Source organism: Procambarus clarkii, chromosome 73 (assembly GCF_040958095.1).
Source record: "Procambarus clarkii isolate CNS0578487 chromosome 73, FALCON_Pclarkii_2.0, whole genome shotgun sequence".
NCBI classification, from domain to species: Eukaryota; Metazoa; Arthropoda; class Malacostraca; order Decapoda; family Cambaridae; genus Procambarus; species Procambarus clarkii.
This window is the reverse complement of record NC_091222.1, coordinates 29,713,599-29,785,687: the sequence shown is the minus strand read 5'-3', so window position 1 is coordinate 29,785,687 and position 72,089 is coordinate 29,713,599.

Sequence of the window (72,089 nt, the reverse complement as noted above, 5' to 3'; positions counted from 1 at the left end):
TAAAAATGAAGTATTTAAGGTTATTATCTAATCAATTATGTGTTTGCATCATTTTTATTGTATATATATGAATTAATACCCATAGACTTAAAATTCACAAAAACGTGGGAAACGGCAAAATATTGCCTAATTTGATGATATTTTGTTTAAGTCACATAAAGGAAAAGGGGATGATAAACGTCAAAATATTGCTAAATTCGATGATTTTTCGTACGAAACAAAAGGCAAGAAAACTTGCTTAAAATGCAATATTATGCGAAATTCTGAGATTTGAAGGCCAAATCACATATCGTGATACTACATGAAATAGAATCGAAATATTGGTAAAAATGAATATATTTACGTAGTATCAAACTACATGAAAAACGTGAAAAAAGTCACTATTTAACCATATTTGAGGATTTTAACTTCAAATCATAGAGCGAGGTTTCGTATTATTTAGATCCAAGAAAAGACATGACAATGTTGTTTCCAATACAAATTATAAAAATCAATGTGTTTTCATTAAAATTAACTAAAATATTCCTGATTTTCCGTTTATATTACCGAGGGAAGATGTACACGTAAAACCGCTCTAATCCGGCTGAAACGTCGATATAGGCAATAAAAACAGAACTTCTCCCCTTTTCATTATCTTACTCAGTATTTTAACGAGAAACAAATAGATGATTGAAAATGAAGTATTTAAGGTTATTATCTAATCAATTATGTGTTTGCGTCATTTTTATCGTATATATAATGAATTAATACCCATAGACTGAAAATTCACAAAAACGTAGAAAACAGCAAAATATTGCCTAATTCGATGATATTTTGTTTAAGTCACATAAAGGAAAATGGGATGATAAACGTCAAAATATTGCTAAATTCGATGATTTTTCGTACGAAACAAAATGCAAGAAAACTTGCTTAAAATGCAATATTATGCAAAATTCTGAGATTTGAAGGCCAAATCACATATCGTGATACTACATGAAATAGAATCGAAATATTGGTAAAAATGAATATATTTACGTAGTATCAAACTACATGAAAAACGTGAAAAAAGTCACTATTTAACCATATTTGAGGATTTTAACTTCAAATCATAGAGCGAGGTTTCGTATTATTTAGATCCAAGAAAAGACATGACAATGTTGTTTCCAATACAAATTATAAAAATCAATGTGTTTTCATTAAAATTAACTAAAATGTTCCTGATTTTCCGTTTATATTACCGAGGGAAGATGTACACGTAAAACCGCTCTAATCCGGCTGAAACGTCGATATATGCAATAAAAACCGAACTTCTCCCCTTTTCATTATCTTACTCAGTATTTTAACGAGAAACAAATAGATGATTGAAAATGAAGTATTTAAGGTTATTATCTAATCAATTATGTGTTTGCATCATTTTTATCGTATATATATGAATTAATACCCATAGACTGAAAATTCACAAAAACGTGGAAAACGGCAAAATATTGCCTAATTCGATGATATTTTGTTTAAGTCACATAAAGGAAAAGGGGATGATAAACGTCAAAATATTGCTAAATTTGATGATTTTTCATACGAAACAAAAGGCAAGAAAACTTGCCTAAAATGCAATATTATGCGAAATTCTGAGATTTGAAGGCCAAATCACATATCGTGATACTACATGAAATAGTATCGAAATATTGGTAAAAATGAATATATTTACGTTATATCAAACTACATGAAAAACGTGAAAAAAGTCAATATTTAACCATATACGAGGATTTTAACTTCAAATCATAGAGCGAGGTTTCATATTATTTAGATCCAAGAAAAGACATATGACAGTGTTGTTACCAATACAAATGATAAAAATCAATGTGTTTTCATTGGTATTAACTAAAATGTTCCTGATTTTCCGTTTATATTACCGATGGAAGATGTAAACGAAAATCGCTCTATTCCGGCTGAAACGTCGATATACGCAATAAAAACAGAACTTCTCCCCTTTTCAATATCTTACTCAGTATTTTAACGAGAAACAAATAGTTGATTGAAAATGAAGTATTTAAGGTTATTATCTAATCAATTATGTGTTTGCATCATTTTTATCGTATATATATGAATTAATACCCATAGACTGCAAAATTCACAGAAACGTAGAAAACGGCAAAATATTGCCTAATTCGATGATATTTTGTTTAAGTCACATAAAGGAAAAGGGGATGATAAACGTCAAAATATTGCTAAATTCGATGATTTTTCGTACGAAACAAAAGGCAAGAAAACTTGCTTAAAATGCAATATTATGCGAAATTCTGAGATTTGAAGGCCAAATCACATATCGTGATACTACATGAAATAGTATCGAAATATTGGTAAAAATGAATATATTTACGTAATATCAAACTACATGAAAAACGTGAAAAAAGTCAATATATAACCATATTTGAGGATTTTAACTTCAAATCATAGAGCGAGGTTTCGTATTATTTAGATCCAAGAATAGACATATGACAATGTTGTTTCCAATACAAATTATAAAAATCAATGTGTTTTCATTAGAATTAACTAAAATGTTCTTGATTTTCCGTTTATATTACCGAGGGAAGATGTACACGTAAAACCGCTCTAATCCGGCTGAAACGTCGATATATGCAATAAAAACCGAACTTCTCCCCTTTACATTATCTTACTCAGTATTTTAACGAGAAACAAATAGATGATTGAAAATGAAGTATTTAAGGTTATTATCTAATCAATTATGTGTTTGCATCATTTTTATCGTATATATATGAATTAATACCCATAGACTGAAAATTCACAAAAACGTGGAAAACGGCAAAATATTGCCTAATTCGATGATATTTTGTTTAAGTCACATAAAGGAAAAGGGGATGATAAACGTCAAAATATTGCTAAATTCGATGATTTTTCGTACGAAACAAAATGCAAGAAAACTTGCTTAAAATGCAATATTATGCGAAATTCTGAGATTTGAAGGCCAAATCACATATCGTGATACTACATGAAAAAGAATCGAAATATTGTTAAAAATGTATATATTTACGTAGTATCAAACTACATGAAAAACGTGAAAAAAGTCACTATTTAACCATATTTGAGGATTTTAACTTCAAATCATAGAGCGAGCTTTCGTATTATTTAGATCCAAGAAAAGACATATGACAATGTTGTTTCCAATACAAATGATAAAAATCAATGTTTTTTCATTAGTATTAACTAAAATGTTCATGATTTTCCGTTTATATTACCGATGGAAGATGTACACGAAAATCGCTCTATTCCGGCTGAAACGTCGATATATGCAATAAAAACAGAACTTCTCCCCTTTTCAATATCTTACTCAGTATTTTACCGAGAAACAAATAGATGATTGAAAATGAAGTATTTAAGGTTATTATCTAATCAATTATGTGTTTGCGTCATTTTTATCGTATATATAATGAATTAATACCCATAGACTGAAAATTCACAAAAACGTAGAAAACGGCAAAATATTGCTTAATTCGATGATATTTTGTTTAAGTCACATAAAGGAAAATGGGATGATAAACGCCAAAATATTGCTAAATTCGATGATTTTTCGTACGAAACAAAATGCAAGAAAACTTGCTTAAAATGCAATATTATGCAAAATTCTGAGATTTGAAGGCCAAATCACATATCGTGATACTACATGAAATAGAATCGAAATATTGGTAAAAATGAATATATTTACGTAGTATCAAACTACATGAAAAACGTGAAAAAAGTCACTATATAACCATATTTGAGGATTTTAACTTCAAATCATAGAGCGAGGTTTCGTATTATTTAGATCCAAGAAAAGACATATGACAATGTTGTTTCCAATACAAATTATAAAAATCAATATGTTTTCATTAGAATTAACTAAAATGTTCCTGATTTTCCGTTTATATTACCGATGGAAGATGTACACGAAAATCGCTCTATTCCGGCTGAAACGTCGATATATGCAATAAAAACAGAACTTCTCCCCTTTTCAATATCTTACTCAGTATTTTAACGAGAAATAAATAGTTGATTGAAAATGAAGTATTTAAGGTTATTATCTAATCAATTATGTGTTTGCATAATTTTTATCGTATATATATGAATTAATACCCATAGACTGAAAATTCACAAAAACGTGGAAAACGGCAAAATATTGCCTAATTCGATGATATTTTGTTTAAGTCACATAAAGGAAAAGGGGATGATAAACGTCAAAATATTGCTAAATTCGATGATTTTTCATACGAAACACAAGGCAAGAAAACTTGCTTAAAATGCAATATTATGCGAAATTCTGAGATTTGAAGGCCAAATCACATATCGTGATACTATATGAAATAGTATCGAAATATTGGTAAAAATGAATATATTTACGTTATATCAAACTACATGAAAAACGTGAAAAAAGTCAATATTTAACCATATATGAGGATTTTAACTTCAAATCATAGAGCGAGGTTTCGTATTATTTAGATCCAAGAATAGACATAGGACAATGTTGTTTCCAATACAAATGATAAAAATCAATGTGTTTTCATTAGAATTAACTAAAATGTTCCTGATTTTCCGTTTATATTACCGATGGAAGATGTACACGAAAATCGCTCTATTCCGGCTGAAACGTCGATATATGCAATAAAAACAGAACTTCTCCCCTTTTCAATATCTTACTCAGTATTTTAACGAGAAACAAATAGTTGATTGAAAATGAAGTATTTAAGGTTATTATCTAACCAATTATGTGTTTGCATCATTTTTATTGTATATATATGAATTAATACCCATAGTCTTAAAATTCACAAAAACGTGGGAAACGGCAAAATATTGCCTAATTCGATGATATTTTGTTTAAGTCACATAAAGGAAAAGGGGATGATAAACGTCAAAATATTGCTTAATTCGATGATTTTTCGTACGAAACAAAAGGCAAGAAAACTTGCTTAAAATGCAATATTATGCGAAATTCAGAGATTTGAAGGCCAAATCACATATCGTGATACAACATGAAATAGAATCGAAATATTGGTAAAACTCAATATATTTACGTAGTATCAAACTACATGAAAAACGTGAAAAAAGTCACTATTTAGCCATATTTGAGGATTTTAACTTCAAATCATAGAGCGAGGTTTCGTATTATTTAGATCCAAGAATAGACATATGACAATGTTGTTTCCAATACAAATTATAAAAATCAATGTGTTTTCATTAGAATTAACTAAAATGTTCTTGATTGTCCGTTTATATTACCGATGGAAGATGTACACGTAAAACCGCTCTAATCCGGCTGAAACGTCGATATATGCAATAAAAACCGAACTTCTCCCCTTTACATTATCTTACTCAGTATTTTAACGAGAAACAAATAGATGATTGAAAATGAAGTATTTAAGGTTATTATCTAATCAATTATGTGTTTGCGTCATTTTTATCGTATATATATGAATTAATACCCATAGACTGAAAATTCACAAAAACGTGGAAAACGGCAAAATATTGCCTAATTCGATGATATTTTGTTTAAGTCACATAAAGGAAAAGGGGATGATAAACGTCAAAATATTGCTAAATTCGATGATTTTTCGTACGAAACGAAAGGCAAGAAAACTTGCTTAAAATGCAATATTATGCGAAATTCTGAGATTTGAAGGCCAAATCACATATCGTGATACTACATGAAATAGTATCGAAATATTGGTAAAAATGAATATATTTATGTAATATCAAACTACATGAAAAACGTGAAAAAAGTCAATATTTAACCATATTTGAAGATTTTAACTTCAAATCATAGAGCGAGGTTTCGTATTATTTAGATCCAAGAATAGACATATGACAATGTTGTTTCCAATACAAATTATAAAAATCAATGTGTTTTCATTAGAATTAACTAAAATGTTCTTGATTTTCCGTTTATATTACCGAGGGAAGATGTACACGTAAAACCGCTCTAATCCGGCTGAAACGTCGATATATGCAATAAAAACCGAACTTCTCCCCTTTTCATTATCTTACTCAGTATTTTAACGAGAAACAAATAGATGATTGAAAATGAAGTATTTAAGGTTATTATCTAATCAATTATGTGTTTGCATCATTTTTATCGTATATATATGAATTAATACCCATAGACTGAAAATTCACAAAAACGTGGAAAACGGCAAAATATTGCCTAATTCGATGATATTTTGTTTAAGTCACATAAAGGAAAAGGGGATGATAAACGTCAAAATATTGCTAAATTCGATGATTTTTCGTACGAAACAAAAGGCAAGAAAACTTGCTTAAAATGCAATATTATGCAAAATTCTGGATTTGAAGGCCAAATCACATATCGTGATACTACATGAAATAGTATCGAAATATTGGTAAAAATGAATATATTTACGTAATATCAAACTACATGAAAAACGTGAAAAAAGTCAATATTTAACCATATTTGAGGATTTTAACTTCAAATCATAGAGCGAAGTTTCGTATTATTTAGATCCAAGAATAGACATATGACAATGTTGTTTCCAATACAAATGATAAAAATCAATGTGTTTTCATTAGAATTAACTAAAAAGTTCCTGATTTTCCGTTTATATTACCGATGGAAGATGTACACGAAAATCGCTCTATTCCGGCTGAAACGTCGATATATGCAATAAAAACAGAACTTCTCCCCTTTTTCAATATCTTACTCAGTATTTTAACGAGAAACAAATAGTTGATTGAAAATGAAGTATTTAAGGTTATTATCTAATCAATTATGTGTTTGCATCATTTTTATTGTATATATATGAATTAATACCCATAGACTTAAAATTCACAAAAACGTGGGAAACGGCAAAATATTGCCTAATTCGATGATATTTTGTTTAAGTCACATAAAGGAAAAGGGGATGATAAACGTCAAAATATTGCTAAATTCGATGATTTTTCGTACGAAACAAAAGGCAAGAAAACTTGCTTAAAATGCAATATTATGCGAAATTCTGAGATTTGAAGGCCAAATCACATATCGTGATACTACATGAAATAGAATCTAAATATTGGTAAAAATGAATATATTTACGTAGTATCAAACTACATGAAAAACGTGAAAAAAGTCACTATTTAACCATATTTGAGGATTTTAACTTCAAATCATAGAGCGAGGTTTCGTATTATTTAGATCCAAGAAAAGACATATGACAATGTTGTTTCCAATACAAATTATAAAAATCAATGTGTTTTCATTAGAATTAACTAAAATGTTCCTGATTTTCCGTTTATATTACCGATGGAAGATGTACACGAAAATCGCTCTATTCCGGCTGAAACGTCGATATAGGCAATAAAAACAGAACTTCTCCCCTTTTCATTATCTTACTCAGTATTTTAACGAGAAACAAATAGATGATTGAAAATGAAGTATTTAAGGTTATTATCTAATCAATTATGTGTTTGCGTCATTTTTATCGTATATATAATGAATTAATACCCATAGACTGAAAATTCACAAAAACGTAGAAAACAGCAAAATATTGCCTAATTCGATGATATTTTGTTTAAGTCACATAAAGGAAAATGGGATGATAAACGTCAAAATATTGCTAAATTCGATGATTTTTCGTACGAAACAAAATGCAAGAAAACTTGCTTAAAATGCAATATTATGCAAAATTCTGAGATTTGAAGGCCAAATCACATATCGTGATACTACATGAAATAGAATCGAAATATTGGTAAAAATGAATATATTTACGTAGTATCAAACTACATGAAAAACGTGAAAAAAGTCACTATTTAACCATATTTGAGGATTTTAACTTCAAATCATAGAGCGAGGTTTCGTATTATTTAGATCCAAGAAAAGACATGACAATGTTGTTTCCAATACAAATTATAAAAATCAATGTGTTTTCATTAAAATTAACTAAAATGTTCCTGATTTTCCGTTTATATTACCGAGGGAAGATGTACACGTAAAACCGCTCTAATCCGGCTGAAACGTCGATATATGCAATAAAAACCGAACTTCTCCCCTTTTCATTATCTTACTCAGTATTTTAACGAGAAACAAATAGATGATTGAAAATGAAGTATTTAAGGTTATTATCTAATCAATTATGTGTTTGCATCATTTTTATCGTATATATATGAATTAATACCCATAGACTGAAAATTCACAAAAACGTGGAAAACGGCAAAATATTGCCTAATTCGATGATATTTTGTTTAAGTCACATAAAGGAAAAGGGGATGATAAACGTCAAAATATTGCTAAATTCGATGATTTTTCATACGAAACAAAAGGCAAGAAAACTTGCCTAAAATGCAATATTATGCGAAATTCTGAGATTTGAAGGCCAAATCACATATCGTGATACTACATGAAATAGTATCGAAATATTGGTAAAAATGAATATATTTACGTTATATGAAACTACATGAAAAACGTGAAAAAAGTCACTATTTAACCATATTTGAGGATTTTAACTTCAAATCATAGAGCGAGGTTTCGTATTATTTAGATCCAAGAAAAGACATATGACAATGTTGTTTCCAATACAAATTATAAAAATCAATGTGTTTTCATTAGAATTAACTAAAATGTTCCTGATTTTCCGTTTATATTACCGAGGGAAGATGTACACGTAAAACCGCTCTAATCCGGCTGAAACGTCGATATATGCAATAAAAACCGAACTTCTCCACTTTACATTATCTTACTCAGTATTTTAACGAGAAACAAATAAATGATTGAAAATGAAGTATTTAAGGTTATTATCTAATCAATTATGTGTTTGCATCATTTTTATCGTATATATATGAATTAATACCCATAGACTGAAAATTCACAAAAACGTGGAAAACGGCAAAATATTGCCTAATTCGATGATATTTTGTTTAAGTCACATAAAGGAAAAGGGGATGATAAACGTCAAAATATTGCTAAATTCGATGATTTTTCGTACGAAACAAAATGCAAGAAAACTTGCTTAAAATGCAATATTATGCGAAATTCTGAGATTTGAAGGCCAAATCACATATCGTGATACTACATGAAATAGTATCGAAATATTGGTAAAACTCAATATATTTACGTAGTATCAAACTACATGAAAAACGTGAAAAAAGTCACTATTTAACCATATTTGAGGATTTTAACTTCAAATTACAGAGAGAGGTTTCGTATTATTTAGATCCAAGAAAAGACATATGACAATGTTGTTTCCAATACAAATGATAAAAATGAATGTGTTTTCATTAGAATTAACTAAAATGTTCCTGATTTTCCGTTTATATTACCGAGGGAAGATGTACACGTAAAACCGCTCTAATCCGGCTGAAACGTCGATATATGCAATAAAAACCGAACTTCTCCCCTTTTCAATATCTTACTCAGTATTTTACGAGAAACAAATAGATGATTGAAAATGAAGTATTTAAGGTTATTATCTAATCAATTATGTGTTTGCATAATTTTTATCGTATATATATGAAATAATACCCATAGAGTGAAAATTCACAAAAACGTGGAAAACGGCAAAATATTGCCTAATTCGATATTTTATTTAAGTCACATAAAGGAAAAGGGGATGATAAACGTCAAAATATTGCTAAATTCGATGATTTTTCGTACGAAACAAAAGGCAAGAAAACTTGCTTAAAATGCAATATTATGCGAAATTCTGAGATTTGAAGGCCAAATCACATATCGTGATACTACATGAAATAGTATCGAAATATTGGTAAAAATGAATATATTTACGTTATATCAAACTACATGAAAAACGTGAAAAAAGTCACTATTTAACCATATTTGAGGATTTTAACTTCAAATCATAGAGCGAGGTTTCGTATTATTTAGATCCAAGAAAAGACATATGACAATGTTGTTTCCAATACAAATTATAAAAATCAATGTGTTTTCATTAGAATTAACTAAAATGTTCCTGATTTTCCGTTTATATTACCGATGGAAGATGTACACGAAAATCGCTCTATTCCGGCTGAAACGTCGATATAGGCAATAAAAACAGAACTTCTCCCCTTTTCATTATCTTACTCAGTATTTTAACGAGAAACAAATAGATGATTGAAAATGAAGTATTTAAGGTTATTATCTAATCAATTATGTGTTTGCGTCATTTTTATCGTATATATAATGAATTAATACCCATAGACTGAAAATTCACAAAAACGTAGAAAACAGCAAAATATTGCCTAATTCGATGATATTTTGTTTAAGTCACATAAAGGAAAATGGGATGATAAACGTCAAAATATTGCTAAATTCGATGATTTTTCGTACGAAACAAAATGCAAGAAAACTTGCTTAAAATGCAATATTATGCAAAATTCTGAGATTTGAAGGCCAAATCACATATCGTGATACTACATGAAATAGAATCGAAATATTGGTAAAAATGAATATATTTCCGTAGTATCAAACTACATGAAAAACGTGAAAAAAGTCACTATATAACCATATTTGAGGATTTTAACTTCAAATCATAGAGCGAGGTTTCGTATTATTTAGATCCAAGAAAAGACATGACAATGTTGTTTCCAATACAAATTATAAAAATCAATGTGTTTTCATTAAAATTAACTAAAATGTTCCTGATTTTCCGTTTATATTACCGAGGGAAGATGTACACGTAAAACCGCTCTAATCCGGCTGAAACGTCGATATATGCAATAAAAACCGAACTTCTCACCTTTTCATTATCTTACTCAGTATTTTAACGAGAAACAAATAGATGATTGAAAATGAAGTATTTAAGGTTATTATCTAATCAATTATGTGTTTGCATCATTTTTATCGTATATATATGAATTAATACCCATAGACTGAAAATTCACAAAAACGTGGAAAACGGCAAAATATTGCCTAATTCGATGATATTTTGTTTAAGTCACATAAAGGAAATGGGGATGATAAACGTCAAAATATTGCTAAATTCGATGATTTTTCATACGAAACAAAAGGCAAGAAAACTTGCCTAAAATGCAATATTAAGCGAAATTCTGAGATTTGAAGGCCAAATCACATATCGTGATACTACATGAAATAGTATCGAAATATTGGTAAAAATGAATATATTTACGTTATATCAAACTACATGAAAAACGTGAAAAAGTCAATATTTAACCATATACGAGGATTTTAACTTCAAATCATAGAGCGAGGTTTCATATTATTTAGATCCAAGAAAAGACATATGACAGTGTTGTTACCAATACAAATGATAAAAATCAATGTGTTTTCATTGGTATTAACTAAAATGTTCCTGATTTTCCGTTTATATTACCGATGGAAGATGTAAACGAAAATCGCTCTATTCCGGCTGAAACGTCGATATACGCAATAAAAACAGAACTTCTCCCCTTTTCAATATCTTACTCAGTATTTTAACGAGAAACAAATAGTTGATTGAAAATGAAGTATTTAAGGTTATTATCTAATCAATTATGTGTTTGCATCATTTTTATCGTATATATATGAATTAATACCCATAGACTGCAAAATTCACAGAAACGTAGAAAACGGCAAAATATTGCCTAATTCGATGATATTTTGTTTAAGTCACATAAAGGAAAAGGGGATGATAAACGTCAAAATATTGCTAAATTCGATGATTTTTCGTACGAAACAAAAGGCAAGAAAACTTGCTTAAAATGCAATATTATGCGAAATTCTGAGATTTGAAAGCCAAATCACATATCGTGATACTACATGAAATAGTATCGAAATATTGGTAAAACTCAATATATTTACGTAGTATCAAACTACATGAAAAACGTGAAAAAAGTCACTATTTAACCATAATTGAGGATTTTAACTTCAAATCACAGAGAGAGGTTTCGTATTATTTAGATCCAAGAAAAGACATATGACAATGTTGTTTCCAATACAAATGATAAAAATGAATGTGTTTTCATTAGAATTAACTAAAATGTTCCTGATTTTCCGTTTATATTACCGAGGGAAGATGTACACGTAAAACCGCTCTAATCCGGCTGAAACATCGATATATGCAATAAAAACCGAACTTCTCCCCTTTTCAATATCTTACTCAGTATTTTACGAGAAACAAATAGATGATTGAAAATGAAGTATTTAAGGTTATTATCTAATCAATTATGTGTTTGCATAATTTTTATCGTATATATATGAAATAATACCCATAGAGTGAAAATTCACAAAAACGTGGAAAAACCGCAAAATATTGCCTAATTCGATGATATTTTGTTTAAATCAAATAAAGGAAAAGGGGATGATAAACGTCAAGATATTGCTAAATTCGATGATTTTTCGTACGAAACAAAATGCAAGAAAACTTGCTTAAAATGCAATATTATGCGAAATTCTGAGATTTGAAGGCCAAATCACATATCGTGATACTACATGAAATAGAATCGAAATATTGGTAAAAATGAATATATTTACGTAGTATTAAACTACATGAAAAACGTGAAAAAGTCACTATTTAACCATATTTGAGGATTTTAACTTCAAATCATAGAGCGAGATTTCGTATTATTTAGATCCAAGAAAAGACATATGACAATGTTGTTTCCAATACAAATTATAAAAATCAATGTGTTTTCATTAGAATTAACTAAAATGTTCTTGATTTTCCGTTTATATTACCGAGGGAAGATGTACACGTAAAACCGCTCTAATCCGGCTGAAACGTCGATATATGCAATAAAAACCGAACTTCTCCCCTTTACATTATCTTACTCAGTATTTTAACGAGAAACAAATAGATGATTGAAAATGAAGTATTTAAGGTTATTATCTAATCAATTATGTGTTTGCATCATTTTTATCGTATATATATGAATTAATACCCATAGACTGAAAATTCACAAAAACGTGGAAAACAGCAAAATATTGCCTAATTCAATGATATTTTGTTTAAGTCACATAAAGGAAACGGGGATGATAAACGTCAAAATATTGCTAAATTCGATGATTTTTCGTACGAAACAAAATGCAAGAAAACTGGCTTAAAATGCAATATTATGCGAAATTCTGAGATTTTAAGGCCAAATCACATATCGTGATACTACATGAAAAAGAATCGAAATATTGTTAAAAACGTATATATTTACGTAGTATCAAACTACATGAAAAACGTGAAAAAAGTCACTATTTAACCATATTTGAGGATTTTAACTTCAAATCATAGAGCGAGGTTTCGTATTATTTAGATCCAAGAAAAGACATATGACAATGTTGTTTCCAATACAAATGATAAAAATCAATGTTTTTTCATTAGTATTAACTAAAATGTTCCTGATTTTTCGTTTATATTACCGAGGGAAGATGTACACGTAAAACCGCTCTAATCCGGCTGAAACGTCGGTATATGCAATATAAACCGAACTTCTCCTCTTTTCAATATCTTACTCAGTATTTTACGAGAAACAAATAGATGATTGAAAATGAAGTATTTAAGGTTATTATCTAATCAATTATGTGTTTGCATAATTTTTATCGTATATATATGAAATAATACCCATAGAGTGAAAATTCACAAAAACGTGGAAAACGGCAAAATATTGCCTAATTCGATATTTTATTTAAGTCACATAAAGGAAAAGGGGATGATAAACGTCAAAATATTGCTAAATTCGATGATTTTTCGTACGAAACAAAAGGCAAGAAAACTTGCTTAAAATGCAATATTATGCGAAATTCTGAGATTTGAAAGCCAAATCACATATCGTGATACTACATGAAATAGTATCGAAATATTGGTAAAACTCAATATATTTACGTAGTATCAAACTACATGAAAAACGTGAAAAAAGTCACTATTTAACCATATTTGAGGATTTTAACTTCAAATCACAGAGAGAGGTTTCGTATTATTTAGATCCAAGAAAAGACATATGACAATGTTGTTTCCAATACAAATGATAAAAATGAATGTGTTTTCATTAGAATTAACTAAAATGTTCCTGATTTTCCGTTTATATTACCGAGGGAAGATGTACACGTAAAACCGCTCTAATCCGGCTGAAACGTCGATATATGCAATAAAAACCGAACTTCTCCCCTTTTCAATATCTTACTCAGTATTTTACGAGAAACAAATAGATGATTGAAAATGAAGTATTTAAGGTTATTATCTAATCAATTATGTGTTTGCATAATTTTTGTCGTATATATATGAAATAATACCCATAGAGTGAAAATTCACAAAAACGTGGAAAAACCGCAAAATATTGCCTAATTCGATGATATTTTGTTTAAATCAAATAAAGGAAAAGGGGATGATAAACGTCAAGATATTGCTAAATTCGATGATTTTTCGTACGAAACAAAATGCAAGAAAACTTGCTTAAAATGCAATATTATGCGAAATTCTGAGATTTGAAGGCCAAATCACATATCGTGATACTACATGAAATAGAATCGAAATATTGGTAAAAATGAATATATTTACGTAGTATTAAACTACATGAAAAACGTGAAAAAGTCACTATTTAACCATATTTGAGGATTTTAACTTCAAATCAATAGAGCGAGGTTTCGTATTATTTAGATCCAAGAAAAGACATATGACAATGTTGTTTCCAATACAAATTATAAAAATCAATGTGTTTTCATTAGAATTAACTAAAATGTTCCTGATTTTCCGTTTATATTACCGAGGGAAGATGTACACGTAAAACCGCTCTAATCCGGGTTAAACGTCGATATATGCAATAAAAACCGAACTTCTCTCCTTTTCATTATCTTACTCAGTATTTTAACGAGAAACAAATAGATGATTGAAAATGAAGTATTTAAGGTTATTATCTAATCAATTATGTGTTTGCATCATTTTTATCGTATATATATGAATTAATACGCATAGACTGAAAATTCACAAAAACGTGGAAAACGGCAAAATATTGCCTAATTCGATGATATTTTGTTTAAATCACATAAAGGAAAAGGGGATGATAAACGTCAAAATATTGCTAAATTCGATGATTTTTCGTACGAAACAAAAGGCAAGAAAACTTGCTTAAAATACAATATTATGCGAAATTCTGAGATTTGAAGGCCAAATCACATATCGTGATACTACATGAAATAGTATCGAAATATTGATAAAAATGAATATATTTACGTTATATCAAACTACATGAAAAACGTGAAAAAAGTCAATATTTAACCATATATGAGGATTTTAACTTCAAATCATAGAGCGAGGTTTCGTATTATTTAGATCAAAGAAAAGACATATGACAGTGTTGTTACCAATACAAATGATAAAAATCAATGTTTTTTCATTAGTATTAACTAAAATGTTCCTGATTTTCCGTGTATATTACCGATGGAAGATGTACACGAAAATCGCTCTATTCCGGCTGAAACGTCGATATATGCAATAAAAACAGAACTTCTCCCCTTTTCAATATCTTACTCAGTATTTTAACGAGAAACAAATAGTTGATTGAAAATGAAGTATTTAAGGTTATTAGCTAATTAATTATGTGTTTGCATAATTTTTATCGTATATATATGAATTAATACCCATAGACTGAAAATTCACAAAAACGTGGAAAACGGCAAAATATTGCCTAATTCGATGAAATTTTGTTTAAGTCACAAAAAGGAAAAGGGGATGATAAACGTCAAAATATTGCTAAATACGATGATTTTTCGTACGAAACAAAAGGCAAGAAAACTTGCTTAAAATGCAATATTATGCGAAATTCTGAGATTTGAAGGCCAAATCACATACCGTGATACTACATGAAATAGTATCGAAATATTGGTAAAAATGAATATATTTACGTAGTATCAAAGTACATGAAAAACGTGAAAAAAGTCACTATTTAACAATATTTGAGGATTTTAACTTCAAATCATAGAGCGAGGTTTCGTATTATTTAGATCCAAGAAAAGACATATGACAATGTTGTTTCCAATACAAATGATAAAAATCAATGTGTTTTCATTAGAATTAACTAAAAGTGTTCCTGATTTTCCGTTTATATTACCGAGGGAAGATGTACACGTAAAACCGCTCTAATCCGGGTTAAACGTCGATATATGCAATAAAAACCGAACTTCTCCCCTTTTCATTATCTTACTCAGTATTTTAACGAGAAACAAATAGATGATTGAAAATGAAGTATTTAAGGTTATTATCTAATCAAAAATTATGTGTTTGCATAATTTTTATCGTATATATATGAATTAATACCCATAGACTGAAAATTCACAAAAACGTGGAAAACGGCAAAATATTGCCTAATTCGATGATATTTTGTTTAAGTCACAAAAAGGAAAAGGGGATGATAAACGTCAAAATATTGCTAAATTCGATGATTTTTCGAACGAAGCAAAAGGCAAGAAAACTTGCTTAAAATGCAATATTATGCGAAATTCTGAGATTTGAAGGCCAAATCACATATCGTGATACTACATGAAATAGTATCGAAATATTGGTAAAAATGAATATATTTACGTAGTATCAAAGTACATGAAAAACGTGAAAAAAGTCACTATTTAACAATATTTGAGGATTTTAACTTCAAATCATAGAGCGAGGTTTCGTATTATTTAGATCCAAGAAAAGACATATGACAATGTTGTTTCCAATACAAATGATAAAAATCAATGTTTTTTCATTAGTATTAACTAAAATGTTCCTGATTTTCCGTTTATATTACCGAAGGAAGATGTACACGTAAAACCGCTCTAATCCGGATGAAACGTCGATATATGCAATAAAAACCGAACTTCTCCCCTTTTCATTATCTTACTCAGTATTTTAACGAGAAACAAATAGATGATTGAAAATGAAGTATTAAAGGTTATTATCTAATCAATTATGTGTTTGCATCATTTTTATCGTATATATATGAATTAATACCCATAGACTGAAAATTCACAAAAACGTGGAAAACGGCAAAATATTGCCTAATTCGATGATATTTTGTTTAAATCACATAAAGGAAAAGGGGATGATAAACGTCAAAATATTGCTAAATTCGATGATTTTTCGTACGAAACAAAAGGCAAGAAAACTTGCTTAAAATGCAATATTATGCGAAATTCTGAGATTTGAAGGCCAAATCACATATCGTGATACTACATGAAATAGAATCGAAATATTGGTAAAAATAAATATATTTACGTTATATCAAACTACATGAAAAACGTGAAAAAAGTCATTATTTAACCATATATGAGGATTTTAACTTCAAATCATAGAGCGAGGTTTCGTATTATTTAGATCCAAGAAAAGACATATGACAGTGTTGTTACCAATACAAATGATAAAAATCAATGTTTTTTCATTAGTATTAACTAAAATGTTCCTGATTTTCCGTTTATTATACCGATGGAAGATGTACACGAAAATCGCTCTATTCCGGCTGAAACGTCGATATATGCAATAAAAACAGAACTTCTCCCCTTTTCAATATCTTACTCAGTATTTTAACGAGAAACAAATAGTTGATTGAAAATGAAGTATTTAAGGTTATTATCTAATCAATTATGTGTTTGCATCATTTTTATCGTATATATATGAATTAATACCCATAGACTGAAAATTCACAAAAACGTGGAAAACGGCAAAATATTGCCTAATTCGATGATATTTTGTTTAAGTCACATAAAGGAAAAGGGGATGATAAACGTCAAAATATTGCTATATTCGATGATTTTTCGTACGAAACAAAAGGCAAGAAACTTGCTTAAAATGCAATATTATGCGAAATTCTGAGATTTGAAGGCCAAATCACATATCGTGATACTACATGAAATAGTATCGAAATATTGGTAAAAATTAATATATTTACGTAGTATCAAAGTACATGAAAAACGTGAAAAAAGTCACTATTTAACAATATTTGAGGATTTTAACTTCAAATCATAGAGCGAGGTTTCGTATTATTTAGATCCAAGAAAAGACATATGACAATGTTGTTTCCAATACAAATGATAAAAATCAATGTTTTTTCATTAGTATTAACTAAAATGTTCCTGATTTTCCGTTTATATTACCGAGGGAAGATGTACACGTAAAACCGCTCTAATCCGGCTGAAACGTCGATATATGCAATAAAAACCGAACTTCTCCCCTTTTCATTATCTTACTCAGTATTTTAACGAGAAACAAATAGATGATTGAAAATGAAGTATTTAAGGTTATTATCTAATCAATTATGTGTTTGCATCATTTTTATCGTATATATATGAATTAATACCCATAGAGTGAAAATTCACAAAAACGTGGAAAAACCGCAAAATATTGCCTAATTCGATGATATTTTGTTTAAATCAAATAAAGGAAAAGGGGATGGTAAACGTCAAAATATTGCTAAATTCGATGATTTTTCGGACGAAACAAAAGGCAAGAAAACTTGCTTAAAATGCAATATTATGCGAAATTCTGAGATTTGAAGGCCAAATCACATATCGTGATACGACATGAAATAGAATCGAAATATTGGTAAAAATGAATATATTTACGTAGTATCAAACTACATGAAAAACGTGAAAAAGTCACTATTTAACCATATTTGGGGATTTTAACTTCAAATCATAGAGCGAGGTTTCGTATTATTTAGATCCAAGAAAAGACATATGACAATGTTGTTTCTAATACAAATGATAAAAATCAATGTTTTTTCATGAGTATTAACTAAAATGTTCCTGATTTTTCGTTTATATTACCGATGGAAGATGTACACGAAGATCGCTCTCTTCCGGCTGAAATGTCGATATATGCAATAAAAACAGAACTTCTCCCCTTTTCAATATCTTACTCAGTATTTTAACGAGAAACAAATAGATGATTGAAAATGAAGAATTTAAGGTTATTTTCTTATCAATTATGTGTTTTCGTCATTTTTATCGTATATATAATGAATTATTACCCATAGACTGAAAATTCACAAAAACGTGGAAAAACGGCAAAATATTGCGTAATTCGATGATATTTTGTTTAAATCAAATAAAGGAAAAGGGGATGATAAACGTCAAAATATTGCTAAATTCGATGATTTTTTGTACGGAACAAAATGCAAGAAAACTTCACTTAAAATGCAATATTATGCGAAATTCTGAGATATGAAGGCCAAATCACATATCGTGATACTACATGAAATAGAATCGAAATATTGGTAAAAATGAATTTATTTACGTAGTATTAAACTACATTAAAAACGTGAAAAAAGTCACTATTTAACCATATTTGAGGATTTTAACTTCAAATCATAGAGCGAGGTTTCGTATTATTTAGATCCAAGAAAAGACATATGACAATGTTGTTTCCAATACAAATTATAAAAATCAATGTGTTTTCATTAGAATTACCTAAAATGTTCCTGATTTTCCGTTTATATTACCGAGGGAAGATGTACACGTAAAACCGCTCTAATCCGGCTGAAACGTCGATATATGCAATAAAAACCGAACTTCTCCCCTTTTCATTATCTTACTCAGTATTTTAACGAGAAACAAATAGATGATTGAAAATGAAGTATTTAAGGTTATTATCTAATCAATTATGTGTTTGCATCATTTTTATCGTATATATATGAATTAATACCCATAGACTGAAAATTCACAAAAACGTGGAAAACGGCAAAATATTGCCTAATTCGATGATATTTTGTTTAAGTCACATAAAGGAAAAGGGGATGATAAACGTCAAAATATTGCTAAATTCGATGATTTTTCGTACGAAACAAAAGGCAAGAAAACTTGCTTAAAATGCAATATTATGCGAAATTCTGAGATTTGAAGGCCAAATCACATATCGTGATACTACATGAAATAGTATCGAAATATTGGTAAAAATGAATATATTTACGTTATATCAAACTACATGAAAAACGTGAAAAAAGTCAATATTTATCCATATATGAGGATTTTAACTTCAAATCATAGAGCGAGGTTTCGTATTATTTAGATCCAAGAAAAGACATATGACAGTGTTGTTACCAATACAAATGATAAAAATCAATGTTTTTTCATTAGTATTAACTAAAATGTTCCTGATTTTCCGTTTATATTACCGATGGAAGATGTACACGAAAATCGCTCTATTCCGGCTGAAACGTCGATATATGCAATAAAAACAGAACTTCTCCCCTTTTCAATATCTTACTCAGCATTTTAACGAGAAACAAATAGTTGATTGAAAATGAAGTATTTAAGGTTATTATCTAATCAATTATGTGTTTGCATAATTTTTTCGTATATATATGAATTAATACCCATAGACTGAAAATTCACAAAAACGTGGAAAACGGCAAAATATTGCCTAATTCGATGATATTTTATTTAAGTCACATAAAGGAAAAGAGGATGATAAACGTCAAAATATTGCTATATTCGATGATTTTTCGTACGAAACAAAAGGCAAGAAAACTTGCTTAAAATGCAATATTATGCGAAATTCTGAGATTTGAAGGCCAAATCACATATCGTGATACTACATGAAATAGAATCGAAATATTGGTAAAAATGAATATATTTACTTAGTATTAAACTACATGAAAAACGTGAAAAAGTCACTATTTAACCATATTTGAGGATTTTAACTTCAAATCATAGAGCGAGGTTTCGTATTATTTAGATCCAAGAAAAGACATATGACAATGTTGTTTCCAATACAAATTATAAAAATCAATGTGTTTTCATTAGAATTAACTAAAATGTTCCTGATTTTCCGTTTATATTACCGAGGGAAGATGTACACGTAAAACCGCTCTAATCCGGGTTAAACGTCGATATATGCAATAAAAACCGAACTTCTCCCCTTTTCATTATCTTACTCAGTATTTTAACGAGAAACAAATAGATGATTGAAAATGAAGTATTTAAGGTTATTATCTAATCAAAAATTATGTGTTTGCATAATTTTTATCGTATATATATGAATTAATACCCATAGACTGAAAATTCACAAAAACGTGGAAAACGGCAAAATATTGCCTAATTCGATGATATTTTGTTTAAGTCACAAAAAGGAAAAGGGGATGATAAACGTCAAAATATTGCTAAATTCGATGATTTTTCGAACGAAGCAAAAGGCAAGAAAACTTGCTTAAAATGCAATATTATGCGAAATTCTGAGATTTGAAGGCCAAATCACATATCGTGATACTACATGAAATAGTATCGAAATATTGGTAAAAATGAATATATTTACGTAGTATCAAAGTACATGAAAAACGTGAAAAAAGTCACTATTTAACAATATTTGAGGATTTTAACTTCAAATCATAGAGCGAGGTTTCGTATTATTTAGATCCAAGAAAAGACATATGACAATGTTGTTTCCAATACAAATGATAAAAATCAATGTTTTTTCATTAGTATTAACTAAAATGTTCCTGATTTTCCGTTTATATTACCGAGGGAAGATGTACACGTAAAACCGCTCTAATCCGGATGAAACGTCGATATATGCAATAAAAACCGAACTTCTCCCCTTTTCATTATCTTACTCAGTATTTTAACGAGAAACAAATAGATGATTGAAAATGAAGTATTTAAGGTTATTATCTAATCAATTATGTGTTTGCATCATTTTTATCGTATATATATGAATTAATACCCATAGACTGAAAATTCACAAAAACGTGGAAAACGGCAAAATATTGCCTAATTCGATGATATTTTGTTTAAATCACATAAAGGAAAAGGGGATGATAAACGTCAAAATATTGCTAAATTCGATGATTTTTCGTACGAAACAAAAGGCAAGAAAACTTGCTTAAAATGCAATATTATGCGAAATTCTGAGATTTGAAGGCCAAATCACATATCGTGATACTACATGAAATAGAATCGAAATATTGGTAAAAATAAATATATTTACGTTATATCAAACTACATGAAAAACGTGAAAAAAGTCATTATTTAACCATATATGAGGATTTTAACTTCAAATCATAGAGCGAGGTTTCGTATTATTTAGATCCAAGAAAAGACATATGACAGTGTTGTTACCAATACAAATGATAAAAATCAATGTTTTTTCATTAGTATTAACTAAAATGTTCCTGATTTTCCGTTTATTATACCGATGGAAGATGTACACGAAAATCGCTCTATTCCGGCTGAAACGTCGATATATGCAATAAAAACAGAACTTCTCCCCTTTTCAATATCTTACTCAGTATTTTAACGAGAAACAAATAGTTGATTGAAAATGAAGTATTTAAGGTTATTATCTAATCAATTATGTGTTTGCATCATTTTTATCGTATATATATGAATTAATACCCATAGACTGAAAATTCACAAAAACGTGGAAAACGGCAAAATATTGCCTAATTCGATGATATTTTGTTTAAGTCACATAAAGGAAAAGGGGATGATAAACGTCAAAATATTGCTATATTCGATGATTTTTCGTACGAAACAAAAGGCAAGAAACTTGCTTAAAATGCAATATTATGCGAAATTCTGAGATTTGAAGGCCAAATCACATATCGTGATACTACATGAAATAGTATCGAAATATTGGTAAAAATTAATATATTTACGTAGTATCAAAGTACATGAAAAACGTGAAAAAAGTCACTATTTAACAATATTTGAGGATTTTAACTTCAAATCATAGAGCGAGGTTTCGTATTATTTAGATCCAAGAAAAGACATATGACAATGTTGTTTCCAATACAAATGATAAAAATCAATGTTTTTTCATTAGTATTAACTAAAATGTTCCTGATTTTCCGTTTATATTATCGAGGGAAGATGTACACGTAAAACCGCTCTAATCCGGCTGAAACGTCGATATATGCAATAAAAACCGAACTTCTCCCCTTTTCATTATCTTACTCAGTATTTTAACGAGAAACAAATAGATGATTGAAAATGAAGTATTTAAGGTTATTATCTAATCAATTATGTGTTTGCATCATTTTTATCGTATATATATGAATTAATACCCATAGAGTGAAAATTCACAAAAACGTGGAAAAACCGCAAAATATTGCCTAATTCGATGATATTTTGTTTAAATCAAATAAAGGAAAAGGGGATGGTAAACGTCAAAATATTGCTAAATTCGATGATTTTTCGGACGAAACAAAAGGCAAGAAAACTTGCTTAAAATGCAATATTATGCGAAATTCTGAGATTTGAAGGCCAAATCACATATCGTGATACGACATGAAATAGAATCGAAATATTGGTAAAAATGAATATATTTACGTAGTATCAAACTACATGAAAAACGTGAAAAAGTCACTATTTAACCATATTTGGGGATTTTAACTTCAAATCATAGAGCGAGGTTTCGTATTATTTAGATCCAAGAAAAGACATATGACAATGTTGTTTCTAATACAAATGATAAAAATCAATGTTTTTTCATGAGTATTAACTAAAATGTTCCTGATTTTCCGTTTATATTACCGATGGAAGATGTACACGAAGATCGCTCTCTTCCGGCTGAAATGTCGATATATGCAATAAAAACAGAACTTCTCCCCTTTTCAATATCTTACTCAGTATTTTAACGAGAAACAAATAGATGATTGAAAATGAAGAATTTAAGGTTATTTTCTTATCAATTATGTGTTTTCGTCATTTTTATCGTATATATAATGAATTATTACCCATAGACTGAAAATTCACATAAACGTGGAAAAACGGCAAAATATTGCGTAATTCGATGATATTTTGTTTAAATCAAATAAAGGAAACGGGGATGATAAACGTCAAAATATTGCTAAATTCGATGATTTTTTGTACGGAACAAAATGCAAGAAAACTTCACTTAAAATGCAATATTATGCGAAATTCTGAGATATGAAGGCCAAATCACATATCGTGATACTACATGAAATAGAATCGAAATATTGGTAAAAATGAATTTATTTACGTAGTATTAAACTACATTAAAAACGTGAAAAAAGTCACTATTTAACCATATTTGAGGATTTTAACTTCAAATCATAGAGCGAGGTTTCGTATTATTTAGATCCAAGAAAAGACATATGACAATGTTGTTTCCAATACAAATTATAAAAATCAATGTGTTTTCATTAGAATTACCTAAAATGTTCCTGATTTTCCGTTTATATTACCGAGGGAAGATGTACACGTAAAACCGCTCTAATCCGGCTGAAACGTCGATATATGCAATAAAAACCGAACTTCTCCCCTTTTCATTATCTTACTCAGTATTTTAACGAGAAACAAATAGATGATTGAAAATGAAGTATTTAAGGTTATTATCTAATCAATTATGTGTTTGCATCATTTTTATCGTATATATATGAATTAATACCCATAGACTGAAAATTCACAAAAACGTGGAAAACGGCAAAATATTGCCTAATTCGATGATATTTTGTTTAAGTCACATAAAGGAAAAGGGGATGATAAACGTCAAAATATTGCTAAATTCGATGATTTTTCGTACGAAACAAAAGGCAAGAAAACTTGCTTAAAATGCAATATTATGCGAAATTCTGAGATTTGAAGGCCAAATCACATATCGTGATACTACATGAAATAGTATCGAAATATTGGTAAAAATGAATATATTTACGTTATATCAAACTACATGAAAAACGTGAAAAAAGTCAATATTTATCCATATATGAGGATTTTAACTTCAAATCATAGAGCGAGGTTTCGTATTATTTAGATCCAAGAAAAGACATATGACAGTGTTGTTACCAATACAAATGATAAAAATCAATGTTTTTTCATTAGTATTAACTAAAATGTTCCTGATTTTCCGTTTATATTACCGATGGAAGATGTACACGAAAATCGCTCTATTCCGGCTGAAACGTCGATATATGCAATAAAAACAGAACTTCTCCCCTTTTCAATATCTTACTCAGCATTTTAACGAGAAACAAATAGTTGATTGAAAATGAAGTATTTAAGGTTATTATCTAATCAATTATGTGTTTGCATAATTTTTATCGTATATATATGAATTAATACCCATAGACTGAAAATTCACAAAAACGTGGAAAACGGCAAAATATTGCCTAATTCGATGATATTTTGTTTAAATCAAATAAAGGAAAAGGGGATGATAAACGTCAAAATATTGCTAAATTCGATGATTTTTCGGACGAAACAAAAGGCAAAAAAACTTGCTTAAAATGCAATATTATGCGAAATTCTGAGATTTGAAGGCCAAATCACATATCGTGATACTACATGAAATAGAATCGAAATATTGGTAAAAATGAATATATTTACGTAGTATCAAACTACATGAAAAACGTGAAAAAAGTCACTATTTAACCATATTTGAGGATTTTAACTTCAAATCATAGAGCGAGGTTTCGTATTATTTAGATCCAAGAAAAGACATATGACAATGTTGTTTCCAATACAAATGATAAAAATCAATGTTTTTTCATGAGTATTAACTAAAATATTCCTGATTTTCCGTTTATATTACCGATGGAAGATGTACACGAAAGTCTTCTCTATTCCGGCTGAAATGTCGATATATGCAATAAAAACAGAACTTCTCCCCTTTTCAATATCTTACTCAGTATTTTAACGAGAAACAAATAGATGATTGAAAATGAAGTATTTAAGGTTATTTTCTAATCAATTATGTGTTTTCGTCATTTTTATCGTATATATAATGAATTATTACCCATAGACTGAAAATTCACAAAAACGTGGAAAAACGGCAAAATATTGCGTAATTCGATGATATTTTGTTTAAATCAAATAAAGGAAAAGGGGATGATAAACGTAAAAATATTGCTAAATTCGATGATTTTTTGTACGAAACAAAATGCAAGAAAACTTGCTTTAAATGCAATATTATGCGAAATTCTGAGATTTGAAGGCCAAATCACATATCGTGATACTACATGAAATAGTATCGAAATATTGGTAAAAATGAATATATTTACGTAGTATCAAAGTACATGAAAAACGTGAAAAAAGTCACTATATAACAATATTTGAGGATTTTAACTTCAAATCATAGAGCGAGGTTTCGTATTATTTAGATCCAAGAAAAGACATATGACAATGTTGTTTCCAATACAAATGATAAAAATCAATGTGTTTTCATTAGAATTAACTAAAATGTTTCTGATTTTCCGTTTATATTACCGATGGAAGATGTACACGTAAAACCACTCTAATCCGGGTTAAACGTCGATATATGCAATAAAAACCGAACTTCTCCCCTTTTCATTATCTTACTCAGTATTTTAACGAGAAACAAATAGATGATTGAAAATGAAGTATTTAAGGTTATTATCTAATCAATTATGTGTTTGCATCATTTTTATCGTATATATATGAATTAATACCCATAGACTGAAAATTCACAAAAACGTGGAAAACGGCAAAATATTGCCTAATTCGATGATATTTTATTTAAGTCACATAAAGGAAAAGAGGATGATAAACGTCAAAATATTGCTATATTCGATGATTTTTCGTACGAAACAAAAGGCAAGAAAACTTGCTTAAAATGCAATATTATGCGAAATTCTGAGATTTGAAAGCCAAATCACATATCGTGATACTACATGGAATAGTATCGAAATATTGGTAAAACTCAATATATTTACGTAGTATCAAACTACATGAAAAACGTGAAAAAAGTCACTATTTAACCATATTTGAGGATTTTAACTTCAAATCATAGAGCGAGGTTTCGTATTATTTAGATCCAAGAAAAGACATATGACAATGTTGTTTCTAATACAAATGATAAAAATCAATGTTTTTTCATGAGTATTAACTAAAATGTTCCTGATTTTCCGTTTATATTACCGATGGAAGATGTACACGAAAATCGCTCTATTCCGGCTGAAATGTCGATATATGCAATAAAAACCGAACTTCTCCCCTTTTCAATATCTTACTCAGTATTTTAACGAGAAACAAATAGATGATTGAAAATGAAGAATTTAAGGTTATTTTCTAATCAATTATGTGTTTTCGTCATTTTTATCGTATATATAATGAATTATTACCCATAGACTGAAAATTCACAAAAACGTGGAAAAACGGCAAAATATTGCGTAATTCGATGATATTTTGTTTAAATCAAATAAAGGAAAAGGGGATGATAAACGTCAAAATATTGCTAAATTCGATGATTTTTTGTACGAAACAAAATGCAAGAAAACTTGCTTAAAATGCAATATTATGCGAAATTCTGAGATTTGAAGGCCAAATCACATATCGTGATACTACATGAAATAGAATCGAAATATTGGTAAAAAGGAATATATTTACGTAGTATTAAACTACATGAAAAACGTGAAAAAAGTCACTATATAACCATATTTGAGGATTTTAACTTCAAATCATAGAGCGAGGTTTCGTATTATTTAGATCCAAGAAAAGACATATGACAATGTTGTTTCCAATACAAATTATAAAAATCAATGTGTTTTCATTAGAATTACCTAAAATGTTCCTGATTTTCCGTTTATATTACCGAGGGAAGATGTACACGTAAAACCGCTCTAATCCGGCTGAAACGTCGATATATGCAATAAAAACCGAACTTCTTCCCTTTTCATTATCTTACTCAGTATTTTAACGAGAAACAAATAGATGATTGAAAATGAAGTATTTAAGGTTATTATCTAATCAATTATGTGTTTGCATCATTTTTATCGTATATATATGAATTAATACCCATAGACTGAAAATTCACAAAAACGTGGAAAACGGCAAAATATTGCCTAATTCGATGATATTTTGTTTAAGTCACATAAAGGAAAAGGAGATGATAAACGTCAAAATATTGCTAAATTCGATGATTTTTCGTACTAAACAAAAGGCAAGAAAACTTGCTTAAAATGCAATATTATGCGAAATTCTGAGATTTGAAGGCCAAATCACATATCGTGATACTACATGAAATAGAATCGAAATATTGGTAAAAATGAATATATTTACTTAGTATTAAACTACATGAAAAACGTGAAAAAGTCACTATTTAACCATATTTGAGGATTTTAACTTCAAATCATAGAGCGAGGTTTCGTATTATTTAGATCCAAGAAAAGACATATGACAATGTTGTTTCCAATACAAATTATAAAAATCAATGTGTTTTCATTAGAATTAACTAAAATGTTCCTGATTTTCCGTTTATATTACCGAGGGAAGATGTACACGTAAAACCGCTCTAATCCGGGTTAAACGTCGATATATGCAATAAAAACCGAACTTCTCCCCTTTTCATTATCTTACTCAGTATTTTAACGAGAAACAAATAGATGATTGAAAATGAAGTATTTAAGGTTATTATCTAATCAATTATGTGTTTGCATCATTTTTATCGTATATATATGAATTAATACGCATAGACTGAAAATTCACAAAAACGTGGAAAACGGCAAAATATTGCCTAATTCGATGATATTTTGTTTAAATCACATAAAGGAAAAGGGGATGATAAACGTCAAAATATTGCTAAATTCGATGATTTTTCGTACGAAACAAAAGGCAAGAAAACTTGCTTAAAATGCAATATTATGCGAAATTCTGAGATTTGAAGGCCAAATCACATATCGTGATACTACATGAAATAGTATCGAAATATTGATAAAAATGAATATATTTACGTTATATCAAACTACATGAAAAACGTGAAAAAAGTCAATATTTAACCATATTTGAGGATTTTAACTTCAAATCATAGAGCGAGGTTTCGTATTATTTAGATCCAAGAAAAGACATATGACAATGTTGTTTCTAATACAAATGATAAAAATCAATGTGTTTTCATGAGTATTAACTAAAATGTTCCTGATTTTCCGTTTATATTACCGATGGAAGATGTACACGAAAATCGCTCTAATTCCGGCTGAAATGTCGATATATGCAATAAAAACCGAACTTCTCCCCTTTCAATATCTTACTCAGTATTTTAACGAGAAACAAATAGATGATTGAAAATGAAGTATTTAAGGTTATTATCTAATCAATTATGTGTTTGCATCATTTTTATCGTATATATAATGAATTATTACCCATAGACTGAAAATTCACAAAAACGTGGAAAAACGGCAAAATATTGCGTAATTCGATGATATTTTGTTTAAATCAAATAAAGGAAAAGGGGATGATAAACGTCAAAATATTGCTAAATTCGATGATTTTTCGTACGAAACAAAAGGCAAGAAAACTTGCTTAAAATGCAATATTATGCGAAATTCTGAGATTTGAAGGCCAAATCACATATCGTGATACTACATGAAATAGAATCGAAATATTGGTAAAAATGAATATATTTACGTAGTATTCAAACTACATGAAAAACGTGAAAAAAGTCACTATATAACCATATTTGAGGATTTTAACTTCAAATCATAGAGCGAGGTTTCGTATTATTTAGATCCAAGAAAAGACATATGACAATGTTGTTTCCAATACAAATTATAAAAATCAATGTGTTTTCATTAGTAATTACCTAAAATGTTCCTGATTTTCCGTTTATATTACCGATGGAAGATGTACACGTAAAACCGCTCTAATCCGGCTGAAACTGTCGATATATGCAATAAAAACCGAACTTCTCCCCTTTCATTATCTTACTCAGTATTTTAACGAGAAACAAATAGATGATTGAAAATGAAGTATTTAAGGTTATTATCTAATCAATTATGTGTTTGCATCATTTTTATCGTATATATATGAATTAATACCCATAGACTGAAAATTCACAAAAACGTGGAAAAACGGCAAAATATTGCCTAATTCGATGATATTTTGTTTAAGTCACATAAAGGAAAAGGGGATGATAAACGTCAAAATATTGCTAAATTCGATGATTTTTCGTACGAAACAAAAGGCAAGAAAACTTGCTTAAAATGCAATATTATGCGAAATTCTGAGATTTGAAGGCCAAATCACATATCGTGATACTACATGAAATAGTATCGAAATATTGGTAAAAATGAATATATTTACGTTAGTATCAAACTACATGAAAAACGTGAAAAAAAGTCATTATTAACCATATATGAGGATTTTAACTTCAAATCATAGAGCGAGGTTTCGCTATTATTTAGATCCAAGAAAAGACATGACAGTGTTGTTACCAATACAAATGATAAAAATACAATGTGTTTTCATTAGTATTAACTAAAATGTTCCTGATTTTCCGTTTATATTACCGATGGAAGATGTACACGAAAATCGCTCTATTCCGGCTGAAATGTCGATATATGCAATAAAAACAGAACTTCTCCCCTTTTCAATTATCTTACTCAGTATTTTAACGAGAAACAAATAGATGATTGAAAATGAAGTATTTAAGGTTATTTTCTAATCAATTATGTGTTTTCGTCATTTTTATCGTATATATAATGAATTATTACCCATAGACTGAAAATTCACAAAAACGTGGAAAAACGGCAAAATATTGCGTAATTCGATGATATTTTGTTTAAATCAAATAAAGGAAAAGGGGATGATAAACGTCAAAATATTGCTAAATTCGATGATTTTTCGTACGAAACAAAATGCAAGAAAACTTGCTTAAAATGCAATATTATACGAAATTCTGAGATTTGAAGGCCAAATCACATATCGTGATACTACATGAAATAGTATCGAAATATTGGTAAAAATGAATATATTTACGTAATATCAAACTGCATGAAAAACGTGAAAAAAGTCAATATTTAACCATATTTGAGGATTTTAAATTCAAATCATAGAGCGAGGTTTCGTATTATTTAGATCCAAGAAAAGACATATGACAATGTTGTTTCCAATACAAATGATAAAAATCAATGTTTTTTCATGAGTATTAAATAAAATATTCCTGATTTTCCGTTTATATTACCGATGGAAGATGTACACGAAAGTCTTCTCTATTCCGGCTGAAATGTCGATATATGCAATAAAAACAGAACTTCTCCCCTTTTCAATATCTTACTCAGTATTTTAACGAGAAACAAATAGATGATTGAAAATGAAGTATTTAAGGTTATTTTCTAATCAATTATGTGTTTTCGTCATTTTTATCGTATATATAATGAATTATTACCCATAGACTGAAAATTCACAAAAACGTGGAAAAACGGCAAAATATTGCGTAATTCGATGATATTTTGTTTAAATCAAATAAAGGAAAAGGGGATGATAAACGTAAAAATATTGCTAAATTCGATGATTTTTTGTACGAAACAAAATGCAAGAAAACTTGCTTAAAATGCAATATTATGCGAAATTCTGAGATTTGAAGGCCAAATCACATATCGTGATACTACATGAAATAGAATCGAAATATTGGTAAAAATGAATATATTTACGTAGTATTAAACTACATGAAAAACGTGAAAAAGTCACTATTTAACCATATTTGAGGATTTTAATTTCAAATCATAGAGCGAGGTTTCGTATTATTTAGATCCAAGAAAAGACATATGACAATGTTGTTTCCAATACAAATTATAAAAATCAATGTGTTTTCATTAGAATTAACTAAAATGTTCCTGATTTTCCGTTTATATTACCGAGGGAAGATGTACACGTAAAACCGCTCTAATCCGGGTTAAACGTCGATATATGCAATAAAAACCGAACTTCTCCCCTTTTCATTATCTTACTCAGTATTTTAACGAGAAACAAATAGATGATTGAAAATGAAGTATTTAAGGTTATTATCTAATCAAAAATTATGTGTTTGCATAATTTTTATCGTATATATATGAATTAATACCCATAGACTGAAAATTCACAAAAACGTGGAAAACGGCAAAATATTGCCTAATTCGATGATATTTTGTTTAAGTCACAAAAAGGAAAAGGGGATGATAAACGTCAAAATATTGCTAAATTCGATGATTTTTCGAACGAAGCAAAAGGCAAGAAAACTTGCTTAAAATGCAATATTATGCGAAATTCTGAGATTTGAAGGCCAAATCACATATCGTGATACTACATGAAATAGTATCGAAATATTGGTAAAAATGAATATATTTACGTAGTATCAAAGTACATGAAAAACGTGAAAAAAGTCACTATTTAACAATATTTGAGGATTTTAACTTCAAATCATAGAGCGAGGTTTCGTATTATTTAGATCCAAGAAAAGACATATGACAATGTTGTTTCCAATACAAATGATAAAAATCAATGTTTTTTCATTAGTATTAACTAAAATGTTCCTGATTTTCCGTTTATATTACCGAGGGAAGATGTACACGTAAAACCGCTCTAATCCGGATGAAACGTCGATATATGCAATAAAAACCGAACTTCTCCCCTTTTCATTATCTTACTCAGTATTTTAACGAGAAACAAATAGATGATTGAAAATGAAGTATTTAAGGTTATTATCTAATCAATTATGTGTTTGCATCATTTTTATCGTATATATATGAATTAATACCCATAGACTGAAAATTCACAAAAACGTGGAAAACGGCAAAATATTGCCTAATTCGATGATATTTTGTTTAAATCACATAAAGGAAAAGGGGATGATAAACGTCAAAATATTGCTAAATTCGATGATTTTTCGTACGAAACAAAAGGCAAGAAAACTTGCTTAAAATGCAATATTATGCGAAATTCTGAGATTTGAAGGCCAAATCACATATCGTGATACTACATGAAATAGAATCGAAATATTGGTAAAAATAAATATATTTACGTTATATCAAACTACATGAAAAACGTGAAAAAAGTCATTATTTAACCATATATGAGGATTTTAACTTCAAATCATAGAGCGAGGTTTCGTATTATTTAGATCCAAGAAAAGACATATGACAGTGTTGTTACCAATACAAATGATAAAAATCAATGTTTTTTCATTAGTATTAACTAAAATGTTCCTGATTTTCCGTTTATTATACCGATGGAAGATGTACACGAAAATCGCTCTATTCCGGCTGAAACGTCGATATATGCAATAAAAACAGAACTTCTCCCCTTTTCAATATCTTACTCAGTATTTTAACGAGAAACAAATAGTTGATTGAAAATGAAGTATTTAAGGTTATTATCTAATCAATTATGTGTTTGCATCATTTTTATCGTATATATATGAATTAATACCCATAGACTGAAAATTCACAAAAACGTGGAAAACGGCAAAATATTGCCTAATTCGATGATATTTTGTTTAAGTCACATAAAGGAAAAGGGGATGATAAACGTCAAAATATTGCTATATTCGATGATTTTTCGTACGAAACAAAAGGCAAGAAACTTGCTTAAAATGCAATATTATGCGAAATTCTGAGATTTGAAGGCCAAATCACATATCGTGATACTACATGAAATAGTATCGAAATATTGGTAAAAATTAATATATTTACGTAGTATCAAAGTACATGAAAAACGTGAAAAAAGTCACTATTTAACAATATTTGAGGATTTTAACTTCAAATCATAGAGCGAGGTTTCGTATTATTTAGATCCAAGAAAAGACATATGACAATGTTGTTTCCAATACAAATGATAAAAATCAATGTTTTTTCATTAGTATTAACTAAAATGTTCCTGATTTTCCGTTTATATTACCGAGGGAAGATGTACACGTAAAACCGCTCTAATCCGGCTGAAACGTCGATATATGCAATAAAAATCGAACTTCTCCCCTTTTCATTATCTTACTCAGTATTTTAACGAGAAACAAATAGATGATTGAAAATGAAGTATTTAAGGTTATTATCTAATCAATTATGTGTTTGCATCATTTTTATCGTATATATATGAATTAATACCCATAGAGTGAAAATTCACAAAAACGTGGAAAAACCGCAAAATATTGCCTAATTCGATGATATTTTGTTTAAATCAAATAAAGGAAAAGGGGATGGTAAACGTCAAAATATTGCTAAATTCGATGATTTTTCGGACGAAACAAAAGGCAAGAAAACTTGCTTAAAATGCAATATTATGCGAAATTCTGAGATTTGAAGGCCAAATCACATATCGTGATACGACATGAAATAGAATCGAAATATTGGTAAAAATGAATATATTTACGTAGTATCAAACTACATGAAAAACGTGAAAAAGTCACTATTTAACCATATTTGGGGATTTTAACTTCAAATCATAGAGCGAGGTTTCGTATTATTTAGATCCAAGAAAAGACATATGACAATGTTGTTTCTAATACAAATGATAAAAATCAATGTTTTTTCATGAGTATTAACTAAAATGTTCCTGATTTTCCGTTTATATTACCGATGGAAGATGTACACGAAGATCGCTCTCTTCCGGCTGAAATGTCGATATATGCAATAAAAACAGAACTTCTCCCCTTTTCAATATCTTACTCAGTATTTTAACGAGAAACAAATAGATGATTGAAAATGAAGAATTTAAGGTTATTTTCTTATCAATTATGTGTTTTCGTCATTTTTATCGTATATATAATGAATTATTACCCATAGACTGAAAATTCACATAAACGTGGAAAAACGGCAAAATATTGCGTAATTCGATGATATTTTGTTTAAATCAAATAAAGGAAACGGGGATGATAAACGTCAAAATATTGCTAAATTCGATGATTTTTTGTACGGAACAAAATGCAAGAAAACTTCACTTAAAATGCAATATTATGCGAAATTCTGAGATATGAAGGCCAAATCACATATCGTGATACTACATGAAATAGAATCGAAATATTGGTAAAAATGAATTTATTTACGTAGTATTAAACTACATTAAAAACGTGAAAAAAGTCACTATTTAACCATATTTGAGGATTTTAACTTCAAATCATAGAGCGAGGTTTCGTATTATTTAGATCCAAGAAAAGACATATGACAATGTTGTTTCCAATACAAATTATAAAAATCAATGTGTTTTCATTAGAATTACCTAAAATGTTCCTGATTTTCCGTTTATATTACCGAGGGAAGATGTACACGTAAAACCGCTCTAATCCGGCTGAAACGTCGATATATGCAATAAAAACCGAACTTCTCCCCTTTTCATTATCTTACTCAGTATTTTAACGAGAAACAAATAGATGATTGAAAATGAAGTATTTAAGGTTATTATCTAATCAATTATGTGTTTGCATCATTTTTATCGTATATATATGAATTAATACCCATAGACTGAAAATTCACAAAAACGTGGAAAACGGCAAAATATTGCCTAATTCGATGATATTTTGTTTAAGTCACATAAAGGAAAAGGGGATGATAAACGTCAAAATATTGCTAAATTCGATGATTTTTCGTACGAAACAAAAGGCAAGAAAACTTGCTTAAAATGCAATATTATGCGAAATTCTGAGATTTGAAGGCCAAATCACATATCGTGATACTACATGAAATAGTATCGAAATATTGGTAAAAATGAATATATTTACGTTATATCAAACTACATGAAAAACGTGAAAAAAGTCAATATTTATCCATATATGAGGATTTTAACTTCAAATCATAGAGCGAGGTTTCGTATTATTTAGATCCAAGAAAAGACATATGACAGTGTTGTTACCAATACAAATGATAAAAATCAATGTTTTTTCATTAGTATTAACTAAAATGTTCCTGATTTTCCGTTTATATTACCGATGGAAGATGTACACGAAAATCGCTCTATTCCGGCTGAAACGTCGATATATGCAATAAAAACAGAACTTCTCCCCTTTTCAATATCTTACTCAGCATTTTAACGAGAAACAAATAGTTGATTGAAAATGAAGTATTTAAGGTTATTATCTAATCAATTATGTGTTTGCATAATTTTTATCGTATATATATGAATTAATACCCATAGACTGAAAATTCACAAAAACGTGGAAAACGGCAAAATATTGCCTAATTCGATGATATTTTGTTTAAATCAAATAAAGGAAAAGGGGATGATAAACGTCAAAATATTGCTAAATTCGATGATTTTTCGGACGAAACAAAAGGCAAAAAAACTTGCTTAAAATGCAATATTATGCGAAATTCTGAGATTTGAAGGCCAAATCACATATCGTGATACTACATGAAATAGAATCGAAATATTGGTAAAAATGAATATATTTACGTAGTATCAAACTACATGAAAAACGTGAAAAAAGTCACTATTTAACCATATTTGAGGATTTTAACTTCAAATCATAGAGCGAGGTTTCGTATTATTTAGATCCAAGAAAAGACATATGACAATGTTGTTTCCAATACAAATGATAAAAATCAATGTTTTTTCATGAGTATTAACTAAAATATTCCTGATTTTCCGTTTATATTACCGATGGAAGATGTACACGAAAGTCTTCTCTATTCCGGCTGAAATGTCGATATATGCAATAAAAACAGAACTTCTCCCCTTTTCAATATCTTACTCAGTATTTTAACGAGAAACAAATAGATGATTGAAAATGAAGTATTTAAGGTTATTTTCTAATCAATTATGTGTTTTCGTCATTTTTATCGTATATATAATGAATTATTACCCATAGACTGAAAATTCACAAAAACGTGGAAAAACGGCAAAATATTGCGTAATTCGATGATATTTTGTTTAAATCAAATAAAGGAAAAGGGGATGATAAACGTAAAAATATTGCTAAATTCGATGATTTTTTGTACGAAACAAAATGCAAGAAAACTTGCTTTAAATGCAATATTATGCGAAATTCTGAGATTTGAAGGCCAAATCACATATCGTGATACTACATGAAATAGTATCGAAATATTGGTAAAAATGAATATATTTACGTAGTATCAAAGTACATGAAAAACGTGAAAAAAGTCACTATATAACAATATTTGAGGATTTTAACTTCAAATCATAGAGCGAGGTTTCGTATTATTTAGATCCAAGAAAAGACATATGACAATGTTGTTTCCAATACAAATGATAAAAATCAATGTGTTTTCATTAGAATTAACTAAAATGTTTCTGATTTTCCGTTTATATTACCGATGGAAGATGTACACGTAAAACCACTCTAATCCGGGTTAAACGTCGATATATGCAATAAAAACCGAACTTCTCCCCTTTTCATTATCTTACTCAGTATTTTAACGAGAAACAAATAGATGATTGAAAATGAAGTATTTAAGGTTATTATCTAATCAATTATGTGTTTGCATCATTTTTATCGTATATATATGAATTAATACCCATAGACTGAAAATTCACAAAAACGTGGAAAACGGCAAAATATTGCCTAATTCGATGATATTTTATTTAAGTCACATAAAGGAAAAGAGGATGATAAACGTCAAAATATTGCTATATTCGATGATTTTTCGTACGAAACAAAAGGCAAGAAAACTTGCTTAAAATGCAATATTATGCGAAATTCTGAGATTTGAAAGCCAAATCACATATCGTGATACTACATGGAATAGTATCGAAATATTGGTAAAACTCAATATATTTACGTAGTATCAAACTACATGAAAAACGTGAAAAAAGTCACTATTTAACCATATTTGAGGATTTTAACTTCAAATCATAGAGCGAGGTTTCGTATTATTTAGATCCAAGAAAAGACATATGACAATGTTGTTTCTAATACAAATGATAAAAATCAATGTTTTTTCATGAGTATTAACTAAAATGTTCCTGATTTTCCGTTTATATTACCGATGGAAGATGTACACGAAAATCGCTCTATTCCGGCTGAAATGTCGATATATGCAATAAAAACCGAACTTCTCCCCTTTTCAATATCTTACTCAGTATTTTAACGAGAAACAAATAGATGATTGAAAATGAAGAATTTAAGGTTATTTTCTAATCAATTATGTGTTTTCGTCATTTTTATCGTATATATAATGAATTATTACCCATAGACTGAAAATTCACAAAAACGTGGAAAAACGGCAAAATATTGCGTAATTCGATGATATTTTGTTTAAATCAAATAAAGGAAAAGGGGATGATAAACGTCAAAATATTGCTAAATTCGATGATTTTTTGTACGAAACAAAATGCAAGAAAACTTGCTTAAAATGCAATATTATGCGAAATTCTGAGATTTGAAGGCCAAATCACATATCGTGATACTACATGAAATAGAATCGAAATATTGGTAAAAAGGAATATATTTACGTAGTATTAAACTACATGAAAAACGTGAAAAAAGTCACTATATAACCATATTTGAGGATTTTAACTTCAAATCATAGAGCGAGGTTTCGTATTATTTAGATCCAAGAAAAGACATATGACAATGTTGTTTCCAATACAAATTATAAAAATCAATGTGTTTTCATTAGAATTACCTAAAATGTTCCTGATTTTCCGTTTATATTACCGAGGGAAGATGTACACGTAAAACCGCTCTAATCCGGCTGAAACGTCGATATATGCAATAAAAACCGAACTTCTTCCCTTTTCATTATCTTACTCAGTATTTTAACGAGAAACAAATAGATGATTGAAAATGAAGTATTTAAGGTTATTATCTAATCAATTATGTGTTTGCATCATTTTTATCGTATATATATGAATTAATACCCATAGACTGAAAATTCACAAAAACGTGGAAAACGGCAAAATATTGCCTAATTCGATGATATTTTGTTTAAGTCACATAAAGGAAAAGGAGATGATAAACGTCAAAATATTGCTAAATTCGATGATTTTTCGTACTAAACAAAAGGCAAGAAAACTTGCTTAAAATGCAATATTATGCGAAATTCTGAGATTTGAAGGCCAAATCACATATCGTGATACTACATGAAATAGAATCGAAATATTGGTAAAAATGAATATATTTACTTAGTATTAAACTACATGAAAAACGTGAAAAAGTCACTATTTAACCATATTTGAGGATTTTAACTTCAAATCATAGAGCGAGGTTTCGTATTATTTAGATCCAAGAAAAGACATATGACAATGTTGTTTCCAATACAAATTATAAAAATCAATGTGTTTTCATTAGAATTAACTAAAATGTTCCTGATTTTCCGTTTATATTACCGAGGGAAGATGTACACGTAAAACCGCTCTAATCCGGGTTAAACGTCGATATATGCAATAAAAACCGAACTTCTCCCCTTTTCATTATCTTACTCAGTATTTTAACGAGAAACAAATAGATGATTGAAAATGAAGTATTTAAGGTTATTATCTAATCAATTATGTGTTTGCATCATTTTTATCGTATATATATGAATTAATACGCATAGACTGAAAATTCACAAAAACGTGGAAAACGGCAAAATATTGCCTAATTCGATGATATTTTGTTTAAATCACATAAAGGAAAAGGGGATGATAAACGTCAAAATATTGCTAAATTCGATGATTTTTCGTACGAAACAAAAGGCAAGAAAACTTGCTTAAAATGCAATATTATGCGAAATTCTGAGATTTGAAGGCCAAATCACATATCGTGATACTACATGAAATAGTATCGAAATATTGATAAAAATGAATATATTTACGTTATATCAAACTACATGAAAAACGTGAAAAAAGTCAATATTTAACCATATTTGAGGATTTTAACTTCAAATCATAGAGCGAGGTTTCGTATTATTTAGATCCAAGAAAAGACATATGACAATGTTGTTTCTAATACAAATGATAAAAATCAATGTTTTTTCATGAGTATTAACTAAAATGTTCCTGATTTTCCGTTTATATTACCGATGGAAGATGTACACGAAAATCGCTCTATTCCGGCTGAAATGTCGATATATGCAATAAAAACCGAACTTCTCCCCTTTCAATATCTTACTCAGTATTTTAACGAGAAACAAATAGATGATTGAAAATGAAGAATTTAAGGTTGTTTTCTAATCAATTATGTGTTTTCGTCATTTTTATCGTATATATAATGAATTATTACCCATAGACTGAAAATTCACAAAAACGTGGAAAAACGGCAAAATATTGCGTAATTCGATGATATTTTGTTTAAATCAAATAAAGGAAAAGGGGATGATAAACGTCAAAATATTGCTAAATTCGATGATTTTTTGTACGAAACAAAATGCAAGAAAACTTGCTTAAAATGCAATATTATGCGAAATTCTGAGATTTGAAGGCCAAATCACATATCGTGATACTACATGAAATAGAATCGAAATATTGGTAAAAATGAATATATTTACGTAGTATTAAACTACATGAAAAACGTGAAAAAAGTCACTATATAACCATATTTGAGGATTTTAACTTCAAATCATGGAGCGAGGTTTCGTATTATTTAGATCCAAGAAAAGACATATGACAATGTTGTTTCCAATACAAATTATAAAAATCAATGTGTTTTCATTAGAATTACCTAAAATGTTCCTGATTTTCCGTTTATTTTACCGAGGGAAGATGTACACGTAAAACCGCTCTAATCCGGCTGAAACGTCGATATGTGCAATAAAAACCGAACTTCTCCCCTTTTCATTATCTTACTCAGTATTTTAACGAGAAACAAATAGATGATTGAAAATGAAGTATTTAAGGTTATTATCTAATCAATTATGTGTTTGCATCATTTTTATCGTATATATATGAATTAATACCCATAGACTGAAAATTCACAAAAACGTGGAAAACGGCAAAATATTGCCTAATTCGATGATATTTTGTTTAAGTCACATAAAGGAAAAGGGGATGATAAACGTCAAAATATTGCTAAATTCGATGATTTTTCGTACGAAACAAAAGGCAAGAAAACTTGCTTAAAATGCAATATTATGCGAAATTCTGAGATTTGAAGGCCAAATCACATATCGTGATACTACATGAAATAGTATCGAAATATTGGTAAAAATAAATATATTTACGTTATATCAAACTACATGAAAAACGTGAAAAAAATCATTATTTAACCATATATGAGGATTTTAACTTCAAATCATAGAGCGAGGTTTCGCATTATTTAGATCCAAGAAAAGACATGACAGTGTTGTTACCAATACAAATGATAAAAATACATGTGTTTTCATTAGTATTAACTAAAATGTTCCTGATTTTCCGTTTATATTACCGATGGAAGATGTACACGAAAATCGCTCTATTCCGGCTGAAATGTCGATATATGCAATAAAAACAGAACTTCTCCCCTTTTCAATATCTTACTCAGTATTTTAACGAGAAACAAATAGATGATTGAAAATGAAGTATTTAAGGTTATTTTCTAATCAATTATGTGTTTTCGTCATTTTTATCGTATATATAATGAATTATTACCCATAGACTGAAAATTCACAAAAACGTGGAAAAACGGCAAAATATTGCGTAATTCGATGATATTTTGTTTAAATCAAATAAAGGAAAAGGGGATGATAAACGTCAAAATATTGCTAAATTCGATGATTTTTCGTACGAAACAAAATGCAAGAAAACTTGCTTAAAATGCAATATTATACGAAATTCTGAGATTTGAAGGCCAAATCACATATCGTGATACTACATGAAATAGTATCGAAATATTGGTAAAAATGAATATATTTACGTAATATCAAACTGCATGAAAAACGTGAAAAAAGTCAATATTTAACCATATTTGAGGATTTTAAATTCAAATCATAGAGCGAGGTTTCGTATTATTTAGATCCAAGAAAAGACATATGACAATGTTGTTTCCAATACAAATGATAAAAATCAATGTTTTTTCATGAGTATTAAATAAAATATTCCTGATTTTCCGTTTATATTACCGATGGAAGATGTACACGAAAGTCTTCTCTATTCCGGCTGAAATGTCGATATATGCAATAAAAACAGAACTTCTCCCCTTTTCAATATCTTACTCAGTATTTTAACGAGAAACAAATAGATGATTGAAAATGAAGTATTTAAGGTTATTTTCTAATCAATTATGTGTTTTCGTCATTTTTATCGTATATATAATGAATTATTACCCATAGACTGAAAATTCACAAAAACGTGGAAAAACGGCAAAATATTGCGTAATTCGATGATATTTTGTTTAAATCAAATAAAGGAAAAGGGGATGATAAACGTAAAAATATTGCTAAATTCGATGATTTTTTGTACGAAACAAAATGCAAGAAAACTTGCTTAAAATGCAATATTATGCGAAATTCTGAGATTTGAAGGCCAAATCACATATCGTGATACTACATGAAATAGAATCGAAATATTGGTAAAAATGAATATATTTACGTAGTATTAAACTACATGAAAAACGTGAAAAAGTCACTATTTAACCATATTTGAGGATTTTAATTTCAAATCATAGAGCGAGGTTTCGTATTATTTAGATCCAAGAAAAGACATATGACAATGTTGTTTCCAATACAAATTATAAAAATCAATGTGTTTTCATTAGAATTAACTAAAATGTTCCTGATTTTCCGTTTATATTACCGAGGGAAGATGTACACGTAAAACCGCTCTAATCCGGGTTAAACGTCGATATATGCAATAAAAACCGAACTTCTCCCCTTTTCATTATCTTACTCAGTATTTTAACGAGAAACAAATAGATGATTGAAAATGAAGTATTTAAGGTTATTATCTAATCAAAAATTATGTGTTTGCATAATTTTTATCGTATATATATGAATTAATACCCATAGACTGAAAATTCACAAAAACGTGGAAAACGGCAAAATATTGCCTAATTCGATGATATTTTGTTTAAGTCACAAAAAGGAAAAGGGGATGATAAACGTCAAAATATTGCTAAATTCGATGATTTTTCGAACGAAGCAAAAGGCAAGAAAACTTGCTTAAAATGCAATATTATGCGAAATTCTGAGATTTGAAGGCCAAATCACATATCGTGATACTACATGAAATAGTATCGAAATATTGGTAAAAATGAATATATTTACGTAGTATCAAAGTACATGAAAAACGTGAAAAAAGTCACTATTTAACAATATTTGAGGATTTTAACTTCAAATCATAGAGCGAGGTTTCGTATTATTTAGATCCAAGAAAAGACATATGACAATGTTGTTTCCAATACAAATGATAAAAATCAATGTTTTTTCATTAGTATTAACTAAAATGTTCCTGATTTTCCGTTTATATTACCGAGGGAAGATGTACACGTAAAACCGCTCTAATCCGGATGAAACGTCGATATATGCAATAAAAACCGAACTTCTCCCCTTTTCATTATCTTACTCAGTATTTTAACGAGAAACAAATAGATGATTGAAAATGAAGTATTTAAGGTTATTATCTAATCAATTATGTGTTTGCATCATTTTTATCGTATATATATGAATTAATACCCATAGACTGAAAATTCACAAAAACGTGGAAAACGGCAAAATATTGCCTAATTCGATGATATTTTGTTTAAATCACATAAAGGAAAAGGGGATGATAAACGTCAAAATATTGCTAAATTCGATGATTTTTCGTACGAAACAAAAGGCAAGAAAACTTGCTTAAAATGCAATATTATGCGAAATTCTGAGATTTGAAGGCCAAATCACATATCGTGATACTACATGAAATAGAATCGAAATATTGGTAAAAATAAATATATTTACGTTATATCAAACTACATGAAAAACGTGAAAAAAGTCATTATTTAACCATATATGAGGATTTTAACTTCAAATCATAGAGCGAGGTTTCGTATTATTTAGATCCAAGAAAAGACATATGACAGTGTTGTTACCAATACAAATGATAAAAATCAATGTTTTTTCATTAGTATTAACTAAAATGTTCCTGATTTTCCGTTTATTATACCGATGGAAGATGTACACGAAAATCGCTCTATTCCGGCTGAAACGTCGATATATGCAATAAAAACAGAACTTCTCCCCTTTTCAATATCTTACTCAGTATTTTAACGAGAAACAAATAGTTGATTGAAAATGAAGTATTTAAGGTTATTATCTAATCAATTATGTGTTTGCATCATTTTTATCGTATATATATGAATTAATACCCATAGACTGAAAATTCACAAAAACGTGGAAAACGGCAAAATATTGCCTAATTCGATGATATTTTGTTTAAGTCACATAAAGGAAAAGGGGATGATAAACGTCAAAATATTGCTATATTCGATGATTTTTCGTACGAAACAAAAGGCAAGAAACTTGCTTAAAATGCAATATTATGCGAAATTCTGAGATTTGAAGGCCAAATCACATATCGTGATACTACATGAAATAGTATCGAAATATTGGTAAAAATTAATATATTTACGTAGTATCAAAGTACATGAAAAACGTGAAAAAAGTCACTATTTAACAATATTTGAGGATTTTAACTTCAAATCATAGAGCGAGGTTTCGTATTATTTAGATCCAAGAAAAGACATATGACAATGTTGTTTCCAATACAAATGATAAAAATCAATGTTTTTTCATTAGTATTAACTAAAATGTTCCTGATTTTCCGTTTATATTACCGAGGGAAGATGTACACGTAAAACCGCTCTAATCCGGCTGAAACGTCGATATATGCAATAAAAATCGAACTTCTCCCCTTTTCATTATCTTACTCAGTATTTTAACGAGAAACAAATAGATGATTGAAAATGAAGTATTTAAGGTTATTATCTAATCAATTATGTGTTTGCATCATTTTTATCGTATATATATGAATTAATACCCATAGAGTGAAAATTCACAAAAACGTGGAAAAACCGCAAAATATTGCCTAATTCGATGATATTTTGTTTAAATCAAATAAAGGAAAAGGGGATGGTAAACGTCAAAATATTGCTAAATTCGATGATTTTTCGGACGAAACAAAAGGCAAGAAAACTTGCTTAAAATGCAATATTATGCGAAATTCTGAGATTTGAAGGCCAAATCACATATCGTGATACGACATGAAATAGAATCGAAATATTGGTAAAAATGAATATATTTACGTAGTATCAAACTACATGAAAAACGTGAAAAAGTCACTATTTAACCATATTTGGGGATTTTAACTTCAAATCATAGAGCGAGGTTTCGTATTATTTAGATCCAAGAAAAGACATATGACAATGTTGTTTCTAATACAAATGATAAAAATCAATGTTTTTTCATGAGTATTAACTAAAATGTTCCTGATTTTCCGTTTATATTACCGATGGAAGATGTACACGAAGATCGCTCTCTTCCGGCTGAAATGTCGATATATGCAATAAAAACAGAACTTCTCCCCTTTTCAATATCTTACTCAGTATTTTAACGAGAAACAAATAGATGATTGAAAATGAAGAATTTAAGGTTATTTTCTTATCAATTATGTGTTTTCGTCATTTTTATCGTATATATAATGAATTATTACCCATAGACTGAAAATTCACATAAACGTGGAAAAACGGCAAAATATTGCGTAATTCGATGATATTTTGTTTAAATCAAATAAAGGAAACGGGGATGATAAACGTCAAAATATTGCTAAATTCGATGATTTTTTGTACGGAACAAAATGCAAGAAAACTTCACTTAAAATGCAATATTATGCGAAATTCTGAGATATGAAGGCCAAATCACATATCGTGATACTACATGAAATAGAATCGAAATATTGGTAAAAATGAATTTATTTACGTAGTATTAAACTACATTAAAAACGTGAAAAAAGTCACTATTTAACCATATTTGAGGATTTTAACTTCAAATCATAGAGCGAGGTTTCGTATTATTTAGATCCAAGAAAAGACATATGACAATGTTGTTTCCAATACAAATTATAAAAATCAATGTGTTTTCATTAGAATTACCTAAAATGTTCCTGATTTTCCGTTTATATTACCGAGGGAAGATGTACACGTAAAACCGCTCTAATCCGGCTGAAACGTCGATATATGCAATAAAAACCGAACTTCTCCCCTTTTCATTATCTTACTCAGTATTTTAACGAGAAACAAATAGATGATTGAAAATGAAGTATTTAAGGTTATTATCTAATCAATTATGTGTTTGCATCATTTTTATCGTATATATATGAATTAATACCCATAGACTGAAAATTCACAAAAACGTGGAAAACGGCAAAATATTGCCTAATTCGATGATATTTTGTTTAAGTCACATAAAGGAAAAGGGGATGATAAACGTCAAAATATTGCTAAATTCGATGATTTTTCGTACGAAACAAAAGGCAAGAAAACTTGCTTAAAATGCAATATTATGCGAAATTCTGAGATTTGAAGGCCAAATCACATATCGTGATACTACATGAAATAGTATCGAAATATTGGTAAAAATGAATATATTTACGTTATATCAAACTACATGAAAAACGTGAAAAAAGTCAATATTTATCCATATATGAGGATTTTAACTTCAAATCATAGAGCGAGGTTTCGTATTATTTAGATCCAAGAAAAGACATATGACAGTGTTGTTACCAATACAAATGATAAAAATCAATGTTTTTTCATTAGTATTAACTAAAATGTTCCTGATTTTCCGTTTATATTACCGATGGAAGATGTACACGAAAATCGCTCTATTCCGGCTGAAACGTCGATATATGCAATAAAAACAGAACTTCTCCCCTTTTCAATATCTTACTCAGCATTTTAACGAGAAACAAATAGTTGATTGAAAATGAAGTATTTAAGGTTATTATCTAATCAATTATGTGTTTGCATAATTTTTATCGTATATATATGAATTAATACCCATAGACTGAAAATTCACAAAAACGTGGAAAACGGCAAAATATTGCCTAATTCGATGATATTTTGTTTAAATCAAATAAAGGAAAAGGGGATGATAAACGTCAAAATATTGCTAAATTCGATGATTTTTCGGACGAAACAAAAGGCAAAAAAACTTGCTTAAAATGCAATATTATGCGAAATTCTGAGATTTGAAGGCCAAATCACATATCGTGATACTACATGAAATAGAATCGAAATATTGGTAAAAATGAATATATTTACGTAGTATCAAACTACATGAAAAACGTGAAAAAAGTCACTATTTAACCATATTTGAGGATTTTAACTTCAAATCATAGAGCGAGGTTTCGTATTATTTAGATCCAAGAAAAGACATATGACAATGTTGTTTCCAATACAAATGATAAAAATCAATGTTTTTTCATGAGTATTAACTAAAATATTCCTGATTTTCCGTTTATATTACCGATGGAAGATGTACACGAAAGTCTTCTCTATTCCGGCTGAAATGTCGATATATGCAATAAAAACAGAACTTCTCCCCTTTTCAATATCTTACTCAGTATTTTAACGAGAAACAAATAGATGATTGAAAATGAAGTATTTAAGGTTATTTTCTAATCAATTATGTGTTTTCGTCATTTTTATCGTATATATAATGAATTATTACCCATAGACTGAAAATTCACAAAAACGTGGAAAAACGGCAAAATATTGCGTAATTCGATGATATTTTGTTTAAATCAAATAAAGGAAAAGGGGATGATAAACGTAAAAATATTGCTAAATTCGATGATTTTTTGTACGAAACAAAATGCAAGAAAACTTGCTTTAAATGCAATATTATGCGAAATTCTGAGATTTGAAGGCCAAATCACATATCGTGATACTACATGAAATAGTATCGAAATATTGGTAAAAATGAATATATTTACGTAGTATCAAAGTACATGAAAAACGTGAAAAAAGTCACTATATAACAATATTTGAGGATTTTAACTTCAAATCATAGAGCGAGGTTTCGTATTATTTAGATCCAAGAAAAGACATATGACAATGTTGTTTCCAATACAAATGATAAAAATCAATGTGTTTTCATTAGAATTAACTAAAATGTTTCTGATTTTCCGTTTATATTACCGATGGAAGATGTACACGTAAAACCACTCTAATCCGGGTTAAACGTCGATATATGCAATAAAAACCGAACTTCTCCCCTTTTCATTATCTTACTCAGTATTTTAACGAGAAACAAATAGATGATTGAAAATGAAGTATTTAAGGTTATTATCTAATCAATTATGTGTTTGCATCATTTTTATCGTATATATATGAATTAATACCCATAGACTGAAAATTCACAAAAACGTGGAAAACGGCAAAATATTGCCTAATTCGATGATATTTTATTTAAGTCACATAAAGGAAAAGAGGATGATAAACGTCAAAATATTGCTATATTCGATGATTTTTCGTACGAAACAAAAGGCAAGAAAACTTGCTTAAAATGCAATATTATGCGAAATTCTGAGATTTGAAAGCCAAATCACATATCGTGATACTACATGGAATAGTATCGAAATATTGGTAAAACTCAATATATTTACGTAGTATCAAACTACATGAAAAACGTGAAAAAAGTCACTATTTAACCATATTTGAGGATTTTAACTTCAAATCATAGAGCGAGGTTTCGTATTATTTAGATCCAAGAAAAGACATATGACAATGTTGTTTCTAATACAAATGATAAAAATCAATGTTTTTTCATGAGTATTAACTAAAATGTTCCTGATTTTCCGTTTATATTACCGATGGAAGATGTACACGAAAATCGCTCTATTCCGGCTGAAATGTCGATATATGCAATAAAAACCGAACTTCTCCCCTTTTCAATATCTTACTCAGTATTTTAACGAGAAACAAATAGATGATTGAAAATGAAGAATTTAAGGTTATTTTCTAATCAATTATGTGTTTTCGTCATTTTTATCGTATATATAATGAATTATTACCCATAGACTGAAAATTCACAAAAACGTGGAAAAACGGCAAAATATTGCGTAATTCGATGATATTTTGTTTAAATCAAATAAAGGAAAAGGGGATGATAAACGTCAAAATATTGCTAAATTCGATGATTTTTTGTACGAAACAAAATGCAAGAAAACTTGCTTAAAATGCAATATTATGCGAAATTCTGAGATTTGAAGGCCAAATCACATATCGTGATACTACATGAAATAGAATCGAAATATTGGTAAAAAGGAATATATTTACGTAGTATTAAACTACATGAAAAACGTGAAAAAAGTCACTATATAACCATATTTGAGGATTTTAACTTCAAATCATAGAGCGAGGTTTCGTATTATTTAGATCCAAGAAAAGACATATGACAATGTTGTTTCCAATACAAATTATAAAAATCAATGTGTTTTCATTAGAATTACCTAAAATGTTCCTGATTTTCCGTTTATATTACCGAGGGAAGATGTACACGTAAAACCGCTCTAATCCGGCTGAAACGTCGATATATGCAATAAAAACCGAACTTCTTCCCTTTTCATTATCTTACTCAGTATTTTAACGAGAAACAAATAGATGATTGAAAATGAAGTATTTAAGGTTATTATCTAATCAATTATGTGTTTGCATCATTTTTATCGTATATATATGAATTAATACCCATAGACTGAAAATTCACAAAAACGTGGAAAACGGCAAAATATTGCCTAATTCGATGATATTTTGTTTAAGTCACATAAAGGAAAAGGAGATGATAAACGTCAAAATATTGCTAAATTCGATGATTTTTCGTACTAAACAAAAGGCAAGAAAACTTGCTTAAAATGCAATATTATGCGAAATTCTGAGATTTGAAGGCCAAATCACATATCGTGATACTACATGAAATAGAATCGAAATATTGGTAAAAATGAATATATTTACTTAGTATTAAACTACATGAAAAACGTGAAAAAGTCACTATTTAACCATATTTGAGGATTTTAACTTCAAATCATAGAGCGAGGTTTCGTATTATTTAGATCCAAGAAAAGACATATGACAATGTTGTTTCCAATACAAATTATAAAAATCAATGTGTTTTCATTAGAATTAACTAAAATGTTCCTGATTTTCCGTTTATATTACCGAGGGAAGATGTACACGTAAAACCGCTCTAATCCGGGTTAAACGTCGATATATGCAATAAAAACCGAACTTCTCCCCTTTTCATTATCTTACTCAGTATTTTAACGAGAAACAAATAGATGATTGAAAATGAAGTATTTAAGGTTATTATCTAATCAATTATGTGTTTGCATCATTTTTATCGTATATATATGAATTAATACGCATAGACTGAAAATTCACAAAAACGTGGAAAACGGCAAAATATTGCCTAATTCGATGATATTTTGTTTAAATCACATAAAGGAAAAGGGGATGATAAACGTCAAAATATTGCTAAATTCGATGATTTTTCGTACGAAACAAAAGGCAAGAAAACTTGCTTAAAATGCAATATTATGCGAAATTCTGAGATTTGAAGGCCAAATCACATATCGTGATACTACATGAAATAGTATCGAAATATTGATAAAAATGAATATATTTACGTTATATCAAACTACATGAAAAACGTGAAAAAAGTCAATATTTAACCATATTTGAGGATTTTAACTTCAAATCATAGAGCGAGGTTTCGTATTATTTAGATCCAAGAAAAGACATATGACAATGTTGTTTCTAATACAAATGATAAAAATCAATGTTTTTTCATGAGTATTAACTAAAATGTTCCTGATTTTCCGTTTATATTACCGATGGAAGATGTACACGAAAATCGCTCTATTCCGGCTGAAATGTCGATATATGCAATAAAAACCGAACTTCTCCCCTTTCAATATCTTACTCAGTATTTTAACGAGAAACAAATAGATGATTGAAAATGAAGAATTTAAGGTTGTTTTCTAATCAATTATGTGTTTTCGTCATTTTTATCGTATATATAATGAATTATTACCCATAGACTGAAAATTCACAAAAACGTGGAAAAACGGCAAAATATTGCGTAATTCGATGATATTTTGTTTAAATCAAATAAAGGAAAAGGGGATGATAAACGTCAAAATATTGCTAAATTCGATGATTTTTTGTACGAAACAAAATGCAAGAAAACTTGCTTAAAATGCAATATTATGCGAAATTCTGAGATTTGAAGGCCAAATCACATATCGTGATACTACATGAAATAGAATCGAAATATTGGTAAAAATGAATATATTTACGTAGTATTAAACTACATGAAAAACGTGAAAAAAGTCACTATATAACCATATTTGAGGATTTTAACTTCAAATCATGGAGCGAGGTTTCGTATTATTTAGATCCAAGAAAAGACATATGACAATGTTGTTTCCAATACAAATTATAAAAATCAATGTGTTTTCATTAGAATTACCTAAAATGTTCCTGATTTTCCGTTTATTTTACCGAGGGAAGATGTACACGTAAAACCGCTCTAATCCGGCTGAAACGTCGATATAGTGCAATAAAAACCGAACTTCTCCCCTTTTCATTATCTTACTCAGTATTTTAACGAGAAACAAATAGATGATTGAAAATGAAGTATTTAAGGTTATTATCTAATCAATTATGTGTTTGCATCATTTTTATCGTATATATATGAATTAATACCCATAGACTGAAAATTCACAAAAACGTGGAAAACGGCAAAATATTGCCTAATTCGATGATATTTTGTTTAAGTCACATAAAGGAAAAGGGGATGATAAACGTCAAAATATTGCTAAATTCGATGATTTTTTCGTACGAAACAAAAGGCAAGAAAACTTGCTTAAAATGCAATATTATGCGAAATTCTGAGATTTGAAGGCCAAATCACATATCGTGATACTACATGAAATAGTATCGAAATATTGGTAAAAATAAATATATTTACGTTATATCAAACTACATGAAAAACGTGAAAAAAATCATTATTTAACCATATATGAGGATTTTAACTTCAAATCATAGAGCGAGGTTTCGCATTATTTAGATCCAAGAAAAGACATGACAGTGTTGTTACCAATACAAATGATAAAAATACATGTGTTTTCATTAGTATTAACTAAAATGTTCCTGATTTTCCGTTTATATTACCGATGGAAGATGTACACGAAAATCGCTCTATTCCGGCTGAAATGTCGATATATGCAATAAAAACAGAACTTCTCCCCTTTTCAATATCTTACTCAGTATTTTAACGAGAAACAAATAGATGATTGAAAATGAAGTATTTAAGGTTATTTTCTAATCAATTATGTGTTTTCGTCATTTTTATCGTATATATAATGAATTATTACCCATAGACTGAAAATTCACAAAAACGTGGAAAAACGGCAAAATATTGCGTAATTCGATGATATTTTGTTTAAATCAAATAAAGGAAAAGGGGATGATAAACGTCAAAATATTGCTAAATTCGATGATTTTTCGTACGAAACAAAATGCAAGAAAACTTGCTTAAAATGCAATATTATACGAAATTCTGAGATTTGAAGGCCAAATCACATATCGTGATACTACATGAAATAGTATCGAAATATTGGTAAAAATGAATATATTTACGTAATATCAAACTGCATGAAAAACGTGAAAAAAGTCAATATTTAACCATATTTGAGGATTTTAAATTCAAATCATAGAGCGAGGTTTCGTATTATTTAGATCCAAGAAAAGACATATGACAATGTTGTTTCCAATACAAATGATAAAAATCAATGTTTTTTCATGAGTATTAAATAAAATATTCCTGATTTTCCGTTTATATTACCGATGGAAGATGTACACGAAAGTCTTCTCTATTCCGGCTGAAATGTCGATATATGCAATAAAAACAGAACTTCTCCCCTTTTCAATATCTTACTCAGTATTTTAACGAGAAACAAATAGATGATTGAAAATGAAGTATTTAAGGTTATTTTCTAATCAATTATGTGTTTTCGTCATTTTTATCGTATATATAATGAATTATTACCCATAGACTGAAAATTCACAAAAACGTGGAAAAACGGCAAAATATTGCGTAATTCGATGATATTTTGTTTAAATCAAATAAAGGAAAAGGGGATGATAAACGTAAAAATATTGCTAAATTCGATGATTTTTTCGTACGAAACAAAATGCAAGAAAACTTGCTTAAAATGCAATATTATGCGAAATTCTGAGATTTGAAGGCCAAATCACATATCGTGATACTACATGAAATAGAATCGAAATATTGGTAAAAATGAATATATTTACGTAGTATTAAACTACATGAAAAACGTGAAAAAGTCACTATTTAACCATATTTGAGGATTTTAACTTTCAAATCATAGAGCGAGGTTTCGTATTATTTAGATCCAAGAAAAGACATATGACAATGTTGTTTCCAATACAAATGATAAAAATCAATGTGTTTTCATTAGAATTAACTAAAATGTTCCTGATTTTCCGTTTATATTACCGATGGAAGATGTACACGTAAAACCGCTCTAATCCGGGCTGAAACGTCGATATATGCAATAAAAACCGAACTTCTCCCCTTTTCAATATCTTACTCAGTATTTTAACGAGAAACAAATAGATGATTGAAAATGAAGTATTTAAGGTTATTATCTAATCAAATTATGTGTTTGCATAATTTTTATCGTATATATATGAATTAATACCCATAGACTGAAAATTCACAAAAACGTGGAAAACGGCAAAATATTGCCTAATTCGACGATATTTTGTTTAAGTCACAAAAAGGAAAAGGGGATGATAAACGTCAAAATATTGCTAAATACGATGATTTTTCGTACGAAGCAAAAGGCAAGAAAACTTGCTTAAAATGCAATATTATGCGAAATTCTGAGATTTGAAGGCCAAATCACATATCGTGATACTACATGAAATAGTATCGAAATATTGGCAAAAATGAATATATTTACGTAGTATCAAAGTACATGAAAAACGTGAAAAAAGTCACTATTTAACAATATTTGAGGATTTTAACTTCAAATCATAGAGCGAGGTTTCGTATTATTTAGATCCAAGAAAAGACATATGACAATGTTGTTTCCAATACAAATGATAAAAATCAATGTTTTTTCATTAGTATTAACTAAAATGTTCCTGATTTTCCGTTTATATTACCGATGGAAGATGTACACGTAAAACCGCTCTAATCCGGATGAAACGTCGATATATGCAATAAAAACCGAACTTCTCCCCTTTTCATTATCTTACTCAGTATTTTAACGAGAAACAAATAGATGATTGAAAATGAAGTATTTAAGGTTATTATCTAATCAATTATGTGTTTGCATCATTTTTATCGTATATATATGAATTAATACCCATAGACTGAAAATTCACAAAAACGTGGAAAACGGCAAAATATTGCCTAATTCGATGATATTTTGTTTAAATCACATAAAGGAAAAGGGGATGATAAACGTCAAAATATTGCTAAATTCGATGATTTTTCGTACGAAACAAAAGGCAAGAAAACTTGCTTAAAATGCAATATTATGCGAAATTCTGAGATTTGAAGGCCAAATCACATATCGTGATACTACATGAAATAGAATCGAAATATTGGTAAAAATAATATATTTACGTAGTATCAAACTACATGAAAAACGTGAAAAAAGTCACTATTTAACCATATTTGAGGATTTTAACTTCAAATCATAGAGCGAGGTTTCGTATTATTTAGATCCAAGAAAAGACATATGACAATGTTGTTTCCAATACAAATGATAAAAATCAATGTTTTTTCATGAGTATTAACTAAAATGTTCCTGATTTTCCGGTTTATAATACCGATGGAAGATGTACACGAAAATCGCTCTATTCCGGCTGAAATGTCGATATATGCAATAAAAACAGAACTTCTCCCCTTTTCAATATCTTACTCAGTATTTTAACGAGAAACAAATAGATGATTGAAAATGAAGTATTTAAGGTTATTTTCTAATCAATTATGTGTTTTCGTCATTTTTATCGTAATATATAATGAATTAATACCCATAGACTGAAAATTCACAAAAACGTGGAAAACGGCAAAATATTGCCTAATTCGATGATATTTTGTTTAAATCAAATAAAGGAAAAGGGGATGATAAACGTCAAAATATTGCTAAATTCGATGATTTTTCGTACGAAACAAAAGGCAAGAAAACTTGCTTAAAATGCAATATTATGCGAAATTCTGAGATTTGAAGGCCAAATCACATATCGTGATACTACATGAAATAGTATCGAAATATTGGTAAAAATGAATATATTTACGTAGTATCAAACTACATGAAAAACGTGAAAAAAGTCACTATTTAACCATATTTGAGGATTTTAACTTCAAATCATAGAGCGAGGTTTCGTATTATTTAGATCCAAGAAAAGACATATGACAATGTTGTTTCCAATACAAATGATAAAAATCAATGTGTTTTCATTAGAATTAACTAAAATGTTCCTGATTTTCCGTTTATATTACCGAGGGAAGATGTACACGTAAAACCACTCTAATCCGGCTGAAACGTCGATATATGCAATAAAAACGAACTTCTCCCCTTTTCATTATCTTACTCAGTATTTTAACGAGAAACAAATAGATGATTGAAAATGAAGTATTTAAGGTTATTATCTAATCAATTATGTGTTTGCATCATTTTTATCGTATATATATGAATTAATACCCATAGACTGAAAATTCACAAAAACGTGGAAAACGGCAAAATATTGCCTAATTCGATGATATTTTGTTTAAAGTCAAATAAAGGAAAAGGGGATGATAAACGTCAAAATATTGCTAAATTCGATGATTTTTCGTACGAAACAAAAGGCAAGAAAACTTGCTTAAAATGCAATATTATGCGAAATTCTGAGATTTGAAGGCCAAATCACATATCGTGATACTACATGAAATAGAATCGAAATATTGGTATAAATGAATATATTTACGTATATCAAACTACATGAAAAACGTGAAAAAAGTCACTATTTAACCATATATTGAGGATTTTAACTTCAAATCATAGAGCGAGGTTTCGTATTATTTAGATCCAAGAAAACGACATATGACAGTGTTGTTACCAATACAAATTATAAAAATCAATGTGTTTTGCATTAGTATTAACTAAAATGTTCCTGATTTTCCGTTTATATTACCGATGGAAGATGTACACGAAAATCGCTCTATTCCGGCTGAAACGTCGATATATGCAATAAAAACCGAACTTCTCCCCTTTTCAATATCTTACTCAGTATTTTACGAGAAACAAATAGATGATTGAAAATGAAGTATTTAAGGTTATTATCTAATCAATTATGTGTTTGCATAATTTTTATCGTATATATATGAATAATACCCATTGAGCTGAAAATTCACAAAAACGTGGAAAAACCGCAAAATATTGCCTAATTCGATGATATTTTGTTTAAATCAAATAAAGGAAAAGGGGATGAGTAAACGTCAAAATATTGCTAAATTCGATGATTTTTCGGACGAAACAAAAGGCAAGAAAACTTGCTTAAAATGCAATATTATGCGAAATTCTGAGATTTGAAGGCCAAATCACATATCGTGATACTACATGAAATAGAATCGAAATATTGGTAAAAATGAATATATTTACGTAGTATCAAACTACATGAAAAACGTGAAAAAAGTCACTATTTAACCATATTTGAGGATTTTAACTTCAAATCATAGAGCGAGGTTTCGTATTATTTAGATCCAAGAAAAGACATATGACAATGTTGTTTCCAATACAAATGATAAAAATCAATGTTTTTTCATGAGTATTAACTAAAATGTTCCTGATTTTCCGGTTATAATACCGATGGAAGATGTACACGAAAATCGCTCTATTCCGGCTGAAATGTCGATATATGCAATAAAAACAGAACTTCTCCCCTTTTCAATATCTTACTCAGTATTTTAACGAGAAACAAATAGATGATTGAAAATGAAGTATTTAAGGTTATTTTCTAATCAATTATGTGTTTTCGTCATTTTTATCGAATATATAATGAATTACTACCCATAGACTGAAAATTCACAAAAACGTGGAAAAACGGCAAAATATTGCGTAATTCGATGATATTTTGTTTAAATCAAATAAAGGAAAAGGGGATGATAAACGTCAAAATATTGCTAAATTCGATGATTTTTCGTATGAAACAAAAGGCAAGAAAACTTGCTTAAAATGCAATATTATGCGAAATTCTGAGATTTGAAGGCCAAATCACATATCGTGATACTACATGAAATAGTATCGAAATATTGGTAAAAATGAATATATTTACGTAGTATTAAACTACATGAAAAACGTGAAAAAAGTCACTATTTAACCATATATGAGGATTTTAACTTCAAATCATAGAGCGAGGTTTCGTATTATTTAGATCCAAGAAAAGACATATGACAGTGTTGTTACCAATACAAATGATAAAAAATCAATGTTTTTTCATTAGTACTAACTAAAATGTTCCTGATTTTCCGTTTATATTACCGATGGAAGATGTACACGAAAATCGCTCTATTCCGGCTGAAACGTCGATATATGCAATAAAAACCGAACTTCTCCCTCTTTTCAATATCTTACTCAGTATTTTAACGAGAAACAAATAGTTGATTGAAAATGAAGTATTTAAGGTTATTATCTAATCAATTATGTGTTTGCATCATTTTTACCGTATTTTTATGAATTAATACCCATAGACTGAAAATTCACAAAAACGTGGAAAACGGCAAAATATTGCCTAATTCGATGATATTTTGTTTAAATCAAATAAAGGAAAAGGGGATGATAAACGTCAAAATATTGCTAAATTCGATGATTTTTCGGACGAAACAAAAGGCAAAAAAACTTGCTTAAAATGCAATATTATGCGAAATTCTGAGATTTGAAGGCCAAATCACATATCGTGATACTACATGAAATAGAATCGAAATATTGGTAAAAATGAATATATTTACGTAGTATCAAACTACATGAAAAACGTGAAAAAAGTCACTATTTAACCATATTTGAGGATTTTAACTTCAAATCATAGAGCGAGGTTTCGTATTATTTAGATCCAAGAAAAGACATATGACAATGTTGTTTCCAATACAAATGATAAAAATCAATGTTTTTTCATGAGTATTAACTAAAATGTTCCTGATTTTCCGGTTATAATACCGATGGAAGATGTACACGAAAATCGCTCTATTCCGGCTGAAATGTCGATATATGCAATAAAAACAGAACTTCTCCCCTTTTCAATATCTTACTCAGTATTTTAACGAGAAACAAATAGATGATTGAAAATGAAGTATTTAAGGTTATTTTCTAATCAATTATGTGTTTTCGTCATTTTTATCGAATATATAATGAATTACTACCCATAGACTGAAAATTCACAAAAACGTGGAAAACGGCAAAATATTGCCTAATTCGATGATATTTTGTTTAAATCAAATAAAGGAAAAGGGGATGATAAACGTCAAAATATTGCTAAATTCGATGATTTTTCGGACGAAACAAAAGGCAAAAAAACTTGCTTAAAATGCAATATTATGCGAAATTCTGAGATTTGAAGGCCAAATCACATATCGTGATACTACATGAAATAGAATCGAAATATTGGTAAAAATGAATATATTTACGTAGTATTAAACTACATGAAAAACGTGAAAAAAGTCACTATTTAACAATATTTGAGGATTTTAACTTCAAATCATAGAGCGAGGTTTCGTATTATTTAGATCCAAGAAAAGACATATGACAATGTTGTTTCCAATACAAATTATAAAAATCAATGTGTTTCCATTAGAATTAACTAAAATGTTCCTGATTTTCCGTTTATATTACCGAGGGAAGATGTACACGTAAAACCGCTCTAATTCGGGTTAAACGTCGATATATGCAATAAAAACCGAACTTCTCCCCTTTTCATTATCTTACTCAGTATTTTAACGAGAAACAAATAGATGATTGAAAATGAAGTATTTAAGGTTATTATCTAATCAATTATGTGTTTGCATCATTTTTATCGTATATATATGAATTAATACCCATAGACTGAAAATTCACAAAAACGTGGAAAACGGCAAAATATTGCCTAATTCGATGATATTTTGTTTAAGTCACATAAAGGAAAAGGGGATGATAAACGTCAAAATATTGCTAAATTCGATGATTTTTCGTACGAAACAAAAGGCAAGAAAACTTGCTTAAAATGCAATATTATGCGAAATTCTGAGATTTGAAGGCCAAATCACATATCGTGATACTACATGAAATAGTATCGAAATATTGGTAAAAATGAATATATTTACGTTATATCAAACTACATGAAAAACGTGAAAAAAGTCAATATTTAACCATATATGAGGATTTTAACTTCAAATCATAGAGCGAGGTTTCGTATTATTTAGATCCAAGAAAAGACATATGACAGTGTTGTTACCAATACAAATGATAAAAATCAATGTTTTTTCATTAGTACTAACTAAAATGTTCCTGATTTTCCGTTTATATTACCGATGGAAGATGTACACGAAAATCGCTCTATTCCGGCTGAAACGTCGATATATGCAATAAAAACAGAACTTCTCCCCTTTTCAATATCTTACTCAGTATTTTAACGAGAAACAAATAGTTGATTGAAAATGAAGTATTTAAGGTTATTATCTAATCAATTATGTGTTTGCATAATTTTTATCGTATATATATGAATTAATACCCATAGACTGAAAATTCACAAAAACGTGGAAAACGGCAAAATATTGCCTAATTCGATGATATTTTGTTTAAATCAAATAAAGGAAAAGGGGATGATAAACGTCAAAATATTGCTAAATTCGATAATTTTTTGTACGAAACAAAATGCAAGAAAACTTGCTTAAAATGCAATATTATGCGAAATTCTGAGATTTGAAGGCCAAATCACATATCGTGATACTACATGAAATAGAATCGAAATATTGGTAAAAATGAATATATTTACGTAGTATCAAACTACATGAAAAACGTGAAAAAAGTCACTATTTAACCATATTTGAGGATTTTAACTTCAAATCATAGAGCGAGGTTTCGTATTATTTAGATCCAAGAAAAGACATATGACAATGTTGTTTCCAATACAAATGATAAAAATCAATGTTTTTTCATGAGTATTAACTAAAATGTTCCTGATTTTCCGTTTATATTACCGATGGAAGATGTACACGAAAATCGCTCTATTCCGGCTGAAATGTCGATATATGCAATAAAAACAGAACTTCTCCCCTTTTCAATATCTTACTCAGTATTTTAACGAGAAACAAATAGATGATTGAAAATGAAGTTTTTAAGGTTATTTTCTAATCAATTATGTGTTTTCGTCATTTTTATCGTATATATAATGAACTATTACCCATAGACTGAAAATTCACAAAAACGTGGAAAAACGGCAAAATATTGCGTAATTCGATGATATTTTGTTTAAATCAAATAAAGGAAAAGGGGATGATAAACGTCAAAATATTGCTAAATTCGATGATTTTTCGTACGAAACAAAATGCAAGAAAACTTGCTTAAAATGCAATATTATGCGAAATTCTGAGATTTGAAGGCCAAATCACATACCGTGATACTACATGAAATAGAATCGAAATATTGGTAAAAATGAATATATTTACGTAGTATTAAACTACATGAAAAACGTGAAAAAAGTCACTATTTAACCATATTTGAGGATTTTAACTTCAAATCATAGAGCGAGGTTTCGTATTATTTAGATCCAAGAAAAGACATATGACAATGTTGTTTCCAATACAAATTATAAAAATCAATGTGTTTTCATTAGAATTAACTAAAATGTTCCTGATTTTCCGTTTATATTACCGAGGGAAGATGTACACGTAAAACCGCTCTAATCCGGCTGAAACGTCGATATATGCAATAAAAACCGAACTTCTCCCCTTTTCATTATCTTACTCCGTATTTTAACGAGAAACAAATAGATGATTGAAAATGAAGTATTTAAGGTTATTATCTAGTCAATTATGTGTTTGCATCATTTTTATCGTATATATATGAATTAATACCATAGACTGAAAATTCACAAAAACGTGGAAAACGGCAAAATATTGCCTAATTCGATGATATTTTGTTTAAGTCACATAAAGGAAAAGGGGATGATAAACGTCAAAATATTGCTAAATTCGATGATTTTTCGTACGAAACAAAAGGCAAGAAAACTTGCTTAAAATGCAATATTATGCGAAATTCTGAGATTTGAAGGCCAAATCACATATCGTGATACTACATGAAATAGTATCGAAATATTGGTATAAATGAATATATTTACGTTATATCAAACTACATGAAAAACGTGAAAAAAGTCAATATTTAACCATATATGAGGATTTTAACTTCAAATCATAGAGCGAGGTTTCGTATTATTTAGATCCAAGAAACGACATATGACAGTGTTGTTACCAATACAAATTATAAAAATCAATGTGTTTTGATTAGTATTAACTAAAATGTTCCTGATTTTCCGTTTATATTTCCGATGGAAGATGTACACGAAAATCGCTCTATTCCGGCTGAAACGTCGATATATGCAATAAAAACCGAACTTCTCCCCTTTTCAATATCTTACTCAGTATTTTACGAGAAACAAATAGATGATTGAAAATGAAGTATTTAAGGTTATTATCTAATCAATTATGTGTTTGCATAATTTTTATCGTATATATATGAAATAATACCCATAGAGTGAAAATTCACAAAAAAGTGGAAAAACCGCAAAATATTGCCTAATTCGATGATATTTTGTTTAAATCAAATAAAGGAAAAGGGGATGGTAAACGTCAAAATATTGCTAAATTCGATGATTTTTCGGACGAAACAAAAGGCAAGAAAACTTGCTTAAAATGCAATATTATGCGAAATTCTGAGATTTGAAGGCCAAATCACATATCGTGATACTACATGAAATAGAATCGAAATATTGGTAAAAATGAATATATTTACGTAGTATCAAACTACATGAAAAACGTGAAAAAAGTCACTATTTAACCATATTTGAGGATTTTAACTTCAAATCATAGAGCGAGGTTTCGTATTATTTAGATCCAAGAAAAGACATATGACAATGTTGTTTCCAATACAAATGATAAAAATCAATGTTTTTTCATGAGTATTAACTAAAATGTTCCTGATTTTCCCGTTATAATACCGATGGAAGATGTACACGAAAATCGCTCTATTCCGGCTGAAATGTCGATATATGCAATAAAAACAGAACTTCTCCCCTTTTCAATATCTTACTCAGTATTTTAACGAGAAACAAATAGATGATTGAAAATGAAGTATTTAAGGTTATTTTCTAATCAATTATGTGTTTTCGTCATTTTTATCGAATATATAATGAATTATTACCCATAGACTGAAAATTCACAGAAACGTGGAAAAACGGCAAAATATTGCGTAATTCGATGATATTTTGTTTAAATCAAATAAAGGAAAAGGGGATGATAAACGTCAAAATATTGCTAAATTCGATGATTTTTCGTATGAAACAAAAGGCAAGAAAACTTGCTTAAAATGCAATATTATGCGAAATTCTGAGATTTGAAGGCCAAATCACATATCGTGATACTACATGAAATAGTATCGAAATATTGGTAAAAATGAATATATTTACGTAGTATTAAACTACATGAAAAACGTGAAAAAAGTCACTATTTAACCATATATGAGGATTTTAACTTCAAATCATAGAGCGAGGTTTCGTATTATTTAGATCCAAGAAAAGACATATGACAGTGTTGTTACCAATACAAATGATAAAAATCAATGTTTTTTCATTAGTACTAACTAAAATGTTCCTGATTTTCCGTTTATATTACCGATGGAAGATGTACACGAAAATCGCTCTATTCCGGCTGAAACGTCGATATATGCAATAAAAACCGAACTTCTCCCTCTTTTCAATATCTTACTCAGTATTTTAACGAGAAACAAATAGTTGATTGAAAATGAAGTATTTAAGGTTATTATCTAATCAATTATGTGTTTGCATCATTTTTACCGTATTTTTATGAATTAATACCCATAGACTGAAAATTCACAAAAACGTGGAAAACGGCAAAATATTGCCTAATTCGATGATATTTTGTTAAAGTCACATAAAGGAAAAGGGGATGATAAACGTCAAAATATTGCTAAATTCGATGATTTTTCGTACGAAACAAAAGGCAAGAAAACTTGCTTAAAATGCAATATTATGCGAAATTCTGAGATTTGAAGGCCAAATCACATATCGTGATACTACATGAAATAGTATCGAAATATTGGTAAAAATGAATATATTTACGTTATATCAAACTACATGAAAAACGTGAAAAAAGTCAATATTTAACCATATATGAGGATTTTAACTTCAAATCATAGAGCGAGGTTTCGTATTATTTAGATCCAAGAAAAGACATATGACAGTGTTGTTACCAATACAAATGATAAAAATCAATGTTTTTTCATTAGTACTAACTAAAATGTTCCTGATTTTCCGTTTATATTACCGATGGAAGATGTACACGAAAATCGCTCTATTCCGGCTGAAACGTCGATATATGCAATAAAAACAGAACTTCTCCCCTTTTCAATATCTTACTCAGTATTTTAACGAGAAACAAATAGTTGATTGAAAATGAAGTATTTAAGGTTATTATCTAATCAATTATGTGTTTGCATAATTTTTATCGTATATATATGAATTAATACCCATAGACTGAAAATTCACAAAAACGTGGAAAACGGCAAAATATTGCCTAATTCGATGATATTTTGTTTAAATCAAATAAAGGAAAAGGGGATGATAAACGTCAAAATATTGCTAAATTCGATGATTTTTCGGACGAAACAAAAGGCAAAAAAACTTGCTTAAAATGCAATATTATGCGAAATTCTGAGATTTGAAGGCCAAATCACATATCGTGATACTACATGAAATAGAATCGAAATATTGGTAAAAATGAATATATTTACGTAGTATCAAACTACATGAAAAACGTGAAAAAAGTCACTATTTAACCATATTTGAGGATTTTAACTTCAAATCATAGAGCGAGGTTTCGTATTATTTAGATCCAAGAAAAGACATATGACAATGTTGTTTCCAATAAAAATGATAAAAATCAATGTTTTTTCATGAGTATTAACTAAAATGTTCCTGATTTTCCGTTTATATTACCGATGGAAGATGTACACGAAAATCGCTCTATTCCGGCTGAAATGTCGATATATGCAATAAAAACAGAACTTCTCCCCTTTTCAATATCTTACTCAGTATTTTAACGAGAAACAAATAGATGATTGAAAATGAAGTATTTAAGGTTATTTTCTAATCAATTATGTGTTTTCGTCATTTTTATCGTATATATAATGAATTATTACCCATAGACTGAAAATTCACAAAAACGTGGAAAAACGGCAAAATATTGCGTAATTCGATGATATTTTGTTTAAATCAAATAAAGGAAAAGGGGATGATAAACGTCAAAATATTGCTAAATTCGATGATTTTTCGTACGAAACAAAATGCAAGAAAACTTGCTTAAAATGCAATATTATGCGAAATTCCGAGATTTGAAGGCCAAATCACATATCGTGATACTACATGAAATAGAATCGAAATATTGGTAAAAATGAATATATTTACGTAGTATTAAACTACATGAAAAACGTGAAAAAAGTCACTATTTAACAATATTTGAGGATTTTAACTTCAAATCATAGAGCGAGGTTTCGTATTATTTAGATCCAAGAAAAGACATATGACAATGTTGTTTCCAATACAAATTATAAAAATCAATGTGTTTCCATTAGTATTAACTAAAATGTTCCTGATTTTCCGTTTATATTACCGATGGAAGATGTACACGAAAATCGCTCTATTCCGGCTGAAACGTCGATATATGCAATAAAAACCGAACTTCTCCCCTTATCAATATCTTACTCAGTATTTTACGAGAAACAAATAGATGATTGAAAATGAAGTATTTAAGGTTATTATCTAATCAATTATGTGTTTGCATAATTTTTATCGTATATATATGAAATAATACCCATTGAGTGAAAATTCACAAAAACGTGGAAAAACCGCAAAATATTGCCTAATTCGATGATATTTTGTTTAAATCAAATAAAGGAAAAGGGGATGGTAAACGTCAAAATATTGCTAAATTCGATGATTTTTCGGACGAAACAAAAGGCAAGAAAACTTGTTTAAAATGCAATATTATGCGAAATTCTGAGGTTTGAAGGCCAAACCACATATCGTGATACTACATGAAATAGAATCGAAATATTGGTAAAAATGAATATATTTACGAAGTATCAAACTACATGAAAAACGTGAAAAAAGTCACTATTTAACCATATTTGAGGATTTTAACTTCAAATCATAGAGCGAGGTTTCGTATTATTTAGATCCAAGAAAAGACATATGACAATGTTGTTTCCAATACAAATGAAAAAAATCAATGTTTTTTCATGAGTATTAACTAAAATGTTCCTGATTTTCCGGTTATAATACCGATGGAAGATGTACACGAAAATCGCTCTATTCCGGCTGAAATGTCGATATATGCAATAAAAACCGAACTTCTCCCCTTTTCAATATCTTACTCAGTATTTTAACGAGAAACAAATAGATGATTGAAAATGAAGTATTTAAGGTTATTTTCTAATCAATTATGTGTTTTCGTCATTTTTATCGTATATATAATGAATTATTACCCATAGACTGAAAATTCAGAAAAACGTGGAAAAACGGCAAAATATTGCGTAATTCGATGATATTTTGTTTAAATCAAATAAAGGAAAAGGGGATGATAAACGTCAAAATATTGCTAAATTCGATGATTTTTTGTACGAAACAAAATGCAAGAAAACTTGCTTAAAATGCAATATTATGCGAAATTCTGAGATTTGAAGGCCAAATCACATATCGTGATACTACATGAAATAGAATCGAAATATTGGTAAAAATGAATATATTTACGTAGTATCAAACTACATGAAAAACGTGAAAAAAGTCACTATTTAACCATATTTGAGGATTTTAACTTCAAATCATAGAGCGAGGTTTCGTATTATTTAGATCCAAGAAAAGACATATGACAATGTTGTTTCCAATACAAATTATAAAAATCAATGTGTTTTCATTAGAATTAACTAAAATGTTCCTGATTTTCCGTTTATATTACCGAGGGAAGATGTACACGTAAAACTGCTCTAATCTGGCTGAAACGTCGATATATGCAATAAAAACCGAACTTCTCCCCTTTTCATTATCTTACTCCGTATTTTAACGAGAAACAAATAGATGATTGAAAATGAAGTATTTAAGGTTATTATCTAATCAATTATGTGTTTGCATCATTTCTATCGTATATATATGAATTAATACCCATAGACTGAAAATTCACAAAAACGTGGAAAACGGCAAAATATTGCCTAATTCGATGATATTTTGTTTAAGTCACATAAAGGAAAAGGGGATGATAAACGTCAAAATATTGCTAAATTCGATGATTTTTCGTACGAAACAAAAGGCAAGAAAACTTGCTTAAAATGCAATATTATGCGAAATTCTGAGATTTGAAGGCCAAATCACATATCGTGATACTACATGAAATAGTATCGAAATATTGGTATAAATGAATATATTTACGTTATATCAAACTACATGAAAAACGTGAAAAAAGTCAATATTTAACCATATATGAGGATTTTAACTTCAAATCATAGAGCGAGGTTTCGTATTATTTAGATCCAAGAAAAGACATATGACAGTGTTGTTACCAATACAAATGATAAAAATCAATGTTTTTTGATTAGTATTAACTAAAATGTTCCTGATTTTCCGTTTATATTACCGATGGAAGATGTACACGAAAATCGCTCTATTCCGGCTGAAACGTCGATATATGCAATAAAAACCGAACTTCTCCCCTTTTCAATATCTTACTCAGTATTTTAACGAGAAACAAATAGATGATTGAAAATGAAGTATTTAAGGTTATTTTCTAATCAATTATGTGTTTTCGTCATTTTTATGGTATATATAATGAATTATTACCCATAGACTGAAAATTCAGAAAAACGTGGAAAAACGGCAAAATATTGCGTAATTCGATGATATTTTGTTTAAATCAAATAAAGGAAAAGGGGATGATAATTGTCAAAATATTGCTAAATTCGATGATTTTTTGTACGAAACAAAATGCAAGAAAACTTGCTTAAAATGCAATATTATGCGAAATTCTGAGATTTGAAGGCCAAATCACATATCGTGATACTACAAGAAATAGAATCGAAATATTGGTAAAAATGAATATATTTACGTAGTATTAAACTACATGAAAAACGTGAAAAAAGTCACTATTTAACCATATTTGAGGATTTTAACTTCAAATCATAGAGCGAGGTTTCGTATTATTAGGTCCAAGAAAAGACATATGACAATGTTGTTTCCAATACAAATTATAAAAATCAATGTGTTTTCATTAGAATTACCTAAAATGTTCCTGATTTTCCGTTTATATTACCGAGGGAAGATGTACACGTAAAACCGCTCTAATCCGGCTGAAACGTCGATATATGCAATAAAAACCGAACTTCTCCCCTTTTCATTATCTTACTCCGTATTTTAACGAGAAACAAATAGATGATTGAAAATGAAGTATTTAAGGTTATTATCTAATCAATTATGTGTTTGCATCATTTTTATCGTATATATATGAATTAATACCCATAGACTGAAAATTCACAAAAACGTGGAAAACGGCAAAATATTGCCTAATTCGATGATATTTTGTTTAAGTCACATAAAGGAAAAGGGGATGATAAACGTAAAAATATTGCTAAATTCGATGATTTTTCGTACGAAACAAAAGGCAAGAAAACTTGCTTAAAATGCAATATTATGCGAAATTCTGAGATTTGAAGGCCAAATCACATATCGTGATACTACATGAAATAGTATCGAAATATTGGTATAAATGAATATATTTACGTTATATCAAACTACATGAAAAACGTGAAAAAAGTCAATATTTAACCATATATGAGGATTTTAACTTCAAATCATAGAGCGAGGTTTCGTATTATTTAGATCCAAGAAAAGACATATGACAGTGTTGTTACCAATACAAATGATAAAAATCAATGTTTTTTGATTAGTATTAACTAAAATGTTCCTGATTTTCCGTTTATATTACCGATGGAAGATGTACACGAAAATCGCTCTATTCCGGCTGAAACGTCGATATATGCAATAAAAACCGAACTTCTCCCCTTTTCAATATCTTACTCAGTATTTTAACGAGAAACAAATAGATGATTGAAAATGAAGTATTTAAGGTTATTTTCTAATCAATTATGTGTTTTCGTCATTTTTATGGTATATATAATGAATTATTACCCATAGACTGAAAATTCAGAAAAACGTGGAAAAACGGCAAAATATTGCGTAATTCGATGATATTTTGTTTAAATCAAATAAAGGAAAAGGGGATGATAATTGTCAAAATATTGCTAAATTCGATGATTTTTTGTACGAAACAAAATGCAAGAAAACTTGCTTAAAATGCAATATTATGCGAAATTCTGAGATTTGAAGGCCAAATCACATATCGTGATACTACATGAAATAGAATCGAAAGATTGGTAAAAATGAATATATATACGTAGTATTAAACTACATGAAAAACGTGAAAAAAGTCACTATTTAACCATATTTGAGGATTTTAACTTCAAATCATAGAGCGAGGTTTCGTATTATTTAGATCCAAGAAAAGACATATGACAATGTTGTTTCCAATACAAATTATAAAAATCAATGTGTTTTCATTAGAATTAACTAAAATGTTCCTGATTTTCCGTTTATATTACCGAGGGAAGATGTACTCGTAAAACCGCTCTAATCCGGCTGAAACGTCGATATATGCAATAAAAACCGAACTTCTCCCCTTTTCATTATCTTACTCAGTATTTTAACGAGAAACAAATAGATGATTGAAAATGAAGTATTTAAGGTTATTATCTAATCAATTATGTGTTTGCATCATTTTTATCGTATATATATGAATTAATACCCATAGACTGAAAATTCACAAAAACGTGGAAAACGGCAAAATATTGCCTAATTCGATGATATTTTGTTTAAGTCACATAAAGGAAAAGGGGATGATAAACGTCAAAATATTGCTAAATTCGATGATTTTTCGTACGAAACAAAAGGCAAGAAAACTTGCTTAAAATGCAATATTATGCGAAATTCTGAGGTTTGAAGGCCAAATCACATATCGTGATACTACATGAAATAGTATCGAAATATTGGTAAAAATAAATATATTTACGTTATATCAAACTACATGAAAAACGTGAAAAAAGTCATTATTTAACCATATATGAGGATTTTAACTTCAAATCATAGAGCGAGGTTTCGTATTATTTAGATCCAAGAAACGACATATGACAGTGTTGTTACCAATACAAATGATAAAAATACATGTGTTTTCATTAGTATTAACTAAAATGTTCCTGATTTTCCGTTTATATTACCGATGGAAGATGTACACGAAAATCGCTCTATTCCGGCTGAAACGTCGATATATGCAATAAAAACAGAACTTCTCCCTCTTTTCAATATCTTACTCAGTATTTTAACGAGAAACAAATAGTTGATTGAAAATGAAGTATTTAAGGTTATTATCTAATCAATTATATGTTTGCATCATTTTTATCGTATATATATGAATTAATACCCATAGACTGAAAATTCACAAAAACGTGGAAAACGGCAAAATATTGCCTAATTCGATGATATTTTGTTTAAGTCACATAAAGGAAAAGGGGATGATAAACGTCAAAATATTGCTAAATTCGATGATTTTTCGTACGAAACAAAAGGCAAGAAAACTTGCTTAAAATGCAATATTATGCGAAATTCTGAGATTTGAAGGCCAAATCACATATCGTGATACTACATGAAATAGTATCGAAATATTGGTATAAATGAATATATTTACGTTATATCAAACTACATGAAAAACGTGAAAAAAGTCAATATTTAACCATATATGAGGATTTTAACTTCAAATCATAGAGCGAGGTTTCGTATTATTTAGATCCAAGAAAAGACATATGACAGTGTTGTTACCAATACAAATGATAAAAATCAATGTTTTTTGATTAGTATTAACTAAAATGTTCCTGATTTTCCGTTTATATTACCGATGGAAGATGTACACGAAAATCGCTCTATTCCGGCTGAAACGTCGATATATGCAATAAAAACCGAACTTCTCCCCTTTTCAATATCTTACTCAGTATTTTAACGAGAAACAAATAGATGATTGAAAATGAAGTATTTAAGGTTATTTTCTAATCAATTATGTGTTTTCGTCATTTTTATGGTATATATAATGAATTATTACCCATAGACTGAAAATTCAGAAAAACGTGGAAAAACGGCAAAATATTGCGTAATTCGATGATATTTTGTTTAAATCAAATAAAGGAAAAGGGGATGATAATTGTCAAAATATTGCTAAATTCGATGATTTTTTGTACGAAACAAAATGCAAGAAAACTTGCTTAAAATGCAATATTATGCGAAATTCTGAGATTTGAAGGCCAAATCACATATCGTGATACTACATGAAATAGAATCGAAATATTGGTAAAAATGAATATATATACGTAGTATTAAACTACATGAAAAACGTGAAAAAAGTCACTATTTAACCATATTTGAGGATTTTAACTTCAAATCATAGAGCGAGGTTTCGTATTATTTAGATCCAAGAAAAGACATATGACAATGTTGTTTCCAATACAAATTATAAAAATCAATGTGTTTTCATTAGAATTAACTAAAATGTTCCTGATTTTCCGTTTATATTACCGAGGGAAGATGTACTCGTAAAACCGCTCTAATCCGGCTGAAACGTCGATATATGCAATAAAAACCGAACTTCTCCCCTTTTCATTATCTTACTCAGTATTTTAACGAGAAACAAATAGATGATTGAAAATGAAGTATTTAAGGTTATTATCTAATCAATTATGTGTTTGCATCATTTTTATCGTATATATATGAATTAATACCCATAGACTGAAAATTCACAAAAACGTGGAAAACGGCAAAATATTGCCTAATTCGATGATATTTTGTTTAAGTCACATAAAGGAAAAGGGGATGATAAACGTCAAAATATTGCTAAATTCGATGATTTTTCGTACGAAACAAAAGGCAAGAAAACTTGCTTAAACTGCAATATTATGCGAAATTCTGAGGTTTGAAGGCCAAATCACATATCGTGATACTACATGAAATAGTATCGAAATATTGGTAAAAATAAATATATTTACGTTATATCAAACTACATGAAAAACGTGAAAAAAGTCATTATTTAACCATATATGAGGATTTTAACTTCAAATCATAGAGCGAGGTTTCGTATTATTTAGATCCAAGAAAAGACATATGACAGTGTTGTTACCAATACAAATGATAAAAATACATGTGTTTTCATTAGTAATAACTAAAATGTTCCTGATTTTCCGTTTATATTACCGATGGAAGATGTACACGAAAATCGCTCTATTCCGGCTGAAACGTCGATATATGCAATAAAAACAGAACTTCTCCCTCTTTTCAATATCTTACTCAGTATTTTAACGAGAAACAAATAGTTGATTGAAAATGAAGTATTTAAGGTTATTATCTAATCAATTATATGTTTGCATCATTTTTATCGTATATATATGAATTAATACCCATAGACTGAAAATTCACAAAAACGTGGAAAACGGCAAAATATTGCCTAATTCGATGATATTTTGTTTAAGTCACATAAAGGAAAAGGGGATGATAAACGTCAAAATATTGCTAAATTCGATGATTTTTCGTACGAAACAAAAGGCAGGAAAACTTGCTTAAAATGCAATATTATGCGAAATTCTGAGATTTGAAGGCCAAATCACATATCGCGATACTACATGAAATAGTATCGAAATATTGGTAAAAATGAATATATTTACGTTATATCAAACTACATGAAAAACGTGAAAAAAGTCAATATTTAACCATATATGAGGATTTTAACTTCAAATCATAGAGCGAGGTTTCGTACTATTTAGATCCAAGAAAAGACATGACAGTGTTGTTACCAATACAAATGATAAAAATCAATGTTTTTTCATTAGTATTAACTAAAATGTTCCTGATTTTCCGTTTATATTACCGATGGAAGATGTACACGAAAATCGCTCTATTCCGGCTGAAACGTCGATATATGCAATAAAAACAGAACTTCTCCCCTTTTCAATATCTTACTCAGTATTTTAACGAGAAACAAATAGTTGATTGAAAATGAAGTATTTAAGGTTATTATCTAATCAATTATGTGTTTGCATAATTTTTATCGTATATATAATGAATTATTACCCATAGACTGAAAATTCAGAAAAACGTGGAAAAACGGCAAAATATTGCGTAATTCGATGATATTTTGTTTAAATCAAAAAAGGAAAAGGGGATGAT